This window comes from Neoarius graeffei, chromosome 27 (genome assembly GCF_027579695.1).
Source record: "Neoarius graeffei isolate fNeoGra1 chromosome 27, fNeoGra1.pri, whole genome shotgun sequence".
NCBI lineage: Eukaryota > Metazoa > Chordata > Actinopteri > Siluriformes > Ariidae > Neoarius > Neoarius graeffei.
Genome location: NC_083595.1, coordinates 41,706,853 through 41,778,941, shown reverse-complemented (window position 1 = coordinate 41,778,941; position 72,089 = coordinate 41,706,853). Strand labels below are relative to the sequence as shown.

Below are 72,089 nucleotides of genomic sequence, written 5' to 3'. Positions count from 1 at the left end.
TTGTACTTCTTAATCAGTAAGCTTTGCCCTCTTAATGAACAATTATGTGGCAAGTGTTTAAAATAACTTCACACTGATGAAGGTGATAATGGTTTTACTTTTTCCAAAATGGGAATCAGAGAGGCATTTGACACTGGCTTGTACAAACAACTCCACATGAAAACAGGCAAAAATGATTGCATATCATAAATCATATTCATAATCATTTAAAAAACAAAATAATTTCCTTTAACAAAATAATTTTAATAAAAATATTTACAAAATAACCTTTTCTCTCAAAAACATATCTGGGAAAATTACTGACACCCCTGAATATACCCTTGAAATATTCTATCTGAAGTGGTGGTCCATGATCCATCTATCAACTTATTAGACTTTACAGGCTCAAGTGCTTTTATGTACTTCAGATGAGGCTTCACAAAGTATACATTTGGAGGAAACCAGTGTTGCATAGAAAATGGGTTACTTAATAAAACAGTAAAACTGTTTTTAAAACAATGTTTTAAAGTGGCAGCATGGTGGTGTAGTGGTTAACACTGTCGCCTCACAGCAAGAAGGTTCTGGGTTCAAGCCCAGTGGCTGACGAGGGCCTTTCTGTGTGGAGTTTGCATGTTCTCCCCGTGTCTGTGTGGGTTTCCTCCGGGTGCTCCGGTTTCCCCTACAGTCCAAAGACATGCAGGTTAGGCTAATTGGTGGCTCTAAATTGACCGTAGGTGTGAATGTGAGTGTGAATAGTTGTTTGTCTCTATGTGTCAGTCCTGAGATGACCTGGCGACTTGTCCAGGGTGTACCCCACCTCTCGCCCATAGTCAGCCGGGATAGTCAAGTTTATTGCTCCAGCTTGCCTGCGACCCTGTACAGGATAAGCGGCTACAGATAATGGATGGATATTTTAAAGTTAAAATTATCAAACATTCTATGTATTATTAAATTTTGATCATTTTCATTCAGGGTGCCGAAATGGTGGCATCAACTATTTATTTATGTCAATATAAGTTTAATAGAGTGTTAACACTGTTATAATACTATTACTAATAGATAATTTGTGATTTTGTATTGTTTGGCACTTTTTGGACTTGTATATGTTCCTGTTGTGATTATCTGTGATTTATTTCTTCATGAGTATTACACATAGATAAGTCAGATCAGGTGGTATTAAGGCACAGAAGTCTCTCTTTGATTTTATCGTAATTTATTTTCAAACCCTAAACAGTTTTGGGCCCTAACTTCCTTTACTGCATAAAAAGAAAGTCTAAAAAAAAAGTCTAAAGTCCTTCCCGTGCCATATGGCGCATAGGGCAGCGCCAGTCTCTGTTGCTGTAGCCCTCGGCCTCTCACCTATTACATAGCTAGGGTTACAGTGGGGGGCTAGTCCTCTGGTAACCGTGAGAGTTTGACTCTCTACTCGCATCTGTATCGCAGCGTGCCTTACCAGATGGCAGTCGTTACCATTTTTATGATGGTCTTTGGTATGACCCAACTGCGAGAAGAACTCGCGATCTCCTGATTGAGAGGCGGATATGCTAACCACGAGGCCAACTCGCGTTTAAAAAGAAAGTAGGTTACTGATAATATGGGTCATTTACCGCTACCCTTGACTTTCTTTCCATATTGACCCCTAATTCACATTTCCTTGTTTATTGTACTTTATAAATAGTAATATACTGTATTATGTTAATCAGTGAATTGTGTATAAATCCTACGCAGTCTCTGAGCCTGATGTTCCCAATGTTATAGAAGCCTGATGCTCGCAACTTCCTCTAATCAAACTTAATCTGCATATCTGCTGTGTTTGCCCTTTATATGTGTGCTGATGCTGCATTTCCACACACAATAAAACAACCAGTTACAGCCAAGCAAAACAACTCAGTGGTGCGAACCAGTCTATTATCTTCCACAGCAGGTGCTGGCAATATGCAGGCACTGATGGAGAATTGAACTTCTGCTCTGGAACTGATGGCCTCGGTTCGGCCTGACTGAGAATAAATGTGATGTTGATTTAGAGCTTGTGTTTATAAGGAGCTTTGGAGTAGCAGTGCTGGTGTTGGATTTATAAATAATTTTCAGTAGTGACATAAGCTGATCTACAATCATGTACAGTTTAGGCTGAGAAAGAGAGCTTTGTTCTCACTTATTTCTGGTGTGAATTTGCTGAGTGAGGTAGTGTGAATGTTTTCTCTGCTCATAGGAAATGAGTTTTGTTCACCTACCTACCTAAGCATAATACATAGTGATGCATTTTCTGGAGTTTGTCATTGTAATTAATAAATGTATTCCTGTTTGAAAAGGAGCCTCTTAAAAGTGGTGCTTAGAATGAATCCCTTTTTAAGAAAAATAAACAAAATCTAGGATTAGGTCAACTGGCTACTCTAAATTGCCCATAGGTGTAACTCTGAGTGTGAAAGGTTGTTCATCTATGTGTTAGCTCTGTGATAGATTGGTGCCCTGCTCAGGGTTTATCCCAACTCTCACCCAGAGAGGTGGCAAGAGGTGACCGCAACTCTGACAGATAAGTGGTATATATAATGGATGGATGGATATTCCATTCCATTATCTGTAACCGCTTATTCTGTGCAGGATCACAGGCAAGCTGGAGCCTATCCCAGCTGACTATGGGTGAGAGGTGGGGTACACCCTGGACAAGTTGAGACCAACAACCATTCACACTCACATTCACAGTCAATTTAGAGCCACCAATGAGCCTAACCTGCGTGTCTTTGGACTGTGGGGGAAACCGGAGCACCCGGAGGAAACCCACGCAGACACGAGGAGAACATGCAAACTCCACACAAGAAGGCCCTCGTCGGCCACTAGGAACCCAGCTCGAACCCAGGACCTCCTTGCTGTGAGGCAACAGTGCTAACCACTACACCACCATGCTGCCCCAATGCACATTAATAAACATAAAATGTAAATGTGCCAGAATTAGCCAAAATGGCTATTTTGCCTCTGTTGTCCATGGACCGATATTAAAAGGTCAGATGCACCTAAAAAATACACATCATTGTAAAAGGTAAAAGGACACATTACACATAAAAGATGCGATAAGAATATGATCAGTATAAATTACACAATTACAGGACCAACATGTAACCGAATGCTTGTTACATTTTAGCTTAGCTATAGCTAGTCCTTACTGGATCAGCATTACAGTACAGTACAATAATGAGTTGGGATTACTTTATTATTGAGCATAATTATCTTTTGGGAGTGTGTATTTTCAGTAATCTGTAATTTCAATACATTTTAATCTGATTAACTTCCCAAGCAACTTTCATTACATATTGCAATATTAAATTTCCTGACAGACATCCGATTTTAATTTTGAAGATCATTTTTAAGCTCTTTAAATGTGAGATTTGACTCCCAACGTCCAACTCAAAGAGCTGATTCAAAGAACCAATTCATGGAGCTGATGTATTCATGAATGACATTACTTATTTTACCTCATGAGAAAAAATGCCAAGCGACTGTGAAAGTGGATAAAATAGTTCTTTGGTAAGGAATAAAATACAATGGGCCATGCTGCTATTTGATTTCACTCACACTCATAACTATTGTTAGTGCTGCTGTTATAGTGTCAGGATTACAGGCGATGGATGGACGGATGTAAATCCAGCAAAGAGTTTATTCAAGTAAGCTGGTAAACAAATCCAAAGCATAAAGCAATGTCAATGTCAAAGAACAGGCAATGGTCACAGAGGTACAGACAAAGGGCAAAAATCTTATCTCATCTCATCTCATCTCATTATCTCTAGCCGCTTTATCCTTCTACAGGGTCGCAGGCAAGCTGGAGCCTATCCCAGCTGACTATGGGCGAAAGGCGGGGTACACCCTGGACAAGTCGCCAGGTCATCACAGGGCTGACACATAGACACAGACAACCATTCACACTCACATTCACACCTACAGTCAATTTAGAGTCACCAGTTAACCTAACCTGCATGTCTTTGGACTGTGGGGGAAACCGGAGCACCCGGAGGAAACCCACGCGGACACGGGGAGAACATGCAAACTCCACACAGAAAGGCCCTCGCCGGCCCCGGGGCTCGAACCCAGGACCTTCTTGCTGTGAGGCGACAGCGCTAACCACTACACCACCGTGCCGCCCTAATAACCATGTTAATTATTTAAAAATGTAACTATATTCGGATGAGGAAACAATTTAGCTGTTTTAATCGCTAACTTTTCAGTGACGCAGTTGGCTGACAGATTACATTACCCTGTGTGCTCACGGCATGTGTTGAAGCAGCATATGTTGAACATAAAGAAAATATCAGAGGTTTTGTAAAAAAAAAAATTTATTTTGTTCATAGATTCCAATAAATGTCTTTGATCAAACATAAAACATGTAAAGTAATATGGAAAGATGTTGTTTTTTATATGCAAATACTTTTGCTCCTTGTATTTTTGTAATTTAGTATTTGAGTTTAACTTCATCTCTACCTCCAGCTTCAACCCCAACTCCACCCACTGCATCATTCGGGAAAAAAAAAAAAGCCAAAATGTGGGCAAAGGGCTGAGAGGGGAGTGGCAGAGAGGGGCTGAGGAGGGGGGCGGGGCAGGGCAGGGCAGGGGGGTGTCTGTGTAAGGCAGGAGTTGCTGTGGGGGCTGTGGGAAGTGGGCCACCTATCTCTGATTAGATGACAATAACATTCTTTTTTTCTCATCTCATTATCTCTAGCCGCTTTATCCTGTTCTACAGGGTCGCAGGCAAGCTGGAGCCTATCCCAGCTGACTACGGGCGAAAGGCGGAGTACACCCTGGACAAGTCGCCAGGTCATCACAGGGCTGACACATAGACCCAGACAACCATTCACACTCACATTCACACCTACGGTCAATTTAGAGTCACCAGTTAACCTAACCTGCATGTCTTTGGACTGTGGGGGAAACCGGAGCACCCGGAGGAAACCCACACGGACACAACATGCAAACTCCATACAGAAAGGCCCTCGCTGGCCACGAGGCTCGAACCCAGACCTTCTTGCTGTGAGGCGACAGCGCTAACCACTAGACCACTGTGCCGCCCGCAGGTTTATATAAAAATGGTAATTTTGTCAATAATAACACCAGCATTGAAGTATTTCATCACAGTACAGTTATATCCTTTAGTTTACAGCAAAACAAAAAAACACACATTTAAGTGTGCAGTATGTCTTTAACTTATTCAGTAATTTCCCATTAACTCTTTCTACTTCTACTGACACGACTGTTGTGGTATGTGGGATATATAACACTGATGTATGGTACTGGTTTATTCCCCACCATGCAGAACAGACTGAGGATTGAGATCTGATTCCTGTAATGTATGATGGTGACTAATTGGTATGAATTTCTCACCTGCTTGCTTGAGTTTAATTAGAGGCTGATGAGGGAAAATGACACTTGCTTCTCATCTCCCATGTCACAGCTGGCTGTTCGACTGACGCATCCCCCGTTCCCCCCTTGGTCTGTCTCTCTGGACAGATCTTCTAATTCAATGTTTTTTCTTTATTTTTCTCAATTAAAAGACACTTTTTCATGTCTTAAAGTAATGATGGATGTCGTTTCTCTTTACTTAGTTGAGTGGCTCTTGACTACATGAATGGATGGATGACTACATTTGTGGAATAGGGCGACTTACTGGATTTTTATTATTTACCGTTTAGGATTGGATCTCAGGGGCGGCACGGTAGTGTAATGGTTAGAACTGTCACCTCACAGCAAGAAGGTTCTAGGTTCAAGCCCAGTGGCCGACAGGGGCCTTTCTGTGTGGAGTTTGCATGTTCTCCCCGGTGTGTGTTTCCTCCGGGTGCTCCGGTTTCCCTCACAGTCCAAAGACATGCAGGTTAGGTTAATTGGTGCCTCTAAATTGACCGTGAGTGTGAATGGTTGTTTGTCTCTGTGTGTCAGCCCTGCAATGATCTGGCGACTTGTCCAGGGTGTACCCCGCCTCTAGTCAAAGTCAGCTGGGATAGGCTTCAGCTTGCCCACGACCCTGCACAGGATAAACGGTTACAGATAATGGATGGATGGATGTTTGATCTCAAATGCATTATGAAGGCAAGAAATTGCGCTAATTAACTTTTGACAAGGCACAGCTGTTAATTGAAAAGCGTTCCAGGTGACTACCTCATGAAGGTGGTTAAGATAATGCCAATAGTGTACAAAGCGTCATCAAGGTAAACGCTGGCTACTTTGAAGAATCTAAAATATGGAACATGTTTAGTCTTTTTAACACTTTTTGTTTACACATAATTCCATATATGTTATTTAATAGTTTTGATGTCTTCAGTATAGAAAATAGCCAACATACAGAAAAACCTATGAATGAGTCGGTGTGTCCAAACTTTTGACTGGTACTGCGTACACATACATATACACAGCACTTTATTAGTAATGATTGTATTTTACTCTTTCCATTATATCGTGCAAAGTGAGATTTTGAGATTTGACTCAAAAATATACAATTACAACCAGGTTATTTCAATCTGCTATAACTGCCTTTTAACAATCAATCTTGTCCATGTACTTTTCACTTCACTGTATTTGATATGCTATGGTTAAATATTCAGTATGCTGTTGGGGAAGTCATCATGGCCTAATGGTAAGAGAAGCAGCTTTGGGATTAAAAGGTCACTGATTCAATTCCTTGGAATGGCTGACGTGCCCTTGAGCAAGGCATTGAACCCCTAACTGCTCCCCAGGCTGCTCTGGATATGTTGTACGTCGCTCTGGATAAGATCGTGTGCTAAATGCCATTAACGTAACATAATATTGAAACTGTTTTCCAACTTTGGCTTGAGTTTTGTTCTTATGCCCATTAAATATTGCAAAAGTTTCTTTCTCGAGTCTGTCACTAATTGATGTCTGACACATCTTATCACATTATTTATTTACTCTTGTTACGCATCATCAACTCGTCATCATTGCAATATAGCAATATAGTTTTCACTCCGCTCATTAGACAGTGTTTTTACTACATTTTACAGTCTCACGTCTACAGCAGCAAATGGGAATGCATAAACTCAGAAGCATAAACATGGATTGTCATGATTTATACCACAGCGCTGTAGAATTCATGATTCTGATTGGCCATAAGGTGTTGATTAACAGCGGCTCTGACATTAGTGCTGACTGTAATTCAAATCACAGGCTTATATTAATGCATGTGTTCGAAAATCATTTCTGTAGTGACAACTCACACAGGGACTTGCATGAAATTGATTTAAAGAAACATGTAACTGTTGATATGCTGAAGTTATCAGCATATATGCTAAGGTGATGTTTATTTAGTATTTTTATAAGGTGTCTTCAGTGTCAGAGCTTTCTAACAGTCGGGGTAAAGTTTTCAGGCATGGGAACGTCTTCAGGACTTTTCACAGTTTCTCAGTAAGATGACAAGCTGCATATTTTCGTCTGAGGCTGGTGAGGGAGCAACTCTTGATAGCTGCTAAACATATAACATGATAACAGGAACTAAATGCCTTCACAGGTGTTCCACAATATTAAATATAACTATGGTATAAATGGATAAAAAAAAGGATGACATTTCATTCTTTAATATCTAGACATTTTTACCATCATACCATTGTGATATAAGAGGAACAAAACTCTTCAGGACATGCTGTCATTTGAAAAATAATCCATTTGGGAGTAGTAATCATGCAAGAATCACTTCACCCTCATCTCATCTCATTATCTCTAGCCGCTTTATCCTGTTCTACAGGGTCGCAGGCGAGCTGGAGCCTATCCCAGCTGACTATGGGCGAAAGGCGGGGTACACCCTGGACAAGTCGCCAGGTCATCACAGGGCTGACACATAGACACAGACAACCATTCACACTCACATTCACACCTACGGTCAATTTAGAGTCACCAGTTAACCTAACCTGCATGTCTTTGGACTGTGGGGGAAACCGGAGCACCCGGAGGAAACCCACGCGGACAACATGCAAACTCCGCATAGAAAGGCCCTCGCCAGCCACGGGGCTCGAACCCGGACCTTCTTGCTGTGAGGCGACAGCGCTAACCACTACACCACCGTGCTGCCCCTCACTTCACCCTCTCATTGATTATTTTATGATGATAGTAACACCCTAAATGTTTTATTCCTAAATTAATTAAGGGTAAAATCCCATCCCCTGTTGAGCTCCTCATATTTGTTATAAGTTTTGGGTTTTTTCTCACAAATATAATAGAATACATTCAACCACTGTCTTCCTGAATGCAGATTTTCAGCACAGGGCAGTCCGTGCTGTCCCCTGACCGAATTCAACATCTCCACGATGCTGCATGATCAACAGTATCAGGCTTTATACAGTATGTGTTAGCCCTCACTCTTACAGATTACTAGCTAAAGAAATAGCTAGCAGTGGAAATTTGACTAAACAGATCTAGATAGATAGATAGATAGATAGATAGATAGATAGATAGATAGATAGATAGATAGATAGATAGATAGACTACAGCTGAGAGCATCCAAAATCAACTCAGAGGACCGAAAAAAAAAGGTTGGAGGCAGTTATACTGGCATAATAATGGAAATGGTAATAATATAGGAACATCTGTGAAACCTAACATGTTAAATCGTGTTGGAATAAATTAGCTTTTTTATCTTTTCGGTTTTGTCCTAAGGGTATGGCAGGGTTTTTATTTTGTTTTGTTTTATTTTTGCACACAACAGCATCATTTTCCACCATTCTTCCTTCCATCAAGAAACATTTCTGGCTTGCTCAGGCTTGTTAAAACGAGACGGCCTTTTGATTTCATAAAATCGGTGAAATTTAGTTCCCTCTGAAATTTGGTCATTGTGATGTATGTTTATTTCTGTAATATCCCCCCCCCCCCCCCCCCCCCCCCAAAAAAAAAAAAAAAAAAAACAGGTCATTCTGTGGCTGGGAAGTTATTTAATTTGAGGAGATTCCGAGCAAATAATGTGCATGAAATCGCTTGCTTCGCGCAGTAAAGCAGACAAAGGAAATTTTGTGTGCGCATGCGCAGGTTTACCTTCTTCTTCTTCTTTTGGGTTTTACGGCAGCCGGCATCCACAGTGTTGCATTACTGCCATCTACAGGTTCCCCTTTGAGTGTGCACTGACAGTTCCATCATTCTGTCGCTAAACGAACAGCTGATCACACCGAGGTGCTCGCTGAGCACCGATATTTATTAGTTTGATCCTGCATTTCCTTTCCTGTTCTTCTCGCGTTCCGCTACTGTAATCGGTCTTTCATGTTTCATTCGCACACTCACATCCATTTTTCTCTCCTGTTTCATTGTATCCCACAATGCCTTGCGCGAACGGGGAAAGTCCAGCACGTGATGCATGACGTAGTATCTTGAATTGCGTCATGGTGAAGCAGGAAAAAATAGCCGAGAATTTAGGGCCACGTGGCTCTAAATTCATTAATTGTTCTATTTTTACAAAAACTCATAAAATTGGAAGTCTGTGATTCGAATTCAGTAGCTTTCGGTCCACTAAACAAAAATAATTGGGTGTCGGGGAAATTTATTTTTATGACCTGCATTTGAAAAATCTGGAAGGCAGTCTACTTTTAAAAGAATGATACAAATAAAATTGAACTGAATTTTCCAAAATGTATGACCCTACCTTTATTTATTCCACATCACTGACATGTACACTCACCATCCACTTTATTAGGAACATGTGAGCACCTGTACATGCATGCAGTTATCTAATCAGACGATCATGCAGCAGCACAATGCAAAAAAGCACACAGAACCAAGCCAAGAGCTTCAGTTAATGTTCACTTCAAACATCAGAATGGGAAAAATTGTGATCTCAGAGTGTGACTTTCACTGTGGCATGGGTGCTGGTTTGAGCCAGATGGACTGGTTTGAGTATTTCAGGAACTGCTGATCTCCTGGGGTTTTCACACACACAACAGTCGTTAGAGTTTACACAGAATGGTTCGAAAAACAAAAACATTGTGTGACAGTTCTGTGGGTGGAAACAAATGTCTTGTTGATAAGAGAGCTCAGAGGAAAATGGCCAGATTGGTTTGAGCTGCCAGGAAGGTTCTATTAACTCATATAATCACTCTTTACAAACATGGTGAGCAGAAAAGCATCTCAGCATACTCAGAACTTAAAACATTGAGGTGGATGAGCTACAACAGTAGAAGACCACATTAGTTTCATTCCTGTCAGCCAAGAACAAGAATCTGAGGCAATCATGGGCACAGAGTCACCCAAACTGGACACAGTTGAAGACTGGAAAAGACCAGATTGATTGTTTTCTAAACATGTCTAGTTTGGGTGAGACTGTTCTCATGATAGCCTCAGATTCCTGTTCTTGGCTGACAGGAGTGGAACCTGATATGATCTTCTGCTGTTGTTGCCCATCCAGCTGAAGGTTCGATGCTTTGTCCATGCTGAGATGCTTTTCTGCTTACCATGGTTGTAAAGAGTGATTATGAGTTACTATATCCTTCCTGGCAGCTCAAACCAATCTGGTCATTTTCCTCTGACCTCTCTTATCAACAAACTCAAACTACAGCCCATCTGGTACTCAAACCAACCCATCTCGTACCACACAGGGATCACGTTTTTTCTTCATCCTGATCTTTAATGTGAAGATTAACTGAAGCTCTTGGCCTGTATTTACATGATTTGGTTTTTTTTTTTGTTTGTTTGTTTTATTTTTGCATTGTGCTGCTGCTACATAACTGGCTGATGAGATAACTGCATGAATGTGCACGTGAAGGTGTTCCTAATAAAGTGAACACTGAGCATAGAAAGGATATTTTAATTAAATAGTTTTAAGCATGTTCTGAGCTAGAAATATTACTATACCTTGTAGAAATCTGAACAGTCGATAACTCTTTGCAGGGTGATGGAATTGCTTAAATACTAATTAGGTGATAAAATGATTAATTAAGCCTCACATTTGGTTTAAATATCATGATATCAAATACAGAAGGGATTGTTGTTGTATAAAAATAAAAGGTGCTCTAGTTTTAGGAGGAAGTTTTTGAAGGGGAAGCGCTTCTTTATTTTCGAGAACTTTGGTGCCTTTTGGGAAAATATGAATGTTTTCCACTCAGTGCTAAAGCTGTATATATTTTTTGATAAATATTTATTATATGACCTTATATTATGTAAAAATATATTTTTATAGAAAGATTTCAAAGTATTGACCCTGAAATTGTCCTTCATATGGAAGGAATTGTTAAAATATAGATTAATATTTGACACTTTTATGCAAAGTATGTGAATTTCTCAATTTCAAACTGTTCTTATTCTTTTAGTTTTATTGATGATGATGTGTTTCTCCTTTTTCTCACTAATCTGCCCCTGCAGGTGTGATTCACAGATGTACCCCAGTGACGTATCACTACACTTCCTCCATCCTGCCCCGAAATCTGCCAGTCAACATCACTAAAACTATCCGACAAGATGAGTGGCATGCTCTGCGTAAGTCTTAACCACCCCTCGCAGTTATGTGATGCTCTAGACCGTCCTTTTTTTTTCACCCAAAGAATTACTGATATACTCACATTACAGTACATATTATATAAAGAGCCACAGTGCATTATTTTTTAATTTTGCATTGACTATTTTAAGTGGCTACAGGATAACCACCGATATAGTGATACTTTTCAGGGCTGAGTGTGTGTGTGTGTGTGTATAGATCTGCGCAGGATGACTGCAGGCTTTGTGGGCATGGCTGTCTCCATCATCCTCTTTGGGTGGATCATCGGGGTGCTGGGCTGCTGCCAGCAGCACGACCTCATGCAGTATGTAGCTGGCCTACTCTTCCTCATGGGAGGTAAGTGTGTATGTGTGTGTTGTTGTTGGATGTTGAGATTACTGCACTATTTTTGTAGGATACTGTTTTAGAAACTACTGTGGCCTGGGACGATTTAAATTCCATTGCTTTGATTGTGTCGCCATCTAGTGGTGATATTATGCCACTTAATTTAGCTCATCTAACTTGTATTATATGCTTATGAAATTGCCTGAGTATTGTTTGTTAGTATTTTAGAAGTTGCTAGTTAGTATCCTAGTAACTTATCTCTAAAAGAGGAAAAAGTGACCCTGAGGTCATAGCAACAATGATGATATGAGGACAGGTTTCATTTAATTTATTTAAATTTCAGGAGAGACATTGATGAAGGCTGGCCCTCATTAACACAACAGAAGTAAAAAAAAAAAAAACAACCAACCAAAGAAAAAAAAAAGAAGTCACATGATTACCGCTTTAAAAATGTCCAGAGTAATAATGGTGTCCAGGTCCAATTCTTAGCTTGTGTAGGGGTTTTGTTGTTGTTGTTGCTGTTTTAACCAGCCCTTGCCATCTGTTGTGTTGTTACTCGTTCCAGTCCTCTGTACCTTTGCATTTCATTTTACAGAATGAAGTCAAATGGTTAATAATATTGATTTGTGAGTGAGTGTGAGGGCGGCACGGTGGTGTAGTGGTTAGCGCTGTCGCCTCACAGCAAGAAGGTCCTGGGTTCGAGCCCTGTGGCCGGCGAGGGCCTTTCTGTGTGGAGTTTGCATGTTCTCCCCGTGTCCGCGTGGGTTTCCTCCGGGTGCTCCGGTTTCCCCCACAGTCCAAAGACATGCAGGTTAGGTTAACTGGTGACTCTAAATTGAGCGTAGGTGTGAATGTGAGTGTGAATGGTTGTCTGTGTCTATGTGTCAGCCCTGTGATGACCTGGCGACTTGTCCAGGGTGTACCCCGCCTTTCGCCCGTAGTCAGCTGGGATAGGCTCCAGCTTGCCTGCGACCCTGCAGAAGGATAAAGCGGCTAGAGATGATGAGATGAGTGAGTGTGAGGCAGTAGAAGTTCAGCGATTACTGATTGGAAGGTTGTGAGTTCAAAGTTCACTTATTTACAAACATGTTTTTTAAGTATATGTGTGTTTCTGTCATACACTTGTCTTTTACTTACACATAAAACCTTTATTTTTTGGATCATGTATGCTTATTTTCAACTGCTTTTAAGTATGTATACATATTTTACACTCTTCTTCAGTATGTATGCTTATTTTGTACAGTTGTCTTTTTTGGCAAACATATATTTAACAGTTATTCCCTGAAATCAAGTCGTACATGAGCTGTAGCTGATGAGGCGCGTAGCACCGAGGTGACTATAAGCCATGTATGACGAAATTGAGTGGAATAACTGTTTTATTCCATTCACATTCACTGGATTTTGAGAAACAGAGCATTTTTTGCAAATTCGATAAATAAAAACTTTGTACAAAATGTCTGACTAAATAATTTCCGCTTAGAATGTAAACAATTTGTGAAAAATGCTATAATAATTCTTGAAAAATAAAAAAAAGATACTTTCTTACCCTCAAATACTTTTATTCCATATTTTGTTGCCTGGGGCGGCACAGTGGTGTAGTGGTTAGCGCTGTCGCCTCACAGCAAGAAGGTCCTGGGTTCGAGCCCCGGGGCCGGCGAGGGCCTTTCTGTGTGGAGTTTGCATGTTCTCCCCGTGTCCGCGTGGGTTTCCTCCGGGTGCTCCGGTTTCCCCCACAGTCCAAAGACATGCAGGTTAGGTTAACTGGTGACTCTAAATTGACCGTAGGTGTGAGTGTGAATGGTTGTCTGTGTCTATGTGTCAGCCCTGTGATGACCTGGCGACTTGTCCAGGGTGTACCCCGCCTTTTGCCCGTAGTCAGCTGGGATAGGCTCCAGCTTGCCTGCGACCCTGTAGAAGGATAAAGTGGCTAGAGATAATGAGATGAGATGAGATTTTGTTGCCTTTTTTGTATATTTTGGGGGGGGGGTTGTTTTCGAGTAGAGTTTTTATTTCGTCCTTGGTCGGTTCTGCAACACGCTCTGCCATTTTGTTTTTCTCTACTCATGGTATATGATCTGATATCCTAGTAGTAGAGTAGCCAATCAGAGCACGCGATTGCTCGTATCCAGTGAATGTGGATAGAAGGAATGAATAAATACCTTGACCAGGATAAAGCAGTTAATGAAGCTGAATGTGTAAATGAAATGCAGAGCTATAGCCTAGCTTTCCTATCTGGAAGGTCACTGGTATGCCTGTAGCTCAGGGTTGGGTGTAATGAAGGTACACAATGACGACTCATGATGATGGAAGAGAATTTTGTTCTTGGATCCCATGTGAAGAAATCATGTTCACGCCAATGCCATAATTAATCTACTTTAAATCCAGTGTTTAGTTTGATCCACACCTATCGTTCTGACCACTCTTTCATTCTTCCTCCTGCCAGGAACCTGCTGTATCATCTCCTTGTGCACCTGTGTGGCGGGAATCAACTTTGAGCTGTCACGGTATCCTCAGTACTTGTACGGCCTTCCCGAGGACGTCAGTCACGGCTACGGCTGGTCCATGTTTTGTGCCTGGGGTGGTCTGGGTCTTACGTTACTGGCTGGCTTCCTGTGCACACTTGCACCATCCCTAAGCAGCCCCTCGACCCATACAGCCGTCCATAAACCAAGGCACGAGAATGGCACTGTGTGAGAAACCTTCCCACAAATTTTACACATCATCAGCACAGGACGCTGGTCTGGTCATCATCACACACACACTCAGACTGCTAAAATCACTCCAGCATCCAGTTTCACACTTCTCATCAGCGTCAGGACGTGAGGTACGAGTACTGGAAGTGGCTGGATAATAATATTCGTTTCCTGCATGGCAGCTAGTGACGTGTAACTGTCCGCAACAAATTAGATTGAACGCTCACTGTCACTCCTCAAGCACACGAAAAAAGACACAGGATCATTTCAGCATAGAAAATGTAGATAACCAGACACACACACACACAATAAAAATACATACATACATACATACATCATTCCAAGTAAACATTCCACCCTCCCTAAACTAAACTGAAAAAGATGTCCAAAAAGGGATTTTTGTATTTCTTTATGAATATACATCTTAAAATGGTGCTCTCTGTTCTCAACACCACATGCACAAACATTTAAAGAAGTCAGGACTAGCAGGGCCAAACAACATTCGGAAGCCATGTTTATTTTTTAATCTGTAAGTAGACTACTTTTTTTTCCTTTTTGCTTTTTCAAGATTTAAATCCCAATCAGGACTTGTATAAAACACCACTACGGTCCATGCTCTTTGTGCTCCATCAGAATACTGACCTTGTAGCATTGGTACTTTCTTAAAGCCTCTATTGCAGCAGTACAAAAAAAAAACAAGTCTAGCCTGCCACAGCAGTTCCTGATTAGAGCTTTAAAAAGAGCTACATCAGCAAAGAAAACGGTACACTGGTTTTCACTGAGCTGAAGGATCTGGACTTATCGCTGTAAAGACTGAGACATAAGGCTGAGGACTTTACTGAGGAGGAGAACAGCCGTGAGATGGAGGAAAGGATGCGTGGAATTACCAGATAAAAGAAACTTTAAAGGTTGGATTAACGCATTGTCGTATTAGTGAAGTAAACTTTCTAGGGCCTCAATGAATCTCTATGTACAAATCCATTTTTAATGTAGATTTCATTCCAATGTTTATATGAAACAAGGCTTGGCAAATACTGGGGCTTAATATTTGTTTGTTTTTTCTCTTTGGTATCTTTCTGACCCTGGGGAGCATCACTGTTTTGAGGGATTGGAAACGTTTCAGTCCTTGAGAGCACACAGGATAAATAATTGAGCTGGCTTTTATAAGAGTGTTTCTCTGAACATCACGTCTTATACAGCGGAATTTCCGTTGTGAGCTCACAATAGGAATCCTAATTATTTCTGACCAATTTTAAAACCAGAAAAATCACCTTGAAAGTTGTTTTCTTTCCCTTCCCACTGGGCTTTCAGATCTTCCCTATAAAAGTGTGAAGAGGCGTGAAGCCTAGGATCCAACTTTTACACGATTTGAAGTTCCATAAATAACACACTGCTTTGATGATTGGTGCATAGAAAGTGTCCTAATGTTATAATAGAGGTACATTGTATATTGGTATGTAAAGTACTGTAATGTTTACATTACCCAGACTGCACGTTGGGCTATACAAAACACTTATAACGATGCACTGTATGCAGAACAATTCTTACGAATGAAGTGCCTCCAGAAATTCAGAGCCACATTTAAACTTAGTGTTATAGTATTGCTGACAAATAAATTATACCACAGTGCTACTGAGTTCTTGATTCTGATTGGACAGAAAGTATTGATTAGTTTTCTATAATAGCAACTCTGACAGTAGTAAATCAAATTATAGGTTTATATATTATTCTATCCACATTCACTGGATATGAGCAATCGTGGGCTCTGATTGGCTGCTGTACTACTAGGCTATCAGCTCATATACCGTGAGTAGAGAAAAACAAAATGGCGGCACGTGTTGCTGAACCAACCGAGGATGAAATAAAAACTCTATTTGAAAACAACCCCCCCCCCCAAAAAAAAAGGAATAAAAGGGTTTTTTTTTAATTTTTCGAGAATTATATGATTATAGCATTTTTCACAAATTGCTACCGTCATTTCACTGGTTTGTTTGCATTCTAAGCAGAAAAGATTTTGTCAGACATTTTGGATAAAGTTTTTATTTATCGAAGTTGCAAAAAATAAACATAAAAATGCCTCATTTCTCAAAATCCAGTGAATGTGGATAGAATAAAACAGTTATTCCACTCAATCTAGTCGTACATGGCTTATAGCCGACTCGGTGCTACACGCCTCATCGACCATCAGGTCATGTACAACCCCGATTCCAAAAAAGTTGGGACTAAAGTACAAATTGTAAATAAAAACGGAATGCAATAATGTGGAAGTTTCAAAATTCCATATTTTATTCAGAATAGAAGATAGATGACATATCAAATGTTTAAACTGAGAAAATGTATCATTTAAAGAGAAAAAATAGGTGATTTTTAAATTTCATGACAACAACACATCTCAAAAAAGTTGGGACAAGGCCATGTTTACCACTGTGAGACATCCCCTTTTCTCTTTACAACAGTCTGTAAACGTCTGGGGACTGAGGAGACAAGTTGCTCAAGTTTAGGGATAGGAATGTTAACCCATTCTTGTCTAATGTAGGATTCTAGTTGCTCAACTGTCTTCGGTCTTTTTTGTTGTATCTTCCGTTTTATGATGCGCCAAATGTTTTCAGTGGGTGAAAGATCTGGACTGCAGGCTGGCCAGTTCAGTACCCGGACCCTTCTTCTACACAGCCATGATGCTGTAATTGATGCAGTATGTGGTTTGGTATTGTCATGTTGGAAAATGTAAGGTCTTCCCTGAAAGAGATGTCGTCTGGATGGGAGCATATGTTGCTCTAGAACCTGGATATACCTTTCAGCATTGATGGTGTCTTTCCAGATGTGTAAGCTCCCCATGCCACATGCACTAATGCAAACCCATACCATCAGAGATGCAGGCTTCTGAACTGAGCGCTGATAACAACTTGGGTCGTCCTTCTCTTCTTTAGTCCGAATAATACGGCGTCCCTGATTTCCATAAAGAACTTCAAATTTTGATTCGTCTGACCACAGAACAGTTTTCCACTTTGCCACAGTCCATTTAAAATGAGCCTTGGCCCAGAGAAGACGTCTGCGCTTCTGGATCATGTTTAGATACGGCTTCTTCTTTGAACTATAGAGTTTTAGCTGGCAACGGCGGATGGCACGGTGAATTCACAGATAATGTTCTCTGGAAATATTCCTGAGCCCATTTTGTGATTTCCAATACAGAAGCATGCCTGTATGTGATGCAGTGCCGTCTAAGGGCCCAAAGATCATGGGCACCCAGTATGGTTTTCCGGCCTTGACCCTTACGCACAGAGATTCTTCCAGAGTCTCTGAATCTTTTGATGATATTATGCACTGTAGATGATGATATGTTCAAACTCTTTGCAATTTTACACTGTCGAACTCCTTTCTGATATTGCTCCACTATTTGTCGGCCCAGAATTAGGGGGATTGGTGATCCTCTCCCCATCTTTACTTCTGAGAGCCTCTGCCACTCCAAGATGCTCTTTTTATACCCAGCCATGTTAATGACCTATTGCCAATTGACCTAATGAGTTGCAATTTGGTCCTCCAGCTGTTCCTTTTTTGTACCTTTAACTTTTCCAGCCTCTTATTGCCCCGTTCCAACTTTTTTGAGATGTGTTGCTGTCATGAAATTTCAAATGAGCCAATATTTGGCATGAAATTTCAAAATGTCTCACTTTCGACATTTGATATGTTGTCTATGTTCTATTGTGAATACAATATCAGTTTTTGAGATTTGTAAATTATTGCATTCCGTTTTTATTTACAATTTGTACTTTGTCCCAACTTTTTTGGAATTGGGGTTGTACAACTTGATTTTGTGGAATAACTGTTAAATGTGCTCATTTTAATACCCTATCAATCACTGGAATCAGTTTACGTTCATATTCATAAACAATAAAAAAAAAACCACACACATTGTAATTGTTGATATAATGAAATTTTCTGTAAGGAGATATTATTTAGCATATTTAGGAGTCGTCTTCAGTGTCAGGATTTGTAACAGTCAGAGATAACTTCCACTTAGTGTTTTCAGACACAGGAATGTCTTCAGGACCGTGCAGTTTCTTGGTAACATGACTAACTGCATTTCTTTCTTTCCAGTAAAAGAAAAATGAGGGTTGGCTGAGGGCATGACTATTTATAGCTGCTATAACATTTTAACATATTTTTCAGACACGCCACAATAGTAACTATAACTAAAGACTTAAAATGTATGATGTATTGTTCTTTAATGACAGATTACTGTGGTATAAAAGAAAACACTTCAGGAAATGCTGTTATGGAGGTCAACTTTCAGGTGATAACAGCTACATTGCATCACTCTGTCACTGATTAGTTTCAATATCATATTGTATATAGTCCCTGCCCTAATTGTATTTCTCACAGAACTCTACTGAAGTCACGGGAAACAGGTTCTCAGACATACGTTGTAAGATGTCAACTAAATTTTGATTCCAATCAGACCTGGACCTGCTTTTCGATATAGGGTGCACTGGTTTACACATTTCTGATGGAGCTATGGAATGCACTAAAGGTGGAGATTATGACAGTACTATAACTTAGAGCACAGCACATTAATATTACTTTTCAGGATCAAATAGGAGTGTGAAGTCACAGCTCGAGTTTTTGCTCCGAAGTGTTTCAGGAGAAATGTGAAACATCTATTAACTAGAAATGCACTCGAAGAGCGCAGACCTCCGCCAAGAATCCTTTAAAAAAAATCCGGGATCCAGAAGGTGATCCGGATCACCGCCAAAATTTAATGGATTGTTACTTGTGCCCAGTCACACCTCTGGAAAAAATTTCAGAGCAATCCGTTCATAACTTTTTCCGACAAACCAACAAACAAACCAACAAACAAACCAACGCTACCGAAAACATAACCTCCTTGGCGGAGGTAAAAATTATGGAATAAGCAATTGATAAGACACAACCATGTCCTGAGCACATAGAATGTTGTGAAAAAGTGAAAAAGCACAACGTACATGTTCAGAATCACCAAGCAGCTATAAACCTGAAATTTATACAATAGCCACTCCTTTTTTTCCTCCGGAAGTAGCACCATTTTTATTTTGTATGAACGGTTTCTAAAGGTTCATTTCATGAAGCACAGGAATCATTGTCTCGCATGATACAATTATGGTGAATTTATTTCAATGTATTGAGAGACTTGTGTCCATTTTTAATATGATTTTTATTGTACAGGAAATAAAATGTAAATACTGTGTAACATTTTTGCATGTACATTTATTTGTACCAAAATTAAAAGTGTTTATATATAGACATACACACATCATGGGCTTTCAATAATTTCTTTAAATGTCTTAACCTGCCAAGGCTAAGGCCTCTTAACTTCCTCTTAGTGATCGACTACAGCTGGTAGTTTCTCTGTGGCAACACAAAAAGGGTTTAACAAATATAATTTATTGGGAGGTGTAGCCAATTTGCCAAGGTCTGGAAGAAGACCCAAACTGTCATCCTCATCTGAGAGAAAATTTGCTTGGATGGTCAGGAACAACACAGAAACCACCAAGGCACAGGCCTACCATGAACTGGAAGCTGCTGGAACTCAAGTTCCAGCGAGTTTTACATCACCATGGACTGAGAGGCTACAATCCAAGAAAGAAGCTCCTACTCCAAAATCAACACCTTCAAGTTCAACAAAAGATTGCAGCGGACCACATGCACAAATAATCCTTGAAGAGGAAAGTTTTATGGTCAGATAAAACAAAAGATTGAGCTGTTTGGCTACAGTGCCCAGAGGTATGTTTGGAGGAGTAAAGGTGAGGCATTCAGCCACAACAACTGTTAAGCAACTAGTTAAACAAAGCGAAGGAGGATTACCTCAGAATTCTTCAGCATAACCTCAAACCATCAGCTAGACAGTTGAAACTTGGACACAGTTGAGTGTTCCAACAGGTCCATGACCCCAAACGCAATCAACGCTGGTTTTGGAATGGATAAAGCAGGCTAACAATAAGCTTTTGGAATGGCCTTCCCAAAGTCCTGACCTCAACCCTATTGAAAATATGTGGACTGTGCTTAAAAGTAAGGTCTGTGCCAGGAAACCATCAAATTTAATTGAAATCTACTAATTCTGCAAAGAAGAGAAGTCAACTATTCAACAATAATTCTGCCAGAAGCTTGTTGATGGTGACCAAAAGCAGCTGGTCAAAGTGAAACTTGCTGAGGGACATTCAACCAAAGATTAGGTGTGCTGTGTGAATATTTTTGACCCTGTGCTGATTTGAGAAAATATAAAATAAATTAAAACTTTATTTTTAGTGATTTCTGTGGCAGGTGGCACAGTGGTATAGTGGTTAGCACGGTCACCTCACAGCAAGAAGGTTCTGGGTTTGAGCCCAGTGGTCAACAGGGGCCTTACTGTGTGGAGTTTGCATGTTCTCCCAGTGTCTGCGTGGGTTTCCTCCGGATGCTCCAGTTTCCCCCACAGTCCAAAAACATGCAGGTTAGGCTAATTGGTGGCTCTAAATTGACCGTAGGTGTGAATGTGAATGGTTGTTTGTCTCAATGTGTCAGCCCTGTGATGATCTGGTGACTTGTCCAAGGTGTACCCTACCTCTCACCCATAGTCAGATGGGATAGGCTCCAGCTTGCCCACGACCCTGCATAGGATAAGCGGTTATGGATAATGGATGGATGGAATTTCTGTGGCAGTACAGCTGAAAAAAAAGAAATAATTGAAAGCCCAATATTGTCATGACATTCATGCCTGTGATGAGTGTGTGTAAACTTCTGAAAAAAAAAAATTAGATATATAAAAACACATTTGTAAGAAAAAAATATGGATGGCATTATATATTCTGAAACAAAAATAGGTAATTAGCTACTCAACTGCATAATTTTATAAATTCATTCAGATGCTAGACATTAAAGATTGAAGTAAAATATTTGTATAGATGTTGAGTATTTTTATAATATATACATTTTTTTTTCAAATGTAAATGCAAGGTGAACTGACATGCTTCGCATATTTTGTCCAAAGTCATTGTGGATGATAAATTTGATCCACAAACTAAACACCAGATATGACAGTGAAATATTTGTACCTCTTCATTCATTCTCAAGAGTAAAATCATACATAAGTAAACAGAGCCAATGTCAGCTGAAATATGAGATAGAGAGAGAGAGAGAGATATCGATCCTGCCCTTATGCTTTTAGGTTACAAAGCAAATATGTTGTTTTAATAAGGCACTTACTTAATATCATTTTTTAAACATTTTCCCATTGTACTAATGCTGAATCCACCTTCAAGCCACCTGGGCTATCAGCTTCCCTTCCAGAGCCACGTCTCAGCATTACCTGTTGACTTTTCCACACTAAACCCAACAATACAACAGAGACGGTAGTACAAGGCATGACTGCTGATTGATTGTGTCCTTTTCCTTCTGCATAAATCAAGGCTGTGACATTTGTTTTCTGAGGCGTGAAGGAGTGCCTACAACCAGGTAACTGTCCCGTGAAGGCTCCCTGACACTCAGTGACTTGCTGCTGGGCTTGCAGGTTTTCAGCAAAGCTGTCCTGCAGGGATCATGCTTCAGCAGGTACATCCCAAGCGTTTCCCAGCCTCCACCAACACGCACCATAGCATGCTTATCATTCAGCATCTGGGAGGGGCGGGGGGGGGGTGAGAGAGAGAGAGAATATTTCAGATGTGTTATATCTTTCTATATTCTTTGTACATACACTCACTGGTCACTTTATTGGAACACCCATACACCTGCTGTTTTATGCAGTTCTCCAATCAGCCAATCCCTCGACAGCAGCACCATGCATGACATCATGCAGATACAAATCAAGAGCTTCAGTTTAATGTTCACTTCAAACATCAGAATGGGAAAAACTGTGATCTCAAAGTATGACTTTCACTGTGGTATGGGTGTTGGTTTGAGCCAGATGGATTGGTTTAAGTATTTCAGAAACTGCTGATCTCCGGGGGTTTTCACACACACAACAGTCTCTAGAGTTTACCCAGAATAGTGCAAAAAAAACAAACAAACAAAAAAAACACTGGGTGAGCGACAGTTCTGTGGGTGGAAACATCTTGTTGATAAGAGAGGTCAGACGAAAATGGCCAGATTGGTTTGAGCTGCTGGAAGGATATAGCAACTCATAAATCACTCTTTACAACCGTGGTGAGCAGAAAAGCACCTCAGCATGCAACAGCAGAAGACCACATTGGGTTTCACTCCTGCCAGTCAAGAACAGGGATCTTAGAATCAAGAACAAGTTCCTATTAAAGTGGCCGGTGAGTGTATGTCCGAATACGTGACGTGAGATCTGTGAAAGCTGGCCACCTAAGAATTCCTCTGTTAAATGGTGGAGTGGAGAGGCCTCCATGGTGCTTTAAAACTGTAGAAGCTTTGCTCTCATGCAGTACTAAAAGTGCTAGTAATAACATCATCATGGTAGTAGTAGTACCTGTAATAGCAGTAGTAATAGCCAGAACTGTACCAGAATTATTGGCACCCATATATTTTATACAGCGCCCTCCACAATTATTGGCACCCCGGTTAAGACGTGTTAAAGCCTTAAAATAAATTCAATTTTTATTGCAGAAGCATAATCTCACACTGAAAATTGTAGAAAAATGTAACCCTTAACTCAAGTGAATTTAAAAAAAAAAACAAAAAAAACATCCCTGACTAAGAAATAATTATTTTTCATAAAATCACCTGTTCCACAATTATTGGCACCCATAACAATTCCTAGAAAATAAATGTAATTGAAGCATTTCTGTCATTTCTACTATAGTTTATAAAGTTGATCAGAGTATCTAGGAACCTTTAATTAGTAATTCATCACATCCTGTTTCCCTGGGGTATAAATATGATGTGACACAGAGGCCTATTTCTTTTATCCACTCTTCAACACGGGAAAGACAAAAGAACACACCATTCAAGTAAGGCAGATGTGTGTCGACCTTCATAAGTCAGGCAGCGGCTACAAGAAAATAGCCACTCGCCTACACCTGCCCATATCTACCGTCAGAGGAATTATCAAGAAGTTTAAAACAACTGGAACAGTGGCAAACAAGCCTGGACGAGGATGCAAGTTTATCTTGCCACCACGCACAGTGAGGAGGATGGTAAGAGAAGTAAAAAGTTATCCAAAGCTCACTGTTAGAGAATTGCATCAAAGAGTAGCATCTTGGGGTCACAAAGTCTCCATAACAACCATCAGGCGCTATCTACATGCCAACAAGCTGTTTGGGAGGCATGCACGGAAAAAGCCTTTTCTCACAAGCATAAACATAAACGTCTGGAGCTCGCTAAGCGGTACTGGGGCTTCAAATGAGACCGTGTGCTTTGGTCAGATGAGACCAAGATAGAGCTTTTTGGCAACAAACACTCTAATATATTACAAAAGATGAGTATGCGGAAAAGCACCTCATGCCCACTGTGAAGTATGGGGGAGGATCGGTGATGCCGTGGGCCTGTTTCTCTTCCAAAGGCCCCAGGAACCTTGTTAGGGTGCATGGCATCATGAACTCTTTGAAATACCAGGGCATTTTAAATCAAAATCCGGTGGCTTCTGCCCGAAAGCTGAAGATGGGTCGTCACTGGGTCTTTCAGCAAGATAATGACCCTGAACATGTGGCCAAATCTACACAAAAATGGTTCACCAGACACAAAATCAAGCTCCTCCCATGGCCATCTCAGTCCCCAGACCTCAACCCAATTGAAAACCTGTGGGGTGAGCTGAAGAGGAGAGTGCATAGGAGAGGACCCAGGACTCTGGACGATTTAGAAAGATTGTGCAAAGAATGGTCGAATATCCCTCTCTCTATATGTGAAATGTTATAGGAGAATATTAAGTGCTGTCTTGTTGGCAAAAGGGAGTTGTACAAAGTATTAACATCAGGGGTGCCAATAATTGTGGCACACATGATTTCTTGTAAAAGAATTATTTCTTTTTTTTTCCACTGAATAAATGTACTTGAATTAAAGGTTGGATTTTTCTCTTTTTTGCATTGTTGTCCTATATTATTTTAAAAAATTAATTTATTAGAAGCCTAAGAACATATATCTTAACAAGGGGTGCCAATAATTGTGGAGGGCGCTATACATACATACACACACACACACACACACACACACATTATATAAAAAATTAAATTCGTACAGCACTTTTAACAATAGACATTGTCACAAAGAAACTTCACAGAAATTTATCAATTCCAGATATATCACTCTTTGCATGAGTTCTTCATTTCACATATTCATTTTTGTTCTTTTCTCTAGAAGGGTGTCAATAGTTCTGGAATCACCTATATGCATTATAGTTGTAAATCCCTCAGTAAATGTCTCGCTTCCTTTGTCTTCAAACCCACAGGGTTGACAAAATCATCCATTTTATGTATTGTGAAGAATGAGTCCCTTCGAGTAAGCCCCTTTCTTTTGGAACAGATTAAATATTGAAAGCCTGCATCTCATTATGCTTCACTAAAAGGCAAATGAGAGAGAGAGAGGGAGAGAGAGAGAGAGAGAGAGAGAGAGACTGTCAAAATCTCATTACGTTTAATGAAACACTGCCTCATGGCACCAGCTGAGCACCAGTTTAAGAATAATCCAACACACACACACACACACACTTTTTTTTCTTTCAAACTTACAGCTGTGATACATAAACCTCCAACACCCTCTAGCATAGTGCAAGCATTGCCATGGTAACAGCAGTTAAACAATAAAAAGCAGATACAGAGATGAAAAATGAAAGGTGGGGAAAGAGAAGGAAAGAGAGAAGATACTCCCCTGTCCCCAGAGACATTCAGACACCCCTCCTCTCACCTCACTCGCTATCGGACATAACCCCTTCATTAGAGAGCTGTTCCACTGCTGGTATTACAAGCAGATTTATTTCAGGGCTCCCCTCCCACTTCAAATCCCAATGGTCTGCTATGCATTCTAATTGACACACACACACACACACACACACACACACACACACACACAGGTTTGGTGTTTCTAATACATGTGCTGTGTGTATCAGCTGCTCTGAAACGGATTAACATGTCAGGGTTGTCAGTCTGCTCAAATCTAACATGAATTGAATAAAGGGGATCCCTGTGTGTTGACGCCTCTTATTTCAACCAAACCCCCACATGCTAAATGAAATAAAAAACAATTTTTAGTATTACATTTCAAAGCCTGGACATCTTTTTTATTTTCTGCAAATTGTGTCTTTCTTCTCTCACATGCAGACCTTCGCTTTAATAATTCACAGCTTCATTGAATAATTGAACAGCATCTATATATTTTCCGTTCTTCCTGCATTCTGTCCAGGACTACTGGAGAACAGGCTGTGCTAGCAACAGTGGCCATGAACGCATTCAGATCAGCGTTTCGAGTCATTGTGTACTGAGATATTGAACGATGAGTGTTTTGATTCAGGGCCAACACACTCCCCATCCTCCACTCCCTTTCAATGTCCATTCTCCAATGTGGAAACTGAATAAAACTCCAGTTTTTTTTCTTCTCTTTCTTTCCAGCTGTAGTTCAAGCCACAGCCACTAGATGCCAGACTGCAGTTACTCCAGCAATCGAATATGCCAGCATTTGTCAAGTTGAGAAGAATATCTCCCCAAGGATCACATGCAGCCTAGTAGAGATGTACGGTACTAAATCAGGAGACAGACTGTTCCATCTCTATGTCTATTTTTGTCTAATCGTTTGCAGAATGAGGGGCGTAAATGCAGACACCATCCAGAACTAGAAAAGAAACCGAGCGGATAATCATAGCTCGTGGAAAAGACAGTAATTCAGGCATAATGACTGTTTAAGCAAAGAAAGTAAAAGACGCATAACGAGACTAGAGGACCAAAACATCAGTAAATTCATATTCTCTCTTCTCATGATGTTCCTGATGCCATCCAGGTTTTTAAATCCTTTACTGAAGAGATGTCATGAATGAAGGTGCGATGAACAGAGATGTCATCTCATCTCATCTCATTATCTCTAGCCGCTTTATCCTTCTACAGGATCGCAGGCAAGCTGGAGCCTATCCCAGCTGACTACGGGCGAAAGGCGGGGTACACCCTGGACAAGTCGCCAGGTCATCACAGGGCTGACACATAGACACAGACAACCATTCACACTCACACCTACGGTCAATTTAGAGTCACCAGTTAACCTTTGGACTGTGGGGGAAACCGGAGCACCCGGAGGAAACCCACGCGGACACGGGGAGAACATGCAAACTCCGCACAGAAAGGCCCTCGCCGGCCCCGGGGCTCGAACCCAGGACCTTCTTGCTGTGAGGTGACAGCGCTAACCACTACACCACCGTGCCGCCTCTGAACAGAGATGTAGATAGATGAAAAGCTATCTCCAGTATAAGAATCTCTTTAAAGTGCATATGATAGATTTAGAAACAAATATGTGTATTATTAAGATGTTAAAACTCAGGTCATGTATCTGTTAACAGTGATTTTACTGATTAGCTGATTCAGATGAATGAGGTAGATATCACTCCTATAATTCTCCATTATTGTCACATTTGCTTAATGCCGATTAACTGCTTTACGCATTGCTTTCTGTGCTTTTCCTTGAAACGTACCTATTCAAATTATCTAATGGATTTGGGTCTCTCATTCATGAAATCCTAAGAGCAAATCAAATCCATCTCCTACACACTCCTATTCAAAAGAGGGATAGGACACAAGACGGCATTAAAAGCTTTCTGATGGAGCCTCATGCATGAGAGCAAGCGTACGTAGACCTCTTTCTCTGTCTCACTCATTTCATCTCTGCATCTCCTGCTAATTGGCTCTCTGACAAAGAGACTGCTTTTCCTCCATAGGAGAGCATGCAGTTAGCCCTGGAGGACTCGTCTGATTGAGAAATCACAGAAGAGGAAGGAAGGAAGGAAGGAAGGAAGGAAGGAAGGAAGGAAGGGGCGGGATCAGCTAGAAGGCAACATCGTTTAACAAGCTTCTCTGAGTAATCACACTGCTAATGACTCCAGCATTAAAATCAATAACTTGGCTCTTTTTTACAGCATGGCACTAAACTATAAAGCTAGAAATCGATAAACACGCTCCTAATACATGTATGGAAAATGTTGTTCCCTAAAGACCAGGAAGGTGAAATTCTATACAAAAGAATTAAAAACTACATCACAATGACATACACACAAAACAGACCAAAGTTGAAGTAACGGTTAGTTGTATTTTGCTCATCTTCGTTACCTAAAAAGAACAAGTCTAAAATTATTGGCACCCTCCAAAACAATCACCAAACAAGAAACATGTTGGAGAAACTAACTGTATATTTTTTTTCAATAGTCTATTAATAATAATTTTCCACCATTCAAATTTATTTATAATATTTAAATTATTCTAGATTATATAGTATATAAATGATCGCGGCGGCACGGTGGTGTAGTGGTTAGCGCTGTCGCCTCACAGCAAGAAGGTCCGGGTTCGAGCCCCGTGGCCGGCGAGGGCCTTTCTGTGCGGAGTTTGCATGTTCTCCCCGTGTCCGCGTGGGTTTCCTCCGGGTGCTCCGGTTTCCCCCACAGTCCAAAGACATGCAGGTTAGGTTAACTGGTGACTCTAAATTGACCGTAGGTGTGAATGTGAGTGTGAATGGTTGTCTGTGTCTATGTGTCAGCCCTGTGATGACCTGGCGACTTGTCCAGGGTGTACCTCGCCTTTCACCCATAGTCAGCTGGGATAGGCTCCAGCTTGCCTGCGACCCTGTAGAACAGGATAAAGCGGCTAGAGATAATGAGATGAGATGAGATTGATTGTACTTATTTTAAATTGTGTTATCCACACTAAATATGAGGTTGCACACATGTCAAATGATCGCTTTGGGAAAATACAGACATAAGAGTTATACATTTGTTGACCTGTTCAAGAAAAGTTATGTACCTAAAAATTAGATAAACAATTTAAAGATACCAGAAAGCACAATTATAATACAAAAAAGTGAAGACAAAGAAGGTGGTTTCATTTGTCACACTTGCCCTGTGTCCGAAATCGCTCCCTACTCACTATATAGGGCACTATATAGTGAGGACACCATTTTGTAGTGTTGTCCGAAACCTTAGTGAGGATTATTTACACCCTATATAGTGCACTCAAAGTATCCCACAATGCATCACAAAAAGTAATGTACAACTGATAGTCACTAACCAAAGCAATATATCCCATCATGCATTGCGGTCACGCTGAAAGAAATCAAATTAAGTCTCAAATTTGATTTAATAAAAGGCAGCGGCAAAGAAGAAAGTATTCAGCCTTGATTTTAAAAAAACTGAAAGATACAGGTACTTTGTATTGATTAATGTGGGATATACGCTCAGTATAATCTGTATTTAAATCACAAAAATACATGCGTGTATTTATTATTTTGAAAACCCACCATCTGACTGATCTGGCACGTTTTAATTGTGTGACAGTAATGACGTAAATACGAGCGTGACAGACAAGTGTCTGAAAGCATTTTTACATTTTACCAATGAGCTCACTATATAGTCCTCTATATAGTAAGTCCCTATATAGGGAGTAGTAAACAAGTGAGTGATTTTGGACACAGGGATACACTCAAGCACAGACATAAGCACAGCAAAATGTTTCCTCCGTTTTTAACCCATATGAAGCAGCGAACACACACACACACATGCACACACAAGTAAGCAATGAGCACACACACATACCCAGAGTAGTGGGCAGCTATGCTACAGCATCCGGGGAACAGTTGGGGGTTAGGTGCCTTGCTCAAGGGCACTTCAGCCCAACCTCAGGCCATGGCTGCTCCATGTTAACCTAACCACATATCTTTGAACTGTGGGGAAAACTGAAAAATTGCCAGTAACTGCGTTCATGGATATATTGTATACATTCAGCAGTGCTCATTTTTGTGAAGGGTGCCAATAATTTCGGAGTCGATTGTAGGATTGTCAATGCTTGTGAAAATCAAAATGCTAATGTCGAAACAGCACAGAGAGCAGACAGAATGTGGCAGAAGAATGAATTCAATCCAAAAAGGACAAAATTAGTGTTCGCTTCTTGTAGCTTTCAGTGATCTCAGAATGTCAGTCATCTCAGGTTGCTGAGCAGCAGCTCAAACTGATGTAGACATGCCATAGACATCTATCCATTCGTTCTTCAGCCAGACAATTAGGCACTGGTGTCCTTAATTATTATATATTTCGACATGTCAGATGCTTGTAAAACATACATACATACATACATACATACATACATACATACATACATACATACACCTCAGTGTTTAAGGCTTGTTTTCTGGATGCTTAGATTGTAGATAATTATGAAATATAACTGTTAATTACGTAGCCGTGTGTGCAATGTAGAAGGAGATCCACAACAGAGCAAGTGAAGCCGTCTGTGGAAATGGGCTGTTTAATGTATTGATCACTGGGACAACACAGAGATGGTACGAGTTAAATAAGAGGCGTCTGATAAGTGTAATTGAGCATGTAATGGTTTGAGCAGGTTCCCTATTACCCGAAGTGACAACGCCTTGAAGTGCTCTTTAATGCCTATTTTGTGAGTGAGGAAATAGTCGTCACATTCAATATTAATAGTCCCAAGGTTCCTTTTTGCATCATTTTTCCTCAAATATTTTTCAGGGCTATATCCTTAGGAAAATTTGTGCATTATTTACCGGCTATGAGAAAGCTTGTTAAAGGATTCATCATTTCTGATTTTATCTATTGGTCAGTCAGGATCTTTTTTTCCTCTCTACCATTCAAAACGTGTGAACCTTTTCTTCATGTTGCCAAGCAACCCAAGCTCCCACGAGTGTTTGCCTTTGAATGAATTCCACACATTTCCCCCTAACCCAGGTGCTAACTAACAAAATCTAGGAAGGTTGGGCAAATGAAAAACATGTCGAGAAGAAAAACACTATTTGAGATGATGTTGTTAATGCTGTAAATGAGAATTAACTTTACTAACGTTATTTACAGCAATCATTATCATTAACAAGCTATCAATGAGTAGACCTGCTTGTTTTTTATTTTATAATTAACCAATAAAGCTGTTTTGCAACCATTTGCATTAACCAAGGAGTAAAAATCTACGAGTAAAAAAAAATCCACAAAAATCAATCTGCTTGTGGGGTGAACTGACTGTTTTATAAGGCTGAATGTTTCCATTATTTACACTCAGTGACATTTAGTAACATGTAAATTCATTTATGCTGATTTATTTTTAGTCATTCTAAAGAAATAAACATTGGTCAATGCCAGTGAGATTAATAAATACACTTTAACATTACTTATAGTTTATTAATGCTGAAGTTCATCATTTGCTGAACCTTAAGGAGATTTTCATTCTTTAATTGCTTCATTATATCATCCTTTATGGAATAAAGGTTTGAATATTAACACTGACCAGAAAAAAGAAAATCAACTCATTATTTTTTTACTAAAATGCATTTTAACAAAGAAGACTTCTTCAGAGACTCAACGCAGAGACATTGTGTGATCTGCATCTAAGAAACTGTTTTCAACCCTGACTGATTGATTTTATCTGAAGGCGTTTATGCAGAGAGGAGGAAAGCTCTGAGAGACACTTACCCTCACGTACAGCACTTTGTCCCCAATTCGGTAGCGGCCTTTGGGCTGTTTCTCAATGCAGAACCTGACTGCACATCTGCATGGTGGATCTTCTGAAATCTTCTCCACCTAGAACAGGACACAATCTTTTGTACTATTCATTCAAATCAACAATACTGTACTTGTTCATTTCAACTTACTATATCGTCCAGTAGATTGTCTTTGCTCTTTTTTCCATTGGATTTACTAAGGGAGCGTGAGGTAGGGGTGGATGTGGGTGTTTGAACAGGTGACTGGGGATTGGGTGAGATATGCTGAGGTTCAGGTTCAGGCTCAGGTTGGAGTTCACATTTAGGTTCAGGTTCGAGTTCACATTTAGGTTCAGGTTCAGGCTCAGGTTGGAGTTCACATTTAGGTTCAGGTTCAGGCTCAGGTTGGAGTTCACATTTAGGTTCAGGTTCAGGCTCAGGTTCAGGTTGGAGTTCACATTCAGGTTCAGGCTGGAGTTCACATTTAGGTTCAGGTTCAGGCTCGAGTTCACATTTAGGTTCAAGTTCAGGTTGTGGGACTGGGGCAGAGGAAGAGTCTGGAGGAGGGGACGGAGGTGGAGAGGCAGGTGATGTGGATGGAGAGATGGAGGCAGGACAAGGAGAGGAAGAAGGAGGTGGTGATGGAGCAGGGGGGAATAAAAGAGGACTGGAAGGAGAGGGTAACGCTGAAGTAAAGAACATGGATGGGGATAAGGAACCAAATTCTTCTTTCTCAATCTCTTTCTCCAGTTTGACCAGACCAGGTGGATCGATACCATACCTGTGAGAAATGATTCACTCAGTGAGTGACATCAGTGCATCACAATCTAATTTTACATGCTGAATTTAAAGACAATCCAAAGGCCATAGAGGTAGGTTGTAGTGTCTGGTGTTCTTCAAACTGAACAAGTTTTTAATTAATGCTAGCCAACTAACAGGGGTTAAATCGAAGGCTAATCAAAGGTTTGTTGATTTATGTTTTATTGTAATTCAGATTATGCTGCACCACTTAAATGTTTACCATGGCTTAACTAATACAGGAATAAAACCTTAATCTCTGATTAAAACCCTGCCTAAGGATTAATTCTGATTGTCTGCCACAATGGATTCGGCTGTCTAATATAGCAAAGAGGAATATTATTCTTCTTAATATTTGATGGTTTATTCTTAAAGGTAGACTGCCTTTCAGATTTTGCAAGTATAGGTCATGAAAAGAAGTTTCCCAGACACCCAATTATTTTTGTTTAGTGGACCAAAAGCTACTGAATTCGAATCACAGATTTCCAATTTTATTAGTTATTTTTATTTTTATTTTTTAAAAAGAACAATTAATGAATTTAGGGTCACGTGGCCCTAAATTCTCTGCTATTTTTTTCCTGCTTCAACATGACCCGATTCAAGATACTACATCATGCATCACATGGTGGGCTTTCCCCATTCGCACAAAGCACTGTGGGATACAAATTTGAAACAGGAGAGAGAAAAATGGAGGACGTGAGTGTGCGAATGAAATGTGAAAGACTGACTACATTAAAGGAAAGCGAGAAAAGACGTTATGTTGCGAATGAAAGGAAACGCAGGACCAAACTAATAAATATCGACGGTCAGCGAGCACCTCGGTGTGATCAGCTGTTCGTTTAGCGACAGAATAATGTAACTGTCAGTGCACGGTCAAAGGTAAATCTGCGCATGCGCACACGGACTTCTTCCGTCTGCTTGACTGCGCGAAGCGAGCGATTTCATGCATGTTATTTGCTCAGGAATCCCCTCAAATTAAATAACTTCCCAGCCACAGAATGGCCTGATATTTTGTGAAATATTACAGAAATAAATATATAAAATCACAATGACCAAATTTCAGAGGGAACTAAATTTCACCGATTTTATGAAATCGAAAGGCTGCCTCAGTTTAAGGAAAATTAAGAATAAAATAACCATGCTTTGTCAGAAACCCCTTCAGTCAGTCTGTTTTAAAGACAAGGTGCAACTGGATTAAAATATTTAATCCAGGTTAAAGCTTAACCTCTGTTACTGCAACCCAGTTTTAATGTACATTGACAACTAAAATACACTCTCGTCTGCTAGCTTGTCTCTCTAGGACAAAATTTCAAGGTGCTTTGTAGAACACTACAAGAGAGGGTCTCACTTTTGAGAGGTTTTTCAGAAGCTGAGAAATATTTAAAAATATAAAAGCTCAGAAACCCTAACCCTACGTTCACACCAAACACAGCAAGAGCATTAAAATGACTGGAAGTTGTTCATTTTCTATGGTGACTCAGCATCTCTTGGCAGCGAGCAGTGGCATGATCATCGGTGGCACGTCTTCAGGGATAGGAGTTCCAAAATAGGTTGTATTCAGTCATGAGATTTTTGCTTGCAAATTTATTTCTGGTGAATGAAGTGGTGGTCGAGCAAACCAGTTTGGCTGCCATTATGTAAGCAGCTAGTGAAACCGTTTGACCATTTTCGCAGTTTAGGAGGCCAATGCACAATCAAGATACCTTCAGAAAGTTGCTCCTTGCAATGGGATAGATCCTTACACTTCATCAATGAAGGAGTTTTCCTGCGAGTTGGAAAATTATCCATCTGTTGAGTTCTCAGACATCTCAAACTACCTCATGCTGCAGACAACATTCTACACGGACAAACAGATGAAAACCTGGAAGAGCATGGAGGTGTAACTTATATGGTTGGGTTAAAGATCTGGGGATCAAACACTACAAAATGTATCGTTTACGCCTGGGTAAGTAGCATTTCTGGGCTTTTTGCACGCGACTTTGCGATGATTGCTAGGACGCTACAAGTTTTAGTCTCGGGTGTAAACACACCACAGCCGCTAGATTCTCAATCCTCCCTGCTCTTCCCTTCCAGGTAAATCATTCACAAAAGGGCCACAGAAACCCCTTTAAAAAGACCTGGGTATTGTGTGTATTATACATGTGTTAGTTTATAATATGACGACTATGATGAAACAGTAAACAGAAACACATCTGAGGACTTGAGTATCTCCTGAACTTCAAAACTTCACAAAATAACAGAAAATGGTGAGAAGTGATTTGCGAAGCCAAACGAAATAAAATCACATGAATTTACGAATCTTTCCTGAAGCGATCACTGCAAACTCGAGTGTTCTTCGACTCGGCTCCGTTCCCTTGCAGTGAAAAGTTCAAGAGCCACCTTTCTCATCATCTTTTGGTAAATTCCTTTCCTCTTTCACTCTTTATTGCTTCACAGGGAACCCAGAAAAAAACTAATCAGTTTCACGGTTTGATTGATTCAAACAGCACAAAACAACACAAACATGGAGCATTTTAACAACTAGCAAGGTGCCTCAGTGGTAGTAATGCTTTGTAAGCAGTGAGCTTAGCTGACCACCACTTCACGTCTTGCATATCTAATGAGGCGGATGTGATGTCACATGCAACCCACCTATAAAGATGAAGTCTGGGTAACTTTATGGTAATGAGCTGTGACGCGGTTTGGCATCAACCAACTGGAAATTAGAAGCGCTACGCTCTAGAAACGCTCTAAAGAATATTAGAGAACACAGTCTTCTAAATTTTGGTTCCATTCAACCCTTTACCAAGTACAATGGAGAAATTAAATGTCCCCATTATTAATGATGTGTGCCTGTTTGCTCACAGAGACGCAAGTAAAAAACAAATAAGCTACATGTTGAAATTTGACTTGGCATCAACACAGCAATAGCTTTTAATTAGTTTATGTTTTTAGTTTATTTTCTTACCAAATGTATCATAATTGTTCATTATTTTCCTTCATCGATCGATTTCTTACCTTCACATTTAAAAGATTTCATGAGATTAACTTGTATCCTGCATGTAGTCAGTCATGTAGCATGTCTGTCTGCTTTGCTGCACCTTTAAATAAAGTTTGCAAGACAAAGCATTCCAAACGAACTTGTAGCCACCTATTTCACCTACGTCGCAGAGCGTCTATGAAATTTCCAGCATCGTTGGTAGAGCAGCCAGAGTGAATTTTATCACTCTTGCCATGTTTGGTGTGAACATAGCATAAGAACTACTGAGAGAACCCCTGTTGGACCAGATGCCCACCAGTGCAGGCCAGCAGCTGCATATACAGAGCTCGGCTGTATGTGATGTGGGCTCTAATTGACCATTTTGGTGGAATATAGAAACATAAATCTAAATCAGGTTGTTCTTAGCATTACATTCATGGCACTTAGCAGATGCCCTTATCCAGAGCGACATACAACATACCCAGAGCAGCCTGAAGAGCAGTTGGGGGGTTAGGTGTCTTGCTCAAGGGCACTTCAGACATTTCTGCTGGTTCAGGGAATCAAACCGGTGACCTTTTGGCCCCAAAGCTGCTTCACTAACCTTTAGGCCATGGCTTCCCCAAATTAGCTAAATTTAAACAAGCAAATAAAAACATCCAAGTAAAAAGACAATAAGCTCTTACTTTGAGACAATTCTCCCAAGCTGCAAGAGGCAGAGGCACACATCCCGTGGATGTCTTCGAAGAACTAAAGAAACACACACACTGCATATCAATGACTAATAATTTGACTTCAACAGGCAAGTTAAAAAAAACAAACAACAGGATCTGTTCACTTAACATCCTCTGAAACTGAAGGAAGTGCTGTGCTCCCATTCTAAGGTTTAGAATAAATTATCCATAGTCAGTAAACTGAAGGAACATATAAGAAATCAAACATTGTAGGAAGACAATAGATGTGGGGCTGTGATACGGCCTGAAATGAAGTAGACAAATTTTCCAATGACAGCTCATCTTATACAGCATTTAAAAAAATTATTAATTTATTAAATAATGATTCAGCATATTTATTAATTTATAGCTATGTTTAAATAATAGGCTGGCTTTTTTCATGGTATATCAGATATATTCCATTCAGCTAGCATGATATTGAACGAGTCGAAGATGAGTAGCTGAATGGAATATATGACACCCCACGAAAAAAAGCCAGCCAATATTATCATTAAACATACACATTCCTTTCAGGTGTTCATCTTTCTCTTTCAAAATTCTCTCAAAATCTTTCATATTTAACGAAGCAAACCTGGCGGCCATGTTTGTTTACAAATTGTCACAGTCGCTCGCTGGTGTGGAAGTTTTACGTCTCTGCGTGTGACGTCATGTTGTCTTGACAACCATGCAATATCAAACCATATTCAACGCTCATTCTCCATTGGGTAGAGTGACGTAATACACGTAGGATAAGCGATATGCTAACAATATTGCATGCTATCATACCAATTGAATGAAACCTGCTAGGAGGGAAGAGAACACTTGTTTTTATTCCACTGAAAAAGTGTCCTGTATGTATAATACATCCACAGAAGTTAGTTACCGGTACTATTAACACTAGCATTGTAACATATTATAAACAAACAGTTCTTCCCTCTCCACCCTCTCGTTTTCCTTTCCCTTTACCTCTGACTGTTACAAAGCGCTGACACTGAAGACTCCTTTCATAATTGCTAAATAAACAGTTCCTCACGACATCACCATATTAAATAATGCACATTTTCAATCTCATCTCATCTCATTATCTCTAGCCGCTTTATCCCGTTCTACAGGGTCACAGGCAAGCTGGAGCCTATCCCAGCTGACTACGGGCGAAAGGCGGGGTACACCCTGGACAAGTCACCAGGTCATCACAGGGCTGACACAGACAACCATTCACACCCACGGTCAATTTAGAGTCACCAGTTAACTTAACCTGCATGTCTTTGGACTGTGGGGGAAACCGGAGCACCCGGAGGAAACCAACGCGGACAACATGCAAACTCCGCACAGAAAGGCCCTCGCCGGCCACGGGGCTCGAACCCGGACCTTCTTGCTGTGAGGCGACAGCGCTAACCACTACACCACCGTGCCGCCCACGTTTTCAATCTGTTTATGTGAAATGTTATCCAAGTCTTTGTGCAAGTTCTTACTATAGAATCAGTATTAAAATTAGCGCATTAATATAAACCCATGAAATACAACCGGCACTACTGGTCAGAGCTGCTGTTCTAGGAAATTAATCAATCAAAGCCTTCTGAGATTCAAAGAGATTCGAAAATTCAACAGCGCTGATGAAAAAGTTAATTTTTTTCAGAATGAATGCTTGTGTAGATAAAGATCTCAGAAAGAGTGTGTCTTTGAGGTGTACATACAATCTCAAGATAAAAAAAAAAGGATAGAATAACAAGATAAAGAACGAGTCTGACACTCTGACTCCCAACAGGACCAAGAGATGGCAATCATAACCACAAGGTTTCAAAACTAAGAAGAAAAGCAGTGATTCTCTTTTAAGCCTTGCCAATTCGACAAATACCTGAGGGTATCTTTATAAAAATATGTGCAAGCTGAGAACTGACTGAAGCGCAGTTTCTCAATAGTTTGTGCTGATGAAAAAGGATGACTATATGTATTATTATCTGCCTTGCTTTCGAGGCATCATAGTCCTAATGCAAAACAAACATGGTATTATCTGTTTAAGTAGCGTGGTCTTATACTTTTGAGAGAAGGATGACTCATGTAGAAAGATTAACTCGGATTTGTAACGAGACTAAACTGAAACAGGTCTTAAAATGCATTACTAGTCTTAAAACCAAAAAATATAATTCTTAACATCTGTTTACTTGTGAAGTGATTACTTGTAGGTTTTGTTTGCTTTTTTGTTTTTTTAAAGGAAAAACACACACCGGAGGTGGAACAAGTTCCAGGATTTTTCTATACTTCTTTTTAAAACAAGGTCTATTCACCATTTATACACAGATAAATGCACTGAAGGACAGGGACACTGAGCCTTTCTCCCTTTCTTATTCTCTTCACACATAATCCTTTCCTTCCTCTGATCCTGTGCTTTTCATTCCCTTTTCTTCTCGCCCCAACAATACTGTCCGCTATTTTTGTTTTCTTTTTTCACCATTTTTCATCAAACATGTCCAATGACAGCACGGTCTGAAAGGGTCACGAGAAGCTCTGTTGATACCGAACTGCCATTCAGCTCTATTCCCAGTGGAGCTCATATGAGGAAGGAGAGAGAGAGAGAGAGAGAGAGAGAGAGGCCAAGAAGCATGGAGGGAGCAAGGGGGGTTCTGTCTCTATGCCAATGCCGCCGGTTTAACAACATTGTCAGAGCCAAACTATTAAGCAAAATATATTATTTATGTGACTTACAATTACAAAAACAAACAGAACAATATACATGCGAGAGAAAAAGGAAGAATGACAGTCGGAGGGAAATAATAGTGTGATGAGAATGAAGAATGGGTTGGGCCAAGCAGATGTCTCATTTATGAAAATGAGTCATCACAAATTCAAATTATTAGTGCTGAGAGAATGGAAACTGCCCAGTTAGATTCTTAGACCATATTCACTGGCATAAATATGATGTTTTTTGGTCACTACAACTCCTTAGTTTCAGTTATTCATTTGATTGAGCTTGCATGAAATGTTATTTACTCTTATGGACACATCAAAATACATTTTTATTGAATTGCCAGCAGAGTTGCCAAGTAGCTACGTGAATTACCGTTGGCAATAACAACATTGTACCATACTTTTAGAGTGCAAAACTGCGTTTTTGTAGAAATGCATACTAACCATATATTAGTTTAATATACGAGTGGAATACCTTGCGAAAAGAACTTAAGTCATCTGTAAACATTAAAGGTAGACTGACTTTCAGGATTTTTCAGGTTTAGGTCGTAAAAAGAATTTTCCCTAACAGGCAATTATTTTTGTTTAGTGGACCAAAAGCTACTGAATTCGAATCACAGACTTCCAATTTTATTAGCTTTTTTTTTTTTTTAATAGAACAATGAATTAATTTAGAGCCACGTGGCCCAAAATTCTCTGCTATTATTTCTTGCTTCACTGGGACACAATCCAAGATACTACATCATGCATCACATGGTGGGCTGTCCCCGTTCGCTCAAGGCATTGTGTGAATTTAAAACGGTAAAAGAAAATGGAGGATCAAATCAAATCAAATCAAATCAAGTTTATTTGTACAGCGCTTTTAACAATAAACATTGTCGCAAAGCAGCTTTACAGAATTTGAACGACTTAAAACATGAGCTAATTTTATCCCTAATCTATCCCCAATGAGCAAGCCTGTGGCGACGGTGGCAAGGAAAAACTCCCTCAGACGACATGAGGAAGAAACCTCGAGAGGAACCAGACTCAAAAGGGAACCCATCCTCATTTGGGCAACAACAGACAGCCTGACTATAATATTAACAGTTTTAACAGGTATAACCCTCAACTGTCCTCATGGGGCCGTCCTTCACAGGAGTGGGGCGATAAAACTCCGACCAGACACAGGGCACCAGGATGGATCAAGCAGGTCCGAGGGGCAGAAGAGGCCAGCATCTCAATCCCAGGATCAACATGTAACTCAGAGGGACAGATGGGGGGGGGGGGGGGGGGGGGGAGAGAAAGAAAAAGAAAAGGATGCGAATGAAATGCGGAAGACCAACTACAGTAACGGAAAGCGAGAAGAAAAAGATGTTGCGAAGGAAAGGAAATGCAGGACCAAACTAATAAATATCGGCGGTCAGCGAGCACCTCGGTGTGATCAGCTGTTCATTATGTGACAGAATGATGTAACTGTCAGTGCATGGTCAAGGTAAACCTGTAGATGACAGTAATGCCGCTTTTCCACTACCAACGCGGCTGAGTTGGGCTGAGCCGTGCCGTGCTGAGTTGGGCTGAGTCGAGCTGAGCGGGGCTGTTGGAGTTGCATTTCGACTACAACTGCGCTGAACCGTGCTGGCTGGAAGTGGGTGGACACATTGGGTGGAGTTAGCGAAAGTGGGTGGACGTCACGTGATGTCGTTAGGCGGCACAAACAGTGACATCAGTGAGCTTTTAAGCGGTAGTCTCACGACCCGGATAGTAAACAATAAACATGGAGGACATGGAGTCGTTAGTGTTGCTGGTCTTGGTGCTGTGGCTTGTTGTCACTGACAACGCCAACAGATACTGGCAAGAGCGTATAGATGAGGCGAGGCGCATAATATGGCTTCAGAAATTCTCGTAATTCGTAATTCTTCTTCTTCCGGGTTTACAGATCCCAGGGTGCTCGCAGGACGTGTGTGGGCATGTGAGGACACTCCTCCTCACCAATCAGTGCACAGGGGAGTGTCTGCTCACGCCCCAGCCCCACTCGGCTCAGTTTGGCTCGCTTCAGCCCCACTCCAAAACCGTGCGAGTTTTGGGTGCTAAGCAGGGCTGAAGCGAGCTGAGTCGTGCTGCTCTGAGGTAGTCGAAACGCGAGCCGTGTCGGGCTGAAGTGAGCTGAAGCGAGCTGAAAAAGGGTAGTGGAAAAGGGCCATAATGCAACACTGGATGCCAGCTGCCATAAAACCCAAAAGAAGAAGACAACGACACCAAAAGGTAAACTTGCACATGCGCACACTGGACTTCCCCGTCTGCTTGACTGCGCGAAGCAAGCAATTTCATGCACATTATTTGCTCAGGAATACCCTCAAATTAAATAACTTCCCAGCCACAGAATGCCCTGGGTTTTTTTTGTTTTTGTTTAGATATTACAGAAATAAACATACTCACAATGACCAAATTTCAAAGGGAACTAAATTTCATTGGTTTTATGAAATCGAAAGGCCGTCTACCTTTTAACAATTTAAAGAAACAATTGAAAACCTTCTTATTTAGAATCAGATTATGCTTCTTAGATTCTCATCTCGGGCGGCACGGTGGTGTAGTGGTTAGCGCTGTCGCCTCACAGCAAGAAGGTCCTGGGTTCGAGCCCCGGGGCTGGCGAGGGCCTTTCTGTGTGGAGTTTGCATGTTCTCCCCGTGTCCGCGTGGGTTTCCTCCGGGTGCTCCGGTTTCCCCCACAGTCCAAAGACATGCAGGTTAGGTTAACTGGTGACTCTAAATTGACCGTAGGTGTGAATGTGAGTGTGAATGGTTGTCTGTGTCTATGTGTCAGCCCTGTGATGACCTGGCGACTTGTCCAGGGTGTACCCCGCCTTTCGCCCGTAGTCAGCTGGGATAGGCTCCAGCTTGCCTGCGACCCTGTAGAAGGATAAAGCGGCTAGAGATAATGAGATGAGATTCTCATCTCATCTCATTATCTCTAGCCGCTTTATCCTGTCCTACAGGGTCGCAGGCAAGCTGGAGCCTATCCCAGCTGACTACGGGCGAAAGGCGGGGTACACCCTGAACAAGTCACCAGGTCATCACAGGGCTGACACAGACACAGACAACCATTCACACTCACATTCACACCTACAGTCAATTTAGAGTCACCAGTTAACCTAACCTGCATGTCTTTGGACTGTGGGGGAAACCGGAGCACCCGGAGGAAACCCACGCGGACACGGGGAGAACATGCAAACTCCGCACAGAAAGGCCCTCGCCGGCTACGGGGCTTGAACCCGGACCTTCTTGCTGTGAGCCGACAGCGCTAACCACTACACCACCATGCCGCCTGCTTCTTAGATTCTGACTTCATCTCATCTCATTATCTCTAGCTGCTTTATCCTGTTCTACAGGGTCGCAGGCAAGCTGGAGCCTATCCCAGCTGACTACGGGCGAAAGGCGGGGTACACCCTGGACAAGTCGCCAGGTCATCACAGGGCTGACACATAGACACAGACAACCATTCACACTCACATTCACACCTACGGTCAATTTAGAGTCACCAGTTAACCTAACCTGCATGTCTTTGGACTGTGGGGGAAACCGGAGCACCCTGAGGGAACCCACGTGGACACGGGGAGAACATGCAAACTTCACACAGAAAGGCCCTCGCCGGCCACAGGGCTTGAACCCGGACCTTCTTGCTGTGAGCCGACAGCGCTAACCACTACACCACTGTGCCGCCTGCTTCTTAGATTCTGACTTGTTTATTGAAAATTAATGATTTTTTTAATTTTTATTCTGCAGTGATTTTAGACTTGAAATATAATTGTTTGTTTGCATTTGTTGAATTGTAAAGTGCTATAGAGTGTACATACATATATAGCGCTATATAAATGTAATAAATTATTATTACAGTTTAAAAATTTACTGCTGCAATTTTACAGCTGTTTCAACTGTTAATGCCAAATATACAACTTTATCCTGTTCTATCTGGATCTATCTGGGAAACACTGGGTGGTGGAATCGTAGGGCATCATGCACACACACCTTCACATACTCATTCACCATCCATCCATTTTCTACTGCTTATCCGGATCCAGGTCATGGGGGTAGCAGTCTAAGCAGAGCAGCCCAGACTTCCCTCTCCCCGGCCAACTCCACCAGCTCTTCTGGGGGAATACCGAGGTGTTCCCAGACCAGCCGAGAGATGTAATCTCTCCAGCGTGTCCTGGGTCTGCTCCTGGTGGGGCATGCCCAGAGAACCTCCCTTGGGAGGCGTCCAGGGGGAATCCTAACAAGGTGCCCGAACCACCTCAACTGACTCCTTTCAATGTGGAGGAGCAGTGGTTCTACTCTGAGTCTCTCCCGAATAACCAAGCTTCTCACCCTGTCTCCAAGGGAGAGCCCAGCCCCCCTGCGGAGAAAACTCATTTTGACTGCTTGTATCCACGATCTCATTCTTTCGGTCACTACCCACAGTTCATGACCATAGGTGAGAGTGGGAACGTAGATGGACCAGTAAATTGAGAGCTTTGCCTTTTGGCTCAGCTCTCTTTTTACCACAACAGACCAGTTTAGCGTCCACATCACTGCTGACGCTGCCCCGATCCTTCTGTCCAGCTCCCTCTCCCTCTTACCCTCACTCGTGAGCAAAACCCCCCGAGATACTTAAACTCTTCCACTTTAGGTAGCAACTCCCCCCTGACCCGAAGTAGGCACTCCACTTGTTTCCGGCTGAGCGCCATGGCCACGGACTTGGAGGTGCTGACCCTCATTCCAGCCGTTTCGCACTTGGCTGCAAACTGTCCCAGCGCATGCTGTAAGTCACAGATTGACGAAGCCAACAGGACCACATCATCCGCAAAAAGCAGAGAAGTGATCCTGATGCCACCAAATTGTACACCCTCCACCCCTTGGCTGCACCTAGAAATTCTGTCCATAAAAGTTATGAACAGAACCAGTGACAAAGGGCAGCCCTGGCAGAGTCTCACATGCACCGGGAAGGAGTCCGATTTTCTGCTGGCACTGAGAATCTAACTCCTGCTCCGGTCATACAGGGTCTGAATGGCCCGCAGTAGTAGGCCATGAACCCCATTCTCCCGAAGCACCCCTCACAGGGCACCATGAGGGACACGGTCATAAGCCTTCTCCAGGTCCACAAAACACATGTAGACCGGTTGGGCAAACTCCCATGTACCCTCCAGTATGCTTGCAAGGGTAAAGAGCTGGTCCAGTGTTCCACGACCAGGATGAAAACTGCATTGTTCCTCCTGAATCCGAGGTTCGACTATCGACCAGACTCTCATCTAGAGCACCCCAGCATAGGCTTTCCCAGGGAGGCTGAGAAGTGTGATCCCCCTATACTGGTACTTGGAACACACTCTCCGGTCCCCCTTTTTAAAAAGGGGGACCACCACCCCAGTCTGCCAATCCAGAGGCACTGTCCCTGACCGCCACGCAATGTTGAAGAGGCATGTCAGCCAAGACAGCCCATCATCCAGTGCCTTGAGGAACTCAGGACAAATCTCATCTACCCCTGGAGCCCAGCCACCGAGGAGCTTTTTAACCACCTCAGCCCCTGTGATGGGAGAGTCCTCCCAAGCACCCTCAGACTCTGCATCCTCATCGGACAACATGAAGGTGGGATTGAGGAGATCCTCGAAGCATTCCTTCCACCACCAGATGATGTCCCCAGCTGAGGTCAACAGCACTCCAGCCTCACTGTAAACAGTAGGGACAGAGCACTGCTTCCCCTTCCTGAGCTGCCGGATGGTTTGCCAGAATCTCTTAGAGGCTGACCGAAAGTCACTTTCCATGGCCTTACCGAACTCCTCCCACACCTGAGTTTTTGCTTCAGTGACCGCCAGAGCCACGTTCCGCTTGGCCCATCGGTATCTGTCAGCTGCCTCTGGAGACCCACAGGCTAACCAAGCCCGATAGGACTCCTTCAGCTTGACAGCTCCCCATCCTCCCCCGGTATGCAGTTGAAGCTCTGCCGGAGGTGGCAGTTGAAGATCCGATGGATGGGAGCCTCCGCCAGACATTCCCAGCATACCCTCACTACATGTTTGGGCCTACCAGGTCTGTCCAGCCTCCTCCCCCACCATCTGATCCAGCTCGCCACCAGGTAGTGATCAGTTGACAGCTCTGTTCCTCTCTTCACCTGAATGTCCAAGACATACGGTCGTAGATCAGAGGAAATTACTACAAAGTCAATCATCGGTCTACGGCCTAGGGTGTCCTCATGCCACGTGCACTTATGGACACCCTTATGCTTGAACATGGTGTTCGTTATGGCCAAACCGTGCATGGCACAGAAGTCCAACAACAGAACACCGCTCAGGTTCAGATTGGGCAGGCCGTTCCTCCCAATCACACCCTTCCAGGTCTCACCGTCATTGCCCATGTGAGCGTTGAAGTCCCCCAGTAAAACAATGAAGTCCCCTCTTGGTGCACTGTCTAGCACCCCACTCAAGGACTCCAAGAAGACCGGGTACTCTGGACTACCATTTGGTGCATAAGCGCAAATGACAGTCAGAGACCATTTCCTGACCCAAAGGTGCAGGGAAACGACCCTCTCATTCACTGGGAAGAACTCCAATGTTAGCGCACCGAACTGGGGGGCTACCAATAGCCCCATCCCTGCCCAGCACCGCTCGCCCTTGGCAACTCCAGCATAGAAGAGAGTCCAACCCCTCTCCAGGAAATTGGTTCCAGGGCCCAAGCTATGCATTGAGGTGAGCCCAACTATATCTAGTCAGTACTGCTCAACCTCACGCACAAGCTCAGGCTCCATTCTCACCAGACATTCCATGTCCCAAAAGCCAGTTTTGTCAGTCAGGGATCTGTACGTCACGGCCTCCGCCTTTGGCTGCCACCCGATCCACAGTGCACCAGAATACTCATTCGCACCAAGGGAAAATTTAGCAAAAGACAATTCACCTACTGGAGAATTCTGAAAGGACATTGGGAGAACATCTACACAAACTGGACACAGACAGTAACCCGAACTCAGGGTTGACTCACTGCACCATTGTGCCTGCCACCTTGCAGTTTTTAATATTTTAATACAATTATTTGCTCTACAATTTGTTGATTGTTATTTTGATTATATTTTGATGAAGATATTATTATTTATTATTATTATATTTTGATTAAAATATACTCGTTCAGACAACATGAGGAAGAAACCTCGAGAAGAACCAGACTCAAAAGGGAACCCATCCTCATTTGGGTGATAACAGATAGCATGATTATAAATAACTTGCTTCTATAACTGTGTCCTGTATAGTCACAAAGTATAACTGTGAAACCAGGAAAATCATTATAGTTTTAATATGAAGTCAAAGCAAAATTAACACCACAGATGAAGCACACAGCCAAGAGGATGTTCGATTTTCTCTTATATATTATATATATAAAATAAAAAATAAAAAAGCCCACACACCACACACTACACAATGATAAGACAGGAACCAATCTGAGCTACGCATTAACAGACCTAAGCTAATGATGAATGAAGAATCTATATTTATAGGAAATTCTCAAATGTCTCAAAATACATACCGAGATCATCCGACTCAAAAAGATGTGATGAGCCAATGCCAATTTTACGGCACCAGTACAGGAAGTTGGCCGTGTTGTCTCGGGCAAAAAATGAACCAGGAGCTGCATCAGCTCTCCAGTGAATCACACGCCGGGTGAAGGGCTGTAAAACACACAGCAAACCAGTGTAATAATAATAATAATAATAATAACAACAACAACAACCATTAATGACCATCATATATACAAATCATCTAATTGGTATAGGAACAAACAGGAAAAAGCCTCACTGAAAACCTCTCTGTATATTTTACACAGAAGCACACAAGTTCAAGCTATACATTTTACAATAAGCACATTTAAGCAGATATTCTTCTAAACATTTCAGCTTTATTATCTGATTGTTGCTTTCTTAGCACTGAGTAGATGATGAAGAGATGCAGACAGAAGCAGCAGTAGGAAAGAGGGAACACTGCAAGTAGCACACAGATGGCTCATAAAATGGGGGATAAAACCAGCCAAGGACTTTTTATTCTCTCTGTTCTTTAGTGTGCTGTGTTCCAACCATATCCTGCATTCATTAAATAGCTAAATAATTTGAGGAATAATGCCATCGACATATTAAAACGTGTGTTTATTTCCATAAAAATGTTCATATAACTAACATCTGAGATGAGTCTTGGATATAACTTTGTATTACAGTTTTGTTGCTATAATAACACAAAGAAACCCATGCTCAATAGAGACCAAAAATCCCAGAGTTTAACAAACAAACAAACAAAGACAGAATTAATCTAAATCCTGCTAGAGACAAATGAGGAGTTACTCTGTCGTTGACGGAGTTGCACGTGAAGGTTAAGAGAAGTGTTTTGGTGTGAGCACCTTGCCATTGCTTGCCAGAATCATCTTCTCCTGTAACTTTTCAGCCAGCTGGCAGAGCACAACTCCAGTCTCCAGCATGTCCATGAAGTTCTCCGCTGTTATATTAATTCCTGGATAATTAAACAGACATGGAGATCCAGAAACTGTTAATCAACTTGGAATCAGCATTATATTGTAAAAGCAATTTGGATTAGGTTTATACTGAAAGTATGGAACAGATTTAATGACACTAAAGTCAATCCCAAGAGCTTCTTTTCTGAAAACCAGAAAAAAAAAATGTGACAAATTAACAACTTTAACTATTAGATGGGGGAAAAAAGAAAAACAAAAAAGGTTTTACAAGTTCCCTTTTGTCTTCCATTATCATAGAGAGAATCAAAGAGATTTCAAGACAAAATGAAACAAATATTCGTTAGCATGAGCAAATCAAGATAAACGATATATGATGTATATATTTAACTGTTATTCCACGAAATCGAGTTGTATATGAGCTGATAGTCGACGAGGCACGTAGCACTGAGTTGGCAGTAAGCCATTTACGATGAAATTGAGTGGAATAACTTATTATATCCACATTCACTGGATTTTGAGAAACGGAGCATTTTTATTTTTATTTTTTGCAAATTCAATAAATAAAAACTTTTTACAAAACATCAGACAAAATAATTTCCGCTTAGAATTAAAACAAACCGGCGAAATGACATGCAATTTGTGAAAAATGCTATCATAATTCTTGGGGAAAAAAAAAATCCATTCTTACCATCAAATACTTTTATTCCATATTTTGTTGCTTTTTATTTTTGGGGTTTTGTTTTCAAATAGAGGTTTTATTTCGTCCTCGGCTGGTTCAGCAACACGCTCTGCCATTTTGTTTTTCTCTACTCACGGTATAGGAGCTGATAGCCTAGTAGTAGAGTAGCCAATCAGAGTGTGCGATAGCTCATATCCAGTGAATGCAGATAGAATAAAAATATATAGGCAGTTTTAAAACAAAAACACCATTAAGCTCAATCAGACCATAAAACAACATTGTCACAGTCAAATTTATTTGTGTACTGCGTTTAACAACAGACACTGTCACAAAGCAGCTTTACAGAAAATCAAAGACTTTAAACATGAGCTAATTTTATCCCTAATTTATCCCTGATGAACAAGCCTGTGGTGACGGTGACTATCTGGAAGAGTTGGAAATTTGTCAGGAATTGGATTTGAAATTCAATTTTGAATTGGAACGCAGTGAGGATGACTGTAAATGAGGCAAAGAAAAGCATGATCACTGTTTCGGAATTGCAAAAACCAAGTAGACACTGTAAAATATGATGGTGGAACACTGAAACATTGTGGCTGGTTTGCTAGCAGTGATGACTTTTGAAAAGTAACAGGAGATTTTAGCCTAAAACATGGTTGCCTCTGCCAGGAGGTTAAAGTGCATATCACAGGTAAATTCAGGAGCAAGATCAATGTAATTCTACTATTTTATATTAAACTTTGGTCAAATATCTGTCACATTTTGCGCAATTCTTTTACCTTGCGCAATACCAGAAAAATTCAGTTGAAATCACGCCATTTGAGGCAAATTGGTCCGCCTCTGAAAAAACTTGGCATTTGGATTTCCCCGGAAACATTGATTTTCATGACGTCGCATACGGGACGCCTCCCTCTGAATCCTCCGTCAGAGCTGGTTTGTTTATGAGAAAACGACCTGGTGGTTTTCTGCAAATTTCTTCAACGTTCTCACGTAATTATTAAAATGGTTAACAGATGTATCGTAGGAGGGTGTAGCAACACCAATCTTGATGGGGTTAGTACTCATCGTTTCCCAAAAGACCGGACAATGAGAGAGAAATGGGAGCGCTTGGTCTACACAGGCTGTGCACTGAAACCGTGCAAAGCTCGCACAGCCTGCTGGCACTTCCGCAGATAACGTCACGAATCTGGCTCCAGACTCCCTTGGCATTTTTCCAGACGCGTTTTGTTTTTTGTTTTTTTTGCTGTAGACAGATGGCCTTGTGCAAAATGACTCTTCTGGATGAGTGTGTAAAGGGACATACTTTCATAGTAAAAAAAAAAATTAAATTGGTCCATAATATGCACTTTAAGACCTAGTCATTGATGGATCTTTCTGCAAGTTTGCAACCCCAAACTTGCATTAAAAAAAATAAAAAATAAATCACGTCACAAATGCTAGGGCACAATATAAATAAGGTTTTGTTTTGGCTATCCATATTCTGGTCTGATATGCGAAATTGAAATTGATTACACTTCAACAAAGAAAGAAACACTATAAAGCTACCTCGATGTACAAGTGCTTAAACAATGAACTCAAAGGAATTGACAAACTATATGCGACGTTCTGATTTCCACAGTTACAATACAAGACAAAAAGACAACTTTGTTCCCCCTAATCCAAGAACAAATTATTTAAAAGCATACATTTAAATACACAAGTATAGAACTGTGGAACTCTATCCCTCAAGACATACAGAACTCAGACTCAATTAAAACATTCAAGAGACGTCTAAATTACATAAATTTCTAAATTTAAAAATTAAATCAGTTCCTTATACCTACTAGTATATACTGTATATTTTAATAGTCACCTATACCCATGGCGGCACGGTGGTGTAGTGGTTAGCGCTGTCGCCTCACAGCAAGAAGGTCCTGGGTTCGAGCCCCGGGGCCGGCGAGGGCCTTTCTGTGTGGAGTTTGCATGTTCTCCCCGTGTCCGCGTGGGTTTCCTCCGGGTGCTCCGGTTTCCCCCACAGTCCAAAGACATGCAGGTTAGGTTAACTGGTGACTCTAAATTGACCATAGGTGTGAATGTGAGTGTGAATGGTTGTCTGTGTCTATGTGTCAGCCCTGTGATGACCTGGCGACTTGTCCAGGGTGTACCCCGCCTTTCGCCCGTAGTCAGCTGGGATAGGCTCCAGCTTGCCTGCGACCCTGTAGAAGGATAAAGCGGCTAGAGATAATGAGATGAGACCTATACCCATCAGGGCTCGAAATTCTTTTTTTTTTTTTTTCACCAGCCAGCCGGACTAGTTACCTTCCAAAGTAACTCGCCAAACAGAAAATCAACTAGCCAAAATTTGTTCATGTATGAATTTTACTTCTGTCAAAAATAACGCAAAAGAGAGTAGTTACCATTGTTCATGACTAATGTGCATTTATTTCAAGACCCGAGTATTTTGATACTGTTGTTAAATACATAAATGAGAACAACACAGAGCACCATAATATAATATCAACAAATAATAATATATTGGAAAACTTGGCAACTTGGTGTATGAGTATTGAAAGCAAATATACTTACTATCATGACTATAGCACCCAAAATATATGTCCAACATGCTTTCTGTATTTAACCATTTATGAGAGAGAAAGCATTAGGAGCTTCATATTGACTAAGAATCAACTTGAAAAAAATTAATTATTCCATAAAAATCGTAATGCAGCCAAGGCCTACCCTGCTCCCACGTTTGCTTATAAGTCCTTTGTCGTTTCTCCTCTTCAGACCGAGGTCGCTTTGTCCCCGTCTCTGGCGGTGTCTGTACACCTTTCAGAAAATTCCGCATCGCAACATAGCTTTGGCAGATGTAGATGTAAACAACAAAAAACACGTGTTTAAATGGGCGATAATGTGGCCACATCTATTGAATTTGATAATGTGATGTGGCAGTGGGGGCGTGGCCAAGCATCGGTCTGTGAATGGAGGGCGGAGTCAGGGAAGTAAGTGGTGGAATCATTGCACCTGATGGGGATTAACCTGTGTTTGTGTGTCTTCCCCAGTGACCGTGCCCTTTAAAAGGAGAGGAGAGCAGAGAAAGGGAGCTCTCTCTCCCCAACCAGAACACGTGTGTGTGTGTGTGTGTGTGTGTGTGCGCGCGCACACACACGCGCAGCTGGGAAGTGATAAAAGGCTGAAAAGCTAGCAATAAATAGTTCATTGAGAACTCAGTTCTGGCCTGCTGTGCTTCTGTGCTCCACCCACCTGGTCCAATACTACACGTGATTACCGCGATATTCAACGAGATGCGTTATAGGCATGCACAGTAGTGAAAAAACCGACAGCCTGACTCGTACACGATACGATTCGGAATTCTTCAGTAGTTTCCGTCCTGCCGATAAACACATTGATTAACACAGACACGCTTAATATGTGGCGGCTTTAGTTGACCGTGTGTCTGAATCTTCGCTTCATATATTTTTTTTATTTTCAACTAGCCAGCCCACGGTGGTGTAGTGGTTAGCGCTGTCGCCTCACAGCAAGAAGGTCTGGGTTCGAGCCCCGTGGCCGGCGAGGGCCTTTCTGTGTGGAGTTTGCATGTTCTCCCCGTGTCCACGTGGGTTTCCTCCGGGTGCTCCGGTTTCCCCCACAGTCCAAAGACATGCAGGTTAGGTTAACTGGTGACTCTAAATTGACCGTAGGTGTGAATGGTTGTCTGTGTCTATGTGTCAGCCCTGTGATGACCTGGTGACTTGTCCAGGGTGTACCCCGCCTTTCGCCCGTAGTCAGCTGGGATAGGCTCCAGCTTGCCTGCGACCCTGTAGAAGGATAAAGCGGCTAGAAATAATGAGATGAGATGAGAACTAGCCAGCCAGGCTGGCTAGTGACAGGAATTACCCGCCAAATGACAAATTAAGTCGCGAACTTCGAGCCCTGCCCATACTTGCCTAGTGCATATATTTTAATAGAGTCACTATTGTATATTTGAATCATTTGATATCATATTTCATACTGTAAATAAGTGTAATTATTCTATTCGTTATAATTTTATTTTGTATCAGGGTGCCTGGGAGAACAGCTATGCTGGATAAATAAAGCATTATTATTATTATTATTATTATTATTATTATTATTATTATATAGAGGTTTTTTGCATCCACAAATCTAAGAATATATAGGAATATAAAGGAGCTTGAAATGTTCCCATGGTCCATCTACAAGCGTCTCTAACCTTGTTAGACACTACCAGAAAAGTCTTTAAGCTTAATTTTACAGACTAAAAAAAACAATGCATGGTCCATATGCTCAAGAATCACTCATTGCATGTGGTGTTCTTTTCATACATTGTTTATACTTTTGCTCATTTTCATTCATTTGCTCGTTATATGCATTTGTTCATTTTCTGTACGAGTTTCCAGATCGCATGGAAAGGCGTCTGCGCAGTGTGTGCGGTGCTATTAAAACCTTTCTTCTCCATAAATCCCGCTCTCACTTCTTTCTCACTAGCTAGTGTTGCATTCTTCCTCTGCCTTAGGCACACTCACAGGTGCTCAGAAACATCCTTGAAGTACGCTGACTGCAAGCATCAGCCCCCTGCTCCGCCCCACCCCACCGACTTCTCATGGGCATGAAGATGCATTCTAGGGTCTGGGTGTTAAGTCTACACACACACAGGAATTGGACATCAAGCACCAGAGCTATACATGGAGGATGAAGAGCAGGTACCGAGGAGGCATCAAAGGGTGAAAACCACAACAAAACCAGACACGTAAACAGACGCCAGTGTACAGAATGACGTGGATAGTCATTAACTGCTTCCCCTCAGAGAAAGGGAGATGTTGGTAATGAAACTAAGTGCCCTTCTGCAGTCTACTGTACCCACATGACCATACCAGCCCTATGACATCATGCCTGAACAGAAAGTGTGTGCCAGATAAGGGAGGTAGTGTCGATGTGTACATATGTTGTTCAGGAGAGTCGGGCTGGCTGTTTGCATCTACAACAAGGCCGGTGTAGTTTGAATAAGCTAATATGGAAATAAGCCTCATAGTCTGTATGCAAAATGACCAACAGGCTTTCCTGCAACTCTCTGAGTTTCTTCTGTTTATATTGTAATAACATGCTAGTTTCTGACTTCCTCAACCTTACAGCTCTCTCTGTGTCAAAGCAATAAGACAAGCAGTAGCAAGTCCTGGTTTATTTGTACCGTAAAAGCAAATCTGGTTGTTAGAATACCTGCAGATTTTTTTTTTTTTAATTTCACTAATCCCACATACAGTGGAATTTATGCAACTTGGCTAATCCTGTTTATCTGAGAATATCTGTTACAGTCCACAATTTCAGATCATCCATATCTGGTGGCTTGTTTTTTGGGTGAATTTAAAGGTGGCATAAGTGACTTTTAAGACTGATCCTGTTTAACACTTTTTTTTTTAAAATAATATTACATCAGCTATCAGTAACATCTGCACACAGGAAAGAGTAAACAAAAAGACCACCAAAATCAAATTTGTTTACTTTCCTCTGAATTACATTTCCCGTCAATTCATATCCCACCCTGCCCTATTCAAGAATTCTAGCCTAAATGTGTTTTCGGGGCATTGCTTTAGAAGAAACACTGAAGGGAGGGATTTATTTGCTTGAGTTTTGAGTTTCAAAGCAATCTCAGCTAACATCCATCAAAATTGATGACTGTGCCTTTAACTACATCTTCTTGAGTATTTGTGCATGCATGCTAAATATTTTGGGAGGTTATTAATAAAATATTCTTATCTTACAGCCTGATACTGTGAATTTCACTGTCTTACCCAGAATAGTGTTAAGCCACATAGCGAGGTCTTCCTTCATGGGAAGAAGGCTGGCTTTATGCCTGCCAGCCAGCCATTCACTGTACTGATGCAGGCAGGAGAGGTCAGGAACACGCTCCCGACGGACACTGAACGGCCCATACATCCTGAAACACAACCTACACAGTGCAAGACTTGCTTTAACACACAGATATGCATATTATAATGTTACAGAAGGATTCAAAAGTCTGCATCTACTAGCATCCCAGCAGTGAGAATAGTATGACTAAACCAAGAAAAATACTTATATACTTGACTTTTTAGTAGGAATTCCTACTAAAAAGTCAAGTATTTTATATATATATATATATATATATATATATATATATATATATATATATATATATATATATATATATTACACACACACATACACACAAATAGAGGTACAGTAGGAGTCCATTTCTGTCCCCCAAGGTACAGTCTACACTAATGTACCCCCTAAAGTCTACACTAATGTACCCCCTAGGTCTCATTATTGGACTTCAAGGTACCCATGTGTACCTTTTTAGAGTAAAAAAAGGTACATTATGTTTCCAAGCAGTATATAAAGGGTACAAATAAGTACCTTAGAGGGTACTGCCCCTAAAAGGTACAATGATGTACTTTGTTATCCAAGAGCGTAACTACAAATTAAAGTGTGTATTCTTTTAATTAATTGGTACATTTTCCCCATAAAGATCATTTATTGTTCTTAAAATAATTCGTAAAGAATTGTAATTGTTTATTAAACCAGTAGTATTCACTCTCAGAACATAAAGTATATTAATTGTACCAGTGGGACAGTATCCTCTAAAGTACTCATGTGTACTCTTTAGATACTGCTTGGGAACATACATGTACCTTTTTGGCTCTAAAAAGTTACACATAATTACTTTGAGGTCTGGGAATGTGCCCTAGGAGTACATTAGCGTACATTATACCTTGGGGGATAGAAATGGACTCCTACTCTACCTCTATTTCTGACAGTGTTGAATAATATAAATGATTTTGCTTTTGGGGGCGGCACAGTGGTGTAGTGGTTAGCGCTGTCGCCTCACAGCAAGAAGGTCCGGGTTCGAGCCCCGTGGCCGGCAAAGGCCTTTCTGTGCGGAGTTTGCATGTTCTCCCCGTGTCCGCGTGGGTTTCCTCCGGGTGCTCCGGTTTCCCCCACAGTCCAAAGACATGCAGGTTAGGTTAACTGGTGACTCTAAATTGACCGTAGGTGTGAATGTGAGCGTGAATGGTTGTCTGTCTCTATGTGTCAGCCCTATGATGACCTGGCGACTTGTCCAGGGTGTACCCCGCCTTTCGCCCGTAGTCAGCTGGGATAGGCTCCAGCTTGCCTGCGACCCTGTAGAACAGGATAAAGCGGCTAGAGATAACGAGATGAGATGAGATCTATGTATCATATATTTTCTTTGTCCACAACAGATCAAGAAGGATAATAGCGTTAAATATTAGAAATAGTAATATCTAATATAGCAAATAGTTTGAAAGGAGGATAGTGAGATACATTTCAGTTTTATACAAGGATTTCTAAGATAAAAATACATTTGTTCCTGCTTGTATTTGTTAAAAAGAAATGGAAAAGGTTGATTCAGTACATACACTGATCACATTGAAAGCCATCCTTACTAGCTTCATCGTAAAACTGTAGTGTATTTATTTAGAGAGCTACAGACTATTTATAGTGTGCATATGCAGCTAACAGAACCAACAGATTCAGTCCAACTTCACGTAAGAAAAGCTGATGCCATATGAAATACAACACAGAAAGAACTGAAAGGAAGTCGTTTTTGGCTTGTGTATGAACGCATGCTGGTCACATGTCTGTGCCTTTCTCAGTGGGCTACTGTCTGATCAGACCACGCTCAGGTTTATACCACGTCGAATGAGCCAGAACTACTGTAGAAACTCAAACATACTGCACTACAGGCTGGTTCAAAATGTGAGATGTAAAAATTTAAGAGGACTCAAAGGGTTCACCTGTGCGGTGACTAACATTCATGATCTTTGAGGATATGTAAAGCAGGACCTTTTTTTTTTAAGAATAAGTGTTGGATCATAAATCTGATCACTCAAGCAGGAACACAACACATGCAGCACAGTCTCACGCATTAAAATGCGCAGTTTTGCATACGACAAAATATATACAAGCTTCACCCAAATAGCTGCTTCGGCATTTCTATTCATCAAGAAAAGATTTACTGGCTAAAATCTATGCCAGTTCCTAGCAACTGACGCCTACTGCTTTCAATAATTTCTCCCACACAGACAACCATTCATCATGAAGGACTTAACGTCAGTAGCAAATTATTTTCCCACTTCCTGTAACTATGCTGCTTTCCTTGAGGCAGGGAAAAGCATGCAGACACCTGCGGGGCAGATGTGTGAGATCCAAACAGGAGCAGACAGGAATGATGGCACAAATCAAGCCCCCATTTATTTTCTTCAAGCTTGTAGATTTGAGGAAAGGACGCAGATGTAGAGATGTATGAACACAGAAGCAGATAGTGAACAAACACCCTCATGATGTGTACAACATCAAGGAGAGGTGATGAACCTCTCAACCGGTAATGGGACTCTAATGACCTGGACATTTGCAAAATGTTAAACAAAGTCTACTCAGGTTCATATCTACAGATTTGGAGCAGGATAGGGGTAATGCTGCAGCAACATGGCTGTGTAAATACAGGTAGAACTAAAAGCAATAAGAGTTACACAGATACAGACAGAGATTATGGCGCTTTGGACCGCAACACATTTATAGTTCGGCACTGCGGATAGGGGGAAAAAAAATTTTAACTCAGAAGAGGAATGTCGGAAATTATTCACTTTTATCACCACAGATCAGCAACTTGAGACTCTTTAACTGATTCTCAGACAAAATATACGGTAATATAAAAGAGGAACATTTAATAAACTTAGAAAAGATTTGTGATTTTACCTCAACTTTTTACCCCAGATAAATTAAAATGTGCAGATAATAAATAAGGAATAAATAAATCACAGTGGAGTGGTGTGGTGCGGTCAATTATTAGCTCATCTGGCTGACAGGTGATGAACTTATGCCATCATGTGTTGTCTGTCGTCCGGCCGGCGGCATCCACAGTTCCTGAAAAATCGCTCCTTCCCGCTCTCAATTCTTCACCGATTTTTATTCTTTTTGACAGGAAGGTAGGTCTGTCTGGGATGCAAGTACTGTAGCTTCTACCCAAATTTGCATAATTTCAATTATTAATAAAGATATGGAGTAATTAAGCCCTAACGAGCAGTTTCCACACAAATCGCTTCTTCTCCCTCAATTTTTCCCCGATTTTGATTCTTTCTGGCATGAAGGTAGGGGTACCCAGGGTGCATATAACTTCTACCCAGATTTGCTTCATTACAATTATTAATGAAGTTATGGACTAATTAAGCCTTAATGGGCAGTTCAACAAAAACTGCTTCTCGGTCAATTCCTCACTATTTTGGATACTTTCTGGCAAATAGGTTGGTATTCCTAGGGTGTATATAGCTTCTATATATAGCCTGTATCTCGTGTATGTAGCTTGCAACATTTATTGCGCAAGGTGGCCCACTTTAGATCGTTCCTTCTGGACTAGACAGGGCCAGAGTGAGCTACGTCGTCATTGACGGTCTTGTTTTGATATAATAGCATGTCCTAAAGTGTTTTGTTCCTCTTATACCACACCAATTTGCCAAGGATTATAAATTTTATATTTTTTAAAAAACAGAATGATCTTTTTAAATGTTATTGGTAGATGTAATGCTGTGGAACATCTGTTAGACAAGTTGGTTCCTATTCCTATTATAGTTACTAAACAAACACTCGCTTTCATTTCACTCTCAGGAAGTGAATGAAGGGGGAAAAATGCAGCTTTTCAAATTACAAAGAAACCACAAAGTCTTCTATCCCTCCATCATCCAACCAAGAACAGTGTACAAAAAGGGCATGGCACTTGAGACTTCAATAAGTGTCTTCTTATAGAAGAGTTAATCATATCAATAATTAGTGTTTTTTCTTAACTAAATAAAAACATGTTTTTCAATTTGTTTATTATGGAACACCTTCCATCCGTTGTCGTCGTCACTGCCAAACCCGATCTGGGCTTATGGCGAACTATATTTTGTTGACTTGGCCAGAACTGCAGCAGTAGGGTGGCCAGTTCCTTTCTAACAACCCTAAATATGCCCGAGTGTCAAGCGTTTGACTGTAAAAAAAATAATCCTGATCATTGAAACAGTGAACACACACACACACACACACACACACACACATCTATGGGCAATTTAGAGTAGCCAGTTAACCTAACTGCATGTCTTTGGACTGTGGGGGAAACCAGAGCACTTGGAGGAAACCCGCACAGACATGGAGAAAGCATGCAAACTCCACACAGAAAGTCCCCATCAGCCACTGGGCTCAAACCCAGAACCTTCTTGCAGTGAGGTGACCATGCTAACCACTGCACCACCGTGCTGCCCACCTTCCATCCAAGTCCCTGTAAATAAGTTGTTACTATGGACCCAATGAAGTATGAGAACCCAGGATTTGTCTTGTGATTAGAGCTACGGTCAGAGTTGCTGAAAATTAATAAGCATTTACTGACCAATCAATGTAAGAATTTAACTTCATAGTCCAACTCTGTTGATGTTATTGCAAACACAAAAGCTGAGTTAATGTTGTAAATAATTTGGTGAAGAGAAAATTCCACCCTGGTGCCATTTGACGTGCATTGAACAGATCTGGACAGCGCTGACAGCAAAACCAGGTCCAAGAAGGATGAACAAAGTGAGAGGAATTTAACACGCGTCCAAGCCGAACTCTGGCCAGTCGGCAGGGCGTGGGAAGCACACACGGTAGCGGTACAGCATACAGGTGCTACATTCGCACCTACCGTAGACTGATGCCTGGTTCAGCACGAACAAGAGTGCAGGCAGAGGTCTTTAATCCAAACAACATACATAAAGAGCCTCTGTGTTCACACACACACACTCCTACACACATGTAAAAATGTATTAACCACATGTAGGGCCAAGCACACTATACAGCTCTGTACACTATAGGTCATAGTGAATTGAACACATAATAATACGCATGGATGTAGAGCAGCACGCAAACTCAAACAACACCTACAGAAAATAAAGAACTACACTGAAGCTGTTTTTATTGCAACTATAAGAAGAAAAAAAAAAACGCTATATATTACATACCGTGAACTGGATAATGGAGGACGATATTTCTCTAGTAAACACGCAGGCCTCATTCACACCAGGTATTAATGGTGTAAATGTGATACATATAATGTACATGTTGTGATCCCATCACTCAAACCGCATTTCAGTTGTTGTTGTCGTCATGATCATATAATATTTGTAATGTGAAGAGTAATACATCTAAAAGAACATCAAGTTAACTACAGTTAGGTCCATATATATTTGGACACTGACACAAATTCTGTTTTTTGACCTGTTTACTAAACATATTCAAGTTATAGTTATATAATGGACATAAAGTCCAGACGTTCAGCTTTCATTTGAGGGTATCCACATTAAAACTGGATGAAGGGTTTAGGAGTTTCAGCTCCTTAACACGTGCCACCCTGTTTTTAAAGGGACCAAAAGTAATTGGACAATTGACTCAAAGGCTATTTCATGGGCAGGTGTGGGAAATTCCTTTGTTATGTCATTCTCAATTAAGCAGATAAAAGGCCTGGAGTTGATTTGAGGTGTGGTGCTTGCATTTGGAAGATTTTGCTGTGAAGAAAACATGCGGTCAAAGGAGCTCTCCATGCAGGTGAAACAAGCCATCCTTAAGCTGTGAAAACAGAAAAAACCCATCTGAGAAATTGCTACAATATTAGGAGTGGCAAAATCTACAGTTTGGTACGTCCTGAGAGAGAGAGAGAGAGAGAGAGAGAGAGAGAGAGAGAGAGAGAGAGAAAGAAAACTGGTTAACTCATCAATGCAAAAAGACCTGGACACCCACAGAAGACAACAGTGGTGGATGATCGCAGAATAATTTCCATGGTGAAGAGAAACCCCTTCACAACAGCCAACCAAGTGAACAACACTCTCCAGGAGGTAGGCGTATCAATATCCAAATCTACCATAAAGAGAAGACTGCATGAAAGTAAATACAGAGGGTTCACTGCACGGTGCAAGCCACTCATAAGCCTCAAGAATAAAAAGGCTAGATTGGACTTTGCTAAAAAAAAAAAAAAAAAGACCATCTAAAAAACCCAGCACAGTTCTGGAAGAACATTCTTTGGACAGATGAAACCAAGATCAGCCTCTACCAGAATGATGGAAAGAAAAAAGTATGGCAAAGGTGTGGTACAGCTCATGATCCAAAGCATACCACATCATCTGTAAAACACGGCGGAGCCAGTGTGATGGCTTGGGCATGCATGGCTGCCAGTGGCACTGGGTCACTAGTGTTTATTGATGATGTGACACAGGACAGAAGCAGCCGGATGAATTCTGAGGTATTCAGAGACGTATTGTGTGCTCAAATCCAGCCAAACTGATTGGTCGGCGTTTCATAATACAGATGGACAATGATCCAAAACATAAAGCCAAAGCAACCCAGGAGTTTATTAAAGCAAAGAAGTGGAATATTCTTGAATGGCCAAGTCAGTCACCTGATCTCAACCCAATTGAGCATGCATTTCACTTGTTAAAGACTAAACTTCAGACAGAAAGGCCCACAAACAAACAGCAACTGAAAACCGCTGCAGTAAAGGCCTGGCAGAGCATTAAAAAGGAGGAAACACAGCGTCTGGTGATGTCCGTGAGTTCAAGACTTCAGGCAGTCATTGCCAACAAAGGGTTTTCAACCAAGTATTAGAAATGAACATTTTATTTACAATTATTTAATTTGTCCAATTACTTTTGAGCCCCTGAAATGAAGGGACTGTGTTTAAAAAATGCTTTAGTTCCTCACATTTTTATGCAATCATTTTGTTCAACCCACTGAATTAAAGCTGAAAGTCTGAACTTCAACTGCATCTGAATTGTTTTGTTCAAAATTCATTGTGGTAATGTACAGAACCAAAATTAGAAAAATGTCTCTGTCCAAATATTTATGGACCTAACTGTAAATCACGGGCCTTGGGTTTAGAAAATCTGATCACAAGAGGTCACTGAAGATGGTTGAAGATTTTCATGGAACAGAACATCCTGAAGTGCTTTATTCCTCTCATATCTAAGCACTAAGCAATTTGTCAATGATTACATTTGTGTTAATTAAACAAACAATGGCTCGTCATATTTTTCATCGGTTTATAGTACCATTTATTGTTCTGGAACACGTCATAAAAGATAGTGTCCGTTATTACTTATGATACAGCAGTTATAAATGGCCATTTCTTCCCCAGTCTCTCTGTTCCTCCCTCTCTTGGAGTTAATAAGACAAGAAATGCAGCTTGTCATGGAACCAAGAAACCACAACCACAAATTAAACAAGAATTACTAACTTCTCCATCCTGCAGACTTCCCTGTGGTGGAAAACTTAAAAATCTTAAATCAATAAAGTCAGGAAACGTTTTAAATCCATTACCACTGTATATCACAGGGGAACCATCAGGGCCTTCAGAGAAGACCCAAACATATCAGCATTTCAAATGCTATATTTAATTTCTCTCATAATTTCATTATACTTATTCTCTTCTAATTTGGCCTCATTTGCTATCAAATTTGCTTCAGAAATGAAAGGGTTACCGTCCTGAAAACATTAAAATCAAGTTATCCAATGAGATTTTTTTGTTTGTTGTCTCTAGGCTGAGAAGAGTTTAGAGCTGGCTCACTCATTGGTTAGGACTTCATTGCCAGGAAAGAGGGCCATGGCAGTGTATGTTTATGTAGGAAGTGACAGATGAATTAACAAAAATGTATCGTCCTCGGCCTTCTCGAAGGCCTACGCGAGCTGAACCGCAAGTCAGAGCCGTCAGCACAGCAGTGAAGTCACCTTCCAGCCAGTGTAGCGTTCATCAGTAGCAGGGCTCGACATTAGCACTTGCCCGATGGCCCGGCGGTGTTTTTTACATCTTTCGGGCCAGTTCGGGCCACTAAATTTGGCCAAACAGTGGCCCGGGCGGGCCAGTACGTTTTCGACACAAATTAACAAATTTTATTACTCATATTTTACCCAGAATTGTGAAGAAATTGTTTGTAAAATGCACCTTTTCGATACGAGGGCCGCCATCTTTGTTTTTGTCATCCTCCACTCCGCTCCACTCCGCCCCGCGGCAGGAGTGTGTCGTCTTCGTGCATCTTCGGAAATGGTCGGCTTCATTTTGAACTCGGCAGCCAATCAGAGCGCGCGACGTCACGCTCGGTTTACAATTTGCCAAATCGTAAAACAGCATTTCAACACACGCACTTTAGCTTCAGATGGTGTAAAATCATTCAGACTTTGTATATTAATATCAAAATTTCAGGATACACTGCCAAGAAATATGGCTACACGTCTATCAACTTTTAGTGATTCAAGAATTAAGTATAAATGTTGGTTGCTATGACTGAAATAGAAGAACAGATAAAATAATGTGGTAAATTAGATCTGATCCCATATATTATATTATTCAAATATCCAAAGATGATGAAATCTATCAAAATAGCCAAACTAAGTTTACATTAGTTCATTACAACAAAAATAATAACTATTCTGACCCTCTCTGGTACAACCACACCATGCTAAACCCAGTATACCCCCAGCTGCTAGGGTATCTGCTGTTGCCATGGCAACGGTTTATGCAAATGAGCTGAAATTGCAAAAATTTACTACTAGTTCCCCCAAGGGTATATCCTGAAAATTTGGTGTTTATATCTTGTCTTATTAAAAAAAAACCAAACATTTCACTCCTTTTTGGCTCACCTGAGCATACCTGTTAATTAGCTAATTAACAGGAAATTAGGGTTATAAATCACCCCCGAGCAGGTAAGGCTTTGCAAAAATCTCACTAGATTATTCCCCAAAGTCCACCCTTTCAGGAAATGTATGGTTTGTCAGTGATTCTCATGATATTTTATTAATTAAGAAATAAAACTTCTTCATGGGCAATAAAAATGCCCATTTAAATCCAGCATGATGAGGGTTAGTATGCCACCCTCACCTTTCATCCAGACTTGGGACTGGCCTGTGTGTGTCTTGTGGCTATTATATAAAGGTGTATGTAAAAAGTTAATTGTACCTCTATTTCTATTAGAATATCTACAGTGGTGAGAATTCAATATCTACAATTTTGAGAATATATGAGCCAAAGTTGAAACCATGACAAAAAAGGAAAATATGTCTACATCACACAGGGTGGGTTACAGGCAAAGCTTATTCTATAAAAAAGTTAGTTGCATGGTGAGGCAAAACTTAGCTTATTCTAAAACTTATACAAACAATTCATCTCATCTCATCTCATTATCTGTAGCCGCTTTATCCTGTTCTACAGGGTCGCAGGCAAGCTGGAGCCTATCCCAGCTGACTACGGGTGAAAGGCGGGGTACACCCTGGACAAGTCGCCAGGTCATCACAGGGCCAACACATAGACACAGACAACCATTCACACTCACATTCACACCTACGGTCAATTTAGAGTCACCAGTTAACCTAATCTGCATGTCTTTGGACTGTGGGGGAAACCGGAGCACCCGGAGGAAACCCACGTGGACACGGGGAGAACATGCAAACTCCGCACAGAAAGGCCCTCGCCGGCCACGGGGCTCGAACCCGGACCTTCTTGCTGTGAGGCGACAGTGCTAACCACTACACCACCGTGCCGCCCTATACAAACAATTGTTAATGTAAAACAGTAATCAACAGCATGTGTTAAACGAACAGAGAACAAGAACAAAGGAAATTTTTAAATGTAACTAAGAAATTGATAGAACAAGAAATGCAAACAATAAAATATAAATGTGAACAAACAATAAAGTTATAATAATGTTAGCAAAATATGAATAATCTTATTTTCATTAATTTCACCTTAAAATGCACCAGAATGCACGAATATGAATTGAAAAATCAAAATTTTCCAGGGGAGGGCCCCCGGACCCCCCCTCTTTGTGCAAGCACCTGTGGTGCTTGCAGCGGCTGCCTGCGGCAGCTGTGGTTCGGGTACCGCGCGCATTCAGGCCACTACATTTTCCATTTGGGCCAGTAACGTTTCAATTCCACTGGCCCAATGGGCCACCAGTGGTAAATGCTTAATGTCTAGGCCTGAGTAGTGTTAGCGAATGCATATATAGTGGTCAAGCCAGTGCTATCAAGAGCAAGTAGCACAGACTATCGACCAAGAAACTAAGATTTCTGTCTCCAGACTCTTCTTCCATGCACACTCGCCACAGTATTTCTCACTCAGACTTAAGTATTAATTTCCCTATGTAATTTACTTAGTTACTTTTAAAATCAACAACTACACACAATGGAGCAACCTGGCAGCTTGCCGTTAATCCCTTGCAAAATCCTTTGCCCTGTTGCTTTTTTGGTGTGTCTGGCTAAGTTTTACTATTAGAGCTAAGTCCCAGCTCTAATAGTAACGATTCACCACTGCTGTATATATCAAAAGGTTTAGATTATGTGCAGGACACCAAATTGTTGTGGCAAGGTGGTACAGTGGTTAGCACTGTTATCTCACAGCAAGACGCAAGAAGGTTCCGGGTTCAAACCTCATGGCTGACGGGGGCCTTCCTGTTTGCATTTTCTCCGGGTGCTCTGCTTTCCTCCTACAGTTCAAAGACATGGATCTTTTTGGTAGAAATTCCCAACCACTGGGGTTGCACAAGCCAGTGCATACTTGGTGCTGGTCCCAAGCTCGGATAGGTTGGGGAGGGTTGCGTATCTGGTGTAAAAACCTAAGCCAAACCAAATATGCGGATCATAATAATCCGCTATGGTGGCCCCTTAAGAAAGCAGCCGAAAGAAGACGATGTGGAGGATCTGTATATACAGCATGTTTCTGTGAAGTTTATCGTTACTATAGAAATGATAAATGTATTAAAACAAGAGTATTACTAGAAAAATCAATCAATCAACACCTTCTGAATTTGAGAAACAACACAGAATAAACTTCATTTCTATTAGCATACCATGCTATATGTCGCAAAGGTCCTGGCGACCCTAGGCCTTGCACAGTAACACACCTGAGCTTGCTTTTTAACTAATTATTAAGTTCTTTGTGAGCTGGGTTGGATGTGTTAGGAATTAGAAAACTTTTTACTACAGGCCGCTGTATCTCTAACATTGTGGCTAAGAAGCCCTGCACCAAACAATCAAAAAGCAGACTCTTGTGACTCTTTTCTCTTGTGTGCCATGACTGCCAGCTTCATTCGCTTTGCAGATTATAACACAAATCTGAAAACTTCAAGACTGACACCAAAACTACTAGGAAAACTGCTGTTTTATATTCAGTTGATGTCTTTTAACTTCCATTAATACTAGTAATGTGACAAAGAGTGATTTTATTTGGCTGGATGCAAAGACTTGAAGGAAAATAGACTTGGAATATTAAATTGAAGAAATCTAAATAGTCATCAGAAATTGGAGTGATGATAAATAAGCATGATTTCGGTGTTGGAGAAAATATTCAAGATTATCGTTTTAGCCATTATTGTGCAGCTCTAGATAGGAAGAAGAACATGATTTTATGTAAAATGTAAAAGACATATCACAAGACTGTCAACGTTGTCACCTACTGCACCTGTCCAAACAGGCATAAATACAGGAGAGGCACAAACTGTTCCCAAATCAGTGCTCTCATCCTGAGCCGTTTAAAAGAGGAGGTAAATAGTGATTTCTTTTATATTTTTGATAGTCTTTTTGAGAATAAAAGCCTACTGCAAAACAGAACACAAAACCCTCCAGGGCAAATCCGATATGAAAGAGCCCTGAGCTTTCTGGCACATTGTGCTCTATGTAAACTGCAGCGAAATAAAGGTTGTGTCAAGGTGTCATAATACAAACTGTTCCAATATCAAATACACCAACTTGATCTGTATCGTATCATATGATGACAGATCACAAAGTATTTTTCACTCAATAGTTTCTGTATTGCGTCTGTGTAACTTCAGCTGGTATCAGTGTCATTAATAATGACAGCATTGCAATTGACAACAACGACAACAAAAAAAACCAGTGTACATTACAGTGTACAGGAAAGTTGAGATGGGACAAAGAAACAGGATCTATCCGAGATTCATTAATGGGTTATGTAATGTTCTTTTAAAGTCAAGTTTCACAGCTTTCTGCTCCTAGAGGCTATATGTATAATGCTCAGAATCAGGTTCATACACTTTAGGATTCCTGAATGATATCATTGAGCATAAATTACAAATGAAGTCAATAAAAGAAAAATATTCTACCAAATATAAAACCCTTTTACCCCAAAAAAAAGTGTCCGTGCGCTGCAAACATTGCTTTGAATGTCTAGTGTAAAGTAATATCAGATGCGGTTACCTAATACTGGATATGGTATTTGTTGACACATGTTCATGCAACTCCTGCAGATTTTTGAGGCACACTTTCATGCTGCAAATCTCCTGTTCTACCACATCCCAAAGGCGTGTTCTACTGGATTCAGACCCGGTGACTGGGAAGGCCACTGACTTCTGCTTTGTGATATGGTGCATTATCATGCTGGAAGTGACCATTAGAAGTTGGATAAAATTGTGGCCGTGAAAGGCTCGCACATGATCAGCAACAAATAGGCTGTGGCAAGTGTTGACTGATTGGTTGGTATTAATGGGCCCAGAGTGTGCCACAAAAAAAGAAAAGAAAAAAAAAAAAACCTTCCCCACATCCACCAGCCAGGACCATAAACACATGGCATGGCTACAGAAACTGAGATTTTCCACCTGGCCACTTTTGCTGACCCTTTGCCCACTGCAGCCTCAGCTTTCTGCGCTTGGCTGACAGAAATGGAACCTGACATGGTCTGTTGTTGGAGCCCATCTACCTCAAGGTGTGATGTGCTGTGTATTCTGAGATTACAGCGATCACATTTTCCCCACACTGATGGTTGACGTGAGCATTACTCAGTGCTGCTGGACCATATTTGCATGATATTATGCATTGCACTGCTGCTACAGGATTGGCTGATTAGATAATTGCATGAATGAATAAGTAGGTGCATTAATAAAGTACTTTGGGATATATATATATATATATATATATATATATATATATATATATATATATATATATATAAGCAAATAAATACATAAATACAGTAATTAATTGATTGATTAATCAATCCTGAAATAAATCAATCCTGAAATGTGTCAAATGAAGAAAAGTTATTTTTGTGCTCCTGAAAACCTGAATTTTTGCATAGTGTAAGTTTTTATCCTACAATGACGATGTGACATTCTCTTCCACGATATAGAGGCTTTTCAGTATAATTTTAGCTTGTCTTTTTAGTCATAAAACATATCTTACAAAACCATCGGAATAATAATTAAAATGGTGGCTATTAAAATCATAAAAATTATACTTTTACGAACTCGATCCTGAGCCTGCTTTTCTTTTTAAGGAACCTGCACTAATCTACAGACAGATCTAAAAATAAATAAATAAATAAATAAATAAATAAACACGAGTGAATGAACGATTTGTTGTATAAGAACTATGATGTGGTTGTAAACAACCATTCAGGATGTGGGACATGCAAGTGTGATAACACAGCCATTAAAAGATGGCAAGAACAGTCAAGAAACCAAGAACAGACTGACTGTTTTCTTGAGCAACTTTGTACCATCCGGATTCAGGAATTCACATTTCCTGTCGTGAGACGTTTCAACAGAAATGACTGACACATTGATGATATCTGTTAAAGAGGCTGGAGGTAAAGAGTAGATATACATATGATATTTTTTTAAAGTTTTATTTTCATTATTAATATCTGAAACATTATTTCCAGATCTGTCTGACGATGAAAAATACAGTAACTGTCTTATTGTATAAATGTCCTATAATGTCAATGCTTTCCTCATTTTGTTCAAAGTGTCGTATGCAAACTATTGCACTTAATTTGAGAAATACTGTATTTCAAACCTGCATATAGAAACACAGCAATTTTTGCACTATACATGTTTTAGCTTTATATATTTGCAGACCTTTTTCCTCCTGTGGTATTGTATGGATGGATGGATAGTACTGTGCAAAAATCCTGGCACCCTACATTTATTTATTTATTTTCCCCATACAAACTTTGCTATTTTATGACTTCTACATTATCGAGTCAGTACAAAAACATTTTAGAGTTCCAAATGTTCGTTTCCCAGCACAGGGAAGAAAAATAGTTTGTATCTGAGCAGCATATTCCATAAGCGAGCACTTTTCAGATTAAAAAAGAAACCATAATGAAGGCTACTGGGTTTTGGTGCAAAATGAAGAAGCGAGTGTGACAGTCAGTCAAAGTGTCCAGAATAACTGGGGCTGGTTCTGGAAGATGCTCAGTAAAACCTACAGCTCATTTCCTTATAAAACTACACTTACTGTACCTGAAACTACTTTTTTTTTTCAAGCAAAGGGTCGTCTCACACCAAATACTGACTTTGTTTCATTTATTATGACTTCCTGCTGTTTATAGTATTTTTTTAAAATGTTGAAACATTTCATGTCATTATTTTTAAACCATTTTTGGTCTACAGCAAGACTTTTGCACTGTACTATGTGAATGTATGCTGCTCCCAATAAGGGATTAATAAAGTGTCATCTTCTCACCATGCCAATAAATTACATTATCAGTTCATTCCATATGAATCTACCTAAATGAATGTGATTTGTTTGTTTATTTACAGATTATATAAATCCTAGACTATTCACAGGTCATCAATAAGTTAGAAACAACATGAAAATCAGCAGTTCAAGACTCACCTTGATCAAGATCTTCTCAGTTGTGTGTAACTCCAGCCAGTCTGCTGTCCAACACACTGTCTGTGTCCAGGTTTCACCTCCTACAGCTGGGAGAAGTCGCTGATTCTCTCAACCAAATCTCACTGCCTGTGTCCCAAACCACGTGCAGAATCCAGCAAAATAAGCAGGCGACATATGGTAACTATGGTAACGTAGGGCGGGGCCGCTGTTTTAACAGAATGCTATGTAGTGCGGATTGGGACACAGCCCAGTCTTACACTTTGAGGAAGTGCTTAGAAAAGGAGTGCAGTAAAGTTGTGCGACATTACTTATTTGCTTTTTAACACAAAACCAAGCAATATCAAGTCCAATATTCGGATACTGTTACACTTTTTTTTATACTTTTCTTGTGTAAATAACACAATGGGCATGTTGCTTGAAGCCTTAAAATAATTGGCGACGCCATGAGGTATTTAAGAACACTACAGAGCCCCTAAAGTCCTGCAAAGAGTTAGTTAGTTAAGCTTTTCGTCCCTTCTTTGCACTCATTCTTTTCTGTGCTAACTTTCAAATTCTTCTTGTGCAACCACGTGACAAAATAGTGTGACGTATGCATCCGCCGCCATGTTGGATGATATGTCCATAGATATACATAGAAGACTAGATGCCTCGTGGGGCGGCACGGTGGTGTAGTGGTTAGCGCTGTCGCCTCACAGCAAGAAGGTCCGGGTTCGAGCCCCGTGGCCGGCAAGGGCCTTTCTGTGCGGAGTTTGCATGTTCTCCCCGTGTCCGTGTGGGTTTCCTCCGGGTGCTCCGGTTTCCCCCACAGTCCAAAGACATGCAGGTTAGGTTAACTGGTGACTCTAAATTGACCGTAGGTGTGAATGTGAGTGTGAATGGTTGTCTGTGTCTATGTGTCAGCCCTGTGATGACCTGGCGACTTGTCCAGGGTGTACCCCGCCTTTCGCCCGTAGTCAGCTGGGATAGGCTCCAGCTTGCCTGCGACCCTGTAGAAGGATAAAGCGGCTAGAGATAATGAATGAGAGACTAGATGCCTCGTGGAGCGGCACGGTGGTGTAGTGGTTAGCGCTGTCGCCTCACAGCAAGAAGGTCCGGGTTCAAGCCCCGTGGCCGGCGAGGGCCTTTCTGTGCGGAGTTTGCATGTTCTCCCCGTGTCTGCGTGGGTTTCCTCCGGGTGCTCCGGTTTCCCCCACAGTCCAAAGACATGCAGGTTAGGTTAACTGGTGACTCTAAATTGACCGTAGGTGTGAATGTGAGTGTGAATGGTTGTCTGTGTCTATGTGTCAGCCCTGTGATGACCTGGCGACTTGTCCAGGGTGTACCCTGCCTTTCGCCCGTAGTCAGCTGGGATAGGCTCCAGCTTGCCTGCGACCCTGTGGAAGGATGGAGCGGCTAGAGATAATGAGATGAGACTAGATGCCTCGTCCCCGTTGCCCGTCAACGAAGTCGAACGTCCGCACATGGCGGCCATCTTACCTCAGACAGCTGGCTTACCCATTACATTGTGTTGGTAGCGATATGTACTTTTCAGATGACCGTAACTTCCTCAAATTTCAATCGATATTCAAACGGTTTGGTTTGTTATATAAAAAAACCAAACGGAAGTATGTATTTATGATATTAATGATGAATAATCATTTTATGTTTTAAAAAAAATACATGCTGAAATTCCTATGCTGTGAGAAGCCTAACACTGCATACTTATGGATAACTGCGGCCTTAGGACAAATAACCATACAATTTATTTCCAATTTTTAGTGAAAATATTTTTACATGTGATAGGGCCGTAGGGGAAGCTAAAGTTAAATAAACAGCTTACTCACTTCTGAAACTTCAGAAATACTTCATCCACCTCAAAAACCTAATGCACTCACAGCATAGCGTAATAACAAATGTAAACTCGCATCATAGCATAATAACAAATGCACTGCCCGAGTAAGTAATAGTATAAAACAGTGACAGCGACTCACGGTAGTTTGTGACAAAAAAAGCCCGGCTGCTCATATCAGGAACTGTATTGGACATTATTTCACTAAGTAAATAACGCTACCGATTATCCTTAAAAAAATGATGTATTATCTTACTGGTGAAAGGTGATCCTGCGTGCCCTACTTTCCAGACATCGCCGGTTCGAGCAACCGAAAGCCGCGCAGAAGTCTGGCATGTCGTCACAGTCAGTAATTTAATTTCCTCTAGAAATCATAATGTAAGTTGTTTTAAATTAACCAACCCGAAAATGAAAACCATGTGCAAGTGCAACTTCAGTTATTGAAAATATTATCTCATGACCTTCCATGTAAAATTACTTGGTGCTACGAGCTAGCCTAGCATGAAACACAACTTTGACAAAGCTGCAGTAAGTCGTTTTTGAAGAGAAAAGGTACGATTTTAGCATGTTTGAGCACCCAGAATTACAACCACATTAATAATGTTTTAAGAAATCAAACCATTTGTATATATGTCAAAATTTCAGCGAGATAAGAGTATAAGCATTTAAGCATCTCAATGTACAACCTCAGTGTACCGCAAATTCTGTGCAAAAGCTTGCCTGTGGTAAGATGGCCGCCCTGTGCGGACGTTCTGGAATACGCGGTGAGGCATCTAGTCTTCTATGTATATCTATGGATATGTCATCTCATCTCATCTCATCATTATCTGTAGCCGCTTTATCCTGTTCTACAGGGTCGCAGGCAAGCTGGAGCCTATCCCAGCTGACTACGGGCGAAAGGCGGGGTACACCCTGGACAAGTCGCCAGGTCATCACAGGGCTGACACATAGACACAGACAACCTTCACACCTTCATCTTCGTTTTGGGACCGGCTGATGCTCCATCTCATCCTCTTCTTCAAAGTCACTGTCAGACTCTGAATTTTCAGAAATGTGATCCTCACGTTCTGAAACGTCTTCCTCTACATCATCATCAAAAGCTTCTCTCTCTTCCAAAATCATTTGCAAGTCCGTCTGAGCAGAGAATCTTTTGGCCATCTTGATCAGTTGTGATAAGGAACCACATCGGAAAAGCTATATTTATTGTGTCCCGCCCCCAATTTACGGGAACCTCTGTCTTGGTACCTGCAAGACAGAGGGTAAAATGTGCAGGAATGTGAGAGCAGACAGGTGTCGGTGCTTGAACGGCAGGGGCAGAAACACAAAACTCAATCTCAAACAAACACACACACTAACATCAGGCCCAGACAGGAGGAGGACAGAGTGAAGGTACACACTTTTTAGCCCCGGGTCCAGTGGACCCGAACATCCTGTACTGTATGTAATATAAATGTGTACAGTGTGTGGTCATCGAAAATGTGTTCTGATATATGTTCTTCACAGAAAATGAGCCAAGGCCAATGAGTCTGAGTTTGAAAAAATAATTAATCATATCATTGTTCCTGGGCGGCACGGTGGTGTAGTGGTTAGCGCTGTCGCCTCACAGCAAGAAGGTCCTGGGTTCGAGCCCTGGGGCCGGCAAGGGCCTTTCTGTGTGGAGTTTGCATGTTCTCCCCGTGTCCGCGTGGGTTTCCTCCGGGTGCTCCGGTTTCCCCCACAGTCCAAAGACATGCAGGTTAGGTTAACTGGTGACTCTAAATTGACCGTAGGTGTGAATGTGAGTGTGAATGGTTGTCTGTGTCTATGTGTCAGCCCTGTGATGACCTGGCGACTTGTCCAGGGTGTACCCCACCTTTCGCCCGTAGTCAGCTGGGATAGGCTCTTGCGACCCTGTAGAAGGATAAAGCGGCTAGAGATAATGAGATGAGATGAGATCATTGTTCCTTTGATAAAAAAAATGAAAACGGGTCCCACAGACCCGAACACCATACAAGGGTTAAAGTCGTCCAATTATACAGAGGATTTAGCCTCATTACCACTGATCGAATACCTTGATATTATGAACTGTTTCATTCTACAAACCTTATGGACAACCAACGCACAAATGAAGGCTGATAAGAGCCTAGATGCCTACAAGTTCTTTGTGTATGGCTGGGTTGGTAGTCTTCTCACCAAACAATTAAAAGATGACAGGGTGCTTGTTCGTGCTTGTGTAAAAGTTCAATTTAATCAGCAGAAAACATAGCTTTAATTAGCAATGAACTCTTACCAG

At 41.1% G+C, this 72,089-nt stretch overlaps 2 protein-coding genes across 3 annotated transcripts in view; one reads left to right on the top strand and one right to left on the bottom strand.

The window, feature by feature from the left end:
- The window catches only part of tmem276b (transmembrane protein 276b), a 16,821-nt gene extending 2,337 nt beyond the window's left edge, over positions 1 to 14,484 (top strand). The window contains exons 2-4 of the mRNA XM_060911063.1: positions 11,305 to 11,418; positions 11,636 to 11,773; positions 14,205 to 14,484. Of these exons, the coding sequence (XP_060767046.1) occupies positions 11,305 to 11,418; positions 11,636 to 11,773; positions 14,205 to 14,455 (503 nt within the window). The 3' untranslated portion in view covers positions 14,456 to 14,484. The remainder of the gene's footprint in view (positions 1 to 11,304; positions 11,419 to 11,635; positions 11,774 to 14,204) is intronic.
- Positions 14,485 to 21,368: 6,884 nt separating this feature from the next.
- Positions 21,369 to 68,099, bottom strand: gas2b (growth arrest-specific 2b). Of its 2 annotated transcripts, none has more exons than XM_060911948.1 (8): positions 67,990 to 68,099; positions 53,100 to 53,257; positions 46,566 to 46,675; positions 45,705 to 45,846; positions 35,473 to 35,536; positions 31,204 to 31,813; positions 31,025 to 31,132; positions 21,369 to 22,077 (listed from the first exon to the last, which is right to left on the bottom strand). In XM_060911948.1, exons 2-8 carry the CDS (start codon positions 53,242 to 53,244, stop codon positions 21,868 to 21,870), a joined length of 1,389 nt encoding a protein of 462 aa, XP_060767931.1. In that variant the 5' UTR covers positions 53,245 to 53,257; positions 67,990 to 68,099; the 3' UTR covers positions 21,369 to 21,867. The 2 variants fall into 2 exon arrangements, with proteins under 2 accessions (XP_060767931.1, XP_060767932.1); XM_060911949.1 differs by having other exon boundaries at positions 53,100 to 53,245.
- Between the last annotated feature and the right edge of the window lie 3,990 nt (positions 68,100 to 72,089).

Coding starts and splice junctions, on each gene's coding strand:
- gas2b (XM_060911948.1), bottom strand. CDS start 53,244: ATGTATGGGCCGTTCAGTGTCCGTCGGGAGCGTGTTCCTGACCTCTCC. Junction 46,676..53,099: donor GTGGCTTAACACTATTCTGG/GTAAGACAGTGA, acceptor TTAATTATCCAG/GAATTAATATAACAGCGGAG. Junction 35,537..45,704: donor TTTTGAGTCGGATGATCTCG/GTATGTATTTTG, acceptor GTGTTTCTTTAG/TTCTTCGAAGACATCCACGG.